Consider the following 72,089-nt stretch of genomic DNA (forward strand, 5'->3'; position numbering starts at 1 on the left):
ATTATTAGCTATCATGCTATCCCCATCTAAGCAATAAAACTGAAGGGACCACATTCATGGCACCCAGAGGATTGAGTCTTTTGATTTGTGAAGGCATTCATGATCCCCAGAGGATAAAATCATTGGATTCCGATCATGTTTTGATTTTTTACTCAATAGCCTCAAATACAAGTACCTGAGTTGATATGAAATAATGAACGATGCATGGCACCCAGAGGATGAACCTTATCACCTTTTAGCTATCATGCTATCCACGTGGCTCCATGTGTAACTATCACATTCATCTGGATCCACTCCCAAAACGAAATCCTTGACCTCTGCCAAAAGGTTTGATGAAAATCCAACAAGAGGCGAACAAAAACACTAAATCATTTAACAAAAGCTGACTTTATAAATTATTATCGGGCTGTGTAGCTGTGAGCTAAGAAGCTCAAATCAGCCGCTCTGCTCTAAAACGTTGCAGGAGAAGCGGTTTGAGCGGATTTCCTTTTTTTTAAAGATGTGTTTACAAACCAGACGAGACGACGTCTTTATTTTAAGACGCCCGTAAATCTGAATTTGACTCTCATTTAATTTGACTCTTATCTGTTTTGCTTTGATATTTGTCTGCGCCGTCCTCACGCCGCCTGACAGAAATACCATGGATACCATGAGATGCATACACACACACACACACACACACACACGGAGCAGTAGTGTGTGTTTGTGTGTCTGCATGGCCCCAGCTGTTGAGCGCTGTGCAGATGCAGCAACCAGAAATGAGGGATTACGGGTAAATGTGGCGGGAGGGAGGAAGAGGAGGAGGAAGAGGAGGAGGACGGGGTGTGATTAGCAAACAGTGTGAAGACTGTGGCGAGGAACCGGCGTCGAAAATAAAGACGGGTCAAGGCAGGAGACGGGAAATGTGACCTGATCAGACACGAAGGAGGAGAGGATGAATAAAAGATATAGAAATACAGACTTTTAACGTCTTGGACTTTCATTGACAGTTAATTACCAATGCATTGATCTGCTGAACTTCTTCTGGATGTTCATGAAGGCGAGACCGAGCGTCCGTCAATAAAACCCAGACATCTATCAAGGGTTCAAATTCCTTTCCTGCATTCAAAAGCAACCTTTGTATAGAAGACGTGTGTGTGAGAATCATACATGTACTGTAGGTGTCTTCAACATTCCTGTCTTCAAGCGTTGGGTCGCATTCAGCTGCCGCTCGCTTTAATATTCAAGACGTCTTCGCACACACACACTCTTTAGTTCTAGAGGCGGCTGCAGACAGCAAACGCTGTCTGTTTGATATTCCCGCGATAACTTTTCCTCCTCTTGTCAACACTTTAGCCGACTGATCTGGAGAGGATCGGCACGAAACCAAATTAATGTGTGCGAAAGCAGAAGCCCTCCAGGAGGCTTAACACCGGCCTAATTAAGATGCACATTCGCGTTTTCCTTCCTACCAAGAACGTCTGTTTCATAAAATATGAAGTTTTTTTTCATTTAATTCGGGCCCTCCGTGACCTGTCAGTAAATGCAAGGTGTTGCACGACTGTTGTTGCACCAGAGGGTAATTATCAGTGACTAAAGGGACGATCAGTCAGATTCTGTTGCAGGAATCAGTTCAGCAGCTGTGAAACACGATGATGTCGACTTTGACATATTGCATCTATTACCTGCCGTCACGTCCTCCATTCAAACATAATGCATCATGGGTAACAGACAGTTATGTTCTAACCAATAAAACTGCTCCAAGTCTGACATCATTTCCATTTAACACGTAAAACTAGCTCAGCCCAGCTAATAATTTAGTTTGTCTTGGAAAGCTAACAGAATATAAATTCTTGAATAAACTTTATTGAGTTCTATCAGAAGTCCGAAATCATCTTTAAAATTAATTCGGTAAATCTGTCCTCATGGTGCACACACTACCTCATCACCAGGATTCATTTAGATTTCCTTGTGAAACAGGAATAGTGTACTTTATAACGCCACCTGTTTAACATGGAGATTACCGTTAATCTGTGACGATTCACTTCTGAACTAACATAATCCAGATTATCTGACAATAAATATTTATACAGTAGGTCATCTCCAACTCAGTTACACAAGAGATCAATCATTCCTTTGCCTCTGATGAACTCTCACTAATCAAACACTGAACTTATTTATCTCATATTATATTATTATGGTCTTCAACAGCTGAACCTGCTTCTGCGAATGGAATATTCATCAAAGCAGCTTCAAGCTGTCATTATTTGCATATGGTCGGTAAATATATTCACATTTAAAAGTGTTGCCTAATGTTTTGCAGATGTCCCGTCTTCATGCGTCTCACAGGCAGTTTGCTCCGGGACTGAAAGGACGCTCTGGCGACGCCTATGGGTGGAACGGAGAACTGCAAGTCACACTGATCACATCAAAGATACACTTTCAAGGTAAAATATAAATGTATAAAAACGAAACTTACTTATAAAATACATAAATATGCATGCTGCATACATTAAAAAATAATATATGATAAAAATAAATATCTAATGAGTGTTTCCAGGTGTGTCAGAGATACTCCAAGGAGGTAAGAAATCCACTAGATGCAAGAATCAATTGAAGATAAATACATTAAAATAAAAAAGCATTAAAATATAGATAAATGTCACACTCAAGCTGAGCTCTATTGATTGCAGTGAAAAGCAAAATCATGCTGCCATACATAGAGGTAATAATTATACTTACATTATGTATTTCCTCAGGTGGGGGCTCTCGCTGAGTGGATGTCAAACATATATTTTGTTTATTGCGTTATTTCGTGGTAGAGTGGTGTTTTTTACGACTCCTAACCTTTAAGCACGAGGCGCACTCGAAGGCAGCGCCAGTGTCAGAGATGCTCTCCTTCATGTCTGCTGCTATAAACACATTATCTGAGGAGGAGGCATCTGTTTCGTTGTGGGGGGCCAGACGGTGCAGCTCGTCAAGGGAATTCTTCTCGACGGCCGCTGCTGCAGATGGCTTATCTCACGCTAAATGATTCAGGAAACGATAATATATTTCCAAACGGAGAGCAGGTCATCTCCTCTGTCTAAAAGAATGTCTCCCTTGGTTAGAGTCGGAACAGAACTCCAGACGTGGGGCTAGGTAGACCGTTTTTTTTTTCTCAGAACTTAAGCAGGTAAATTAGTTTAATGCAGGCGTGAAGAAAACATGAGTTCCTGAGGTGTTGGTACGATGACGTTAATCCCCTCGGAGACGGAGCTGCTGTCAGCAGCGAAGCGTCTTCTTCCTGCAAAATGAAGGCTCAAGTTGTCAAGTCGGGCCCCGCAGCGGAAACCTTCAGCCGTTTGTTCCCACAGAGTCAAAACACCGACACGTTTACGAGCGAGTCCAGACCGAGAGTCAGCGAAGGACTGGAAGATCCAGCAGGAATCAGCCCGGCAGCGACACTCACCGCCCCGCTGCATGCTGGGAAATGATTCATGAAAGGGACGAGATGGCCTGCTTGACACGGGATCAGTTTGTGAGGCAAGGGATCGGTTCATCGCGAATCACAGGATCGGTTCATGAGTCACAGGATCGGTTCATGAGTCACAGGATCGGTTCATGAGTCACAGGATCGGTTCATGAGTCACAGGATCGGTTCATGAGTCACAGAATCGGTTCGTGAGTCACGAGATCGGTTCGTGAGTCACAGGATCGGTTCATGAGTCACAGGATCGGTTCGTGAGTCACGAGATCGGTTCATCGCGAGTCACAGGATGTTTGTGAGTCACAGGATCAGTTCATGAGTCACAGAATCGATTCATGAGTCACAGGATCGGTTCGTGAGTCACAGAATCGGTTCGTGAGTCAAGGGATCGGTTCGTGAGTCACGAGATCGGTTCATCGCGAGTCACAGGATGTTTGTGAGTCACGGGATCGGTTCGTGAGTCACAGAATCGGTTCGTGAGTCACAGAATCGATTCATGAGTCAAGGATTCGGTTCATGAGTCACAGAATCGGTTTATGAGTCACAGAATCGGTTCGTGAGTCACAGAATCGGTTCGTGAGATACAGAATCGGTTCATGAGTCACGGGATCGGTTCGTGAGTCACGGGATCGGTTCGTGAGTCACGGGATCGGTTCATGAGTCACGGGATCGGTTCGTGAGTCACGGGATCGGTTCGTGAGTCACGGGATCGGTTCATGAGTCACAGAATCGGTTTGTGAGTCACAAGATTAGTTCATCGCGAGTCACAGTGCATGGGTGCTGTCGACTTCCATGTCTGCACGTCTAAAAGTGGAGTCAAGGAGGAAGAGGAGGAAGTGGGGGTGGATGAGGGGGGGGGGGGCAGTACAGAAGAAACGGCACCAGAGCAAATTTGCAAAAAGTTTTTAATTGCCGTTATTTTAATCATTCTCGGATCAATTTACAGTTTTTTTTTAATCCTTTCTTTTCATAGGTAAACACATTTCTTGTGGCTGTCGTCAACACCAGTAAATGCTTTTCGGCCCCCAACCCCCCCAGCAAGAACCTCACTAACCCCCCCCCCCACCTGAACCCGGTAACGTTAGCTAACATGACAGAAGCCTCTCAGACGCACGGTTGCATAATCAGATCCTACAGACGAGTCGTCCACGAGTACGAAAACCTCTAATGCCACGAGAGAAGCGCCGACACACACACACACACACACACACACACACACACACACACACACACACACACACACACACACACACACACACACACATTCCATCACCGGCGTGTCTTATAAATATACATTACAATGCAGACTCGCTCCGGTTGGGCGTGCCCCAACCTACGCCCCGCCCCCTGCCCCGCCCCTTTCCGTCAGGCTAAAGTACATCTGACTATTTATCTACACAAGCAAAACGCTGCGGTAAAAATATGTTGTTGGTTTTTTTTTTTTAAAAAAAGAATTTTTTAAAAAATGGCACAATAGCTTATCGAGCAAAAAGGCCTACGACGCTTAAATAAATGTCTTTAATGTTAAAATAAATACATTTGAAAAAAAAAAGGAAATGAATTGAAAAAAAAGCACATTGTAATCTGATTACTGCCAGCCTATGTTGTCCTGTATTACAATATAAAAAAAGTGAACTCTTTATTCGCACATTCACACGTGTTGGTTGTTTTTTTGTTTGTTTTTTTGTTTGTTTTTTTGTTTGTCGTTTCTTTGTCGTTTTCTTGTTTTTGTTTTTTAAAGAAAATGTCGGCAGCGTTACTTTGAGTCACCTGTCGCTCTCTCCGGGTTCGTTTCCGTGGTGACCGTGACTTCTGCGATGGCCGTCTGCGCCGATTGGCCGGAGGACGACCTAGAAGGGGTTGTGTTTTTTTTTTCCTTCTTTTTTTCGGTGATTAAAATGGAACTCGCTGCTGGGAACGTTTTTTTTTTTCGGAGCATCGTTTCTGAATGACGCCGCTGATTGCTGGGAGGAAGAAAATAAAAAAAAAAAAAAAGGTTTTTGACATCCTGGAAATCGAAGCCAAGTGCTGAAGGTAACTGCATGAGAACAAAACGCACGTCTACCGGGTCTAAGAGCCGCCAAATGACCGGTCCGGGGCAGGAAATGCAGACAAAGGACCGGTTTGAGAGGGCGCTCGCTAGTTTCTAAGAAATGTTTTTTTTATGTCTGAGCCCAGGAGCGGAAAAAAATGGACTTCTGAAAGGCCGTTGATATCCACCGTTTTTTTTTTTTTTCAAGAACCACCTGAAAACATTCCAGCACCCGCCATCGTTCCCAGATCCGAGGCCTACAATCCACCGTAACATCCACGCGCGAAGCTGCGTCCGTCGCTGTCGGCGACGTGATGTCAAAACGCTCCGAAACGAGTCCGAAAGTTCACTTTCTGTCGTCAGCTCGGATTCCGGTTGTGGATAACGGGATGCGATCGCGGCGTGGTGTCGCATCCCTGCAATGAAATGCTGCGATTCGTCGATATGACAGCAAAAAAAAAAAAAAAAAAGGCCTCTTTTTTTTGTTCGTTTTTTTGGGTTTTTTTTAAGTCCACTCAAAGAATTCTGTTTACATCCAGTTCGATCGCGGTCCGGTTCCTCTTCTCTTCAAAATCGGTGGATCCAAAAGCCCTTTTTTGGACAAGGCGGTGCAGCTATGCATGAAAATGTCACCGGACGGGGTCGCTAGGACAACAGGACGGCGGATACGAGCAGCGTTGCCACGGTGATAAGAAGGCGGTCGCGTGACGGGCTGCTGCCGCTGACGCTTTTCTCCAATTTGGGAACTTCGGGGTTAAACTCGTCTGTGGAGAAAAAGAGAGGGAACCGTTAAGGCGTCGTTCAGATTGTGCTTGAACATACGTGTGATGCAATTATCAACAAGCATCCAATTATCATCAGCGCCGCCGCGCTCGCCGTTCGTCCTGGGGGAGGAACACTTCTGTTCCTGGGCTGCGTGTCCTTTTTTTTTTTTTCAAACATATTCCTCTTATCATACTAATGATGTTTTTATCCTAGAGGGATTTCAATCAAACCAAATTAGCGCGGCCCGGCCATTGATTAGACAGAACAGAACGTTAGTCGGAGGGGGAAGACGGAAACAGCCGCAGAACAAGGTTTTCCAATAATCGCTAAAAAGTGGATTATATACGATTTTTTTTTTCCATTTCCAAATCTGGATGGAAAAAGTAAAGCTGGAGGAAGCAATCCGAGGTTTTCTGCTCGTACGTCCATCGTGTGTTTTCAGGTTGGACTAGAATATAAAAGAAATGGGGCAATTTTTTGTGAATTCAATAAAACGCAGGAGATGTGTGTTGAATTTCCGTTTTTGTTAAGAGAGAGTAGACTTCAGGATCGATCAACATCGATCAATGATCAACGTTCTGTATAATCTTCCAGAAATGAATCCACGCATGCTCCCTTTTTTTCTTTTGCAACTGATTCATCGGACGTCTTCGTAGGCGCTGGGAGCTTCGGCGATCACCTCCTCGTTATTTAGGGAGGCTGCCCTTGGAAGATCAACGTGGGGGGGGTGGGGGTGGGGGGGGGGGGGCGTCCGGCGCCTGCAGCCATAACAACTTATCAAAGTTCCGCGACAGCTCACATCACAGCACGAACGTGGGATCCGCCGATCAATTTCTGAGAACAGAATCTTGTGTAGTCTTGTCCGTATGGGGTACGACAACAAAAGGAACGGAAGGGGGGTGGGGGTGGGGTGGGGGGGCTCTCCTGTCCTGAAGCGCTCGAGGCGTTTAGAGATTAGAAACATCAGATCCAGACAGTCGATGGGTGGAAAGAGGATGTCTGCTCAGATACATCATCTGGTAACCGCGTCACCATGAGGTTGGGGCGGCGGCGATACGAGGTGGTGGACCCAGCGTGAGCGGAGTGGATCCACGCCTCAACGGCAAAGCCAAGATAAACACCATGGCAACTCGGTGGAACTGATAACATCTCAGATATCCAAGAAAAGGAGAACATGTGTAGACACGAGGAATAAACAGCAGCTTTACTTTGACTACCAGGGTCCATCAGGGTGGCTTCCCTGGTGAATTTGTGTATTTATCTGCGAGATGTTTGTTAGCCTCTCTCTGTTATATACGTGCCGAATCATTCTGTCGTGATTTTTCCCGGCAGCTCTTTTTGTGTCGCTTTTAAAATTAACTCTATAAATAAAACGTGACCCGACTTCCTGTCTGTCAGACGACACTTTTAATCTGCAGATCTTTGAAAAGAAACCTCATCTTCACTTCCTCTTTCCGGTTTGCGATCAAAACGTGTTCGCGATTCGGAGGGTTACTAACGACACCGATTAAATGACACCAACGCAATTAAACTAGCAGACGAAAGCTAGCGGCGAAACGACGAGGAAGTCGGGACATTTTTTTTTTTTTTTTTTGGGGGGTCTGTTTTCATCCTGAAGGAACCAAACAGAATCGTCCCTAAAACGGTTTTAAACGGTGAACACGTGACGTAGAACCGGAGCTAATAATAACGTCAGGAGGACGGCAGCCGGTCCAATCGGATGCGGGAGGCGGGGGTAGGCTGGGGGGGATGGGATGATTCGTTGATGCTGGAGTCGGTCCGTGGGCCGGTCTGGTCCTGAGGGTGAGTCAGAGCGTGGGCGAGAGGCGGTCAGCGGGGCCGACGGGGGTGGGGGGACGGACTTGTGTTTAAGTGTGTGTGTGTGTGTGTGTGTGTGTGTGTGTGTGTGTTTGATTTTGTTATCCTGCCAAATGTATTCAGCAAAAAGCATCTCATCGCCAGAGGCGATCATTGTCTTGATTCTCTGCCAGCCGCTGGTTTTTCCTTTTTCGTTCTTTTTTTAAACATTAAATTCTACGTCAACTCTTTACCCTCTTCCTCCCCCTGCCCCCCCCCACATCTCTCCATATCTCTCTCTCTTTTTCGCTGACGTTCCTTCTCTCCAGCCTCTCTTCTATTTCCGTCCCACCCCCTCCCTCTACCTCTATGAAGGTACTCGTCGCTCTTTTCACTCCGTCTCTGCTTCGTCTATCCGAGGCGGGTCACACTCATCTGCCCCCCACCCCCACCCCACCCCCCCAACAGAAACAAACGCTCTAAATGATTCCAGGCAAGAGGCTTTTGTTTGAGCCGGGGATGGAGGAAGAGAGAAACAGACGGTTCCTCCTCAGGTAAACGCCGACCTTTCATTCCTCACACGACCTTTGGTGACCTTGGCCTCAGGTGCCAAAGAAAAGAGAAGTGTCTGACGCACGATCGCTTCTGTCATTTTATTATATCAAGAAATGCTTTTACTTTACAATTTGAACCCGGAACAAGTCCGTCGACTTTGGATTCAAACAGGAAGTCACATGACGACGCACACACCAGAATTAACCCATTCACTCACCGATGTTGTGTATTTTGATGTTCGGCCTGACCGTGTAGTCGGGAGGAGTCTGACTGGAGTCATCATCCGCCTGGGAAACTGAGACACACACACACACACACACACACACACACACACACACACACAAAGACATTAGAAAGAAAAAACCTCCATTAACGTGACAAAACTGAGCAAAATGTGCATTTTAAGGCAGCATGAAATCGCATCAAGATAGATGTGAGCCAAGGAAACGCCGGACGGCGTTCTGTGATGGGAAACGTTCACACACGTGTGCGTTAACCCCGGCGAGGAGTTCACGGTGACTTCGTTCTGCGAATGTAAAGCACATGATGCGGACCTTCGCGTCTCCACGGCGACGTTAAGCGACGCCCCCCCCCCCCCCCCGATGAAAGTGCTGCAGGAGAGAGACAGTCGGCTAGCGGGAATAAAAATAACACACGACGCGAGCGGCAGGCATCGCAGCGCCGGAAAGAGAGGAAGAGGAGATGGATGATGAAGAAGAGCGGGGCAGGAGGGGGGAGGATGACGATGATGAGGGGGGGGGGGTTAGGAGAGAGAGGTGCTTTTTTCCCCTCCCTCTGACATCTTTTTGCACGGAACGTTTCCGCATTCGAGCCGCTTCTTCTCAAAGAAGTGTGTGTGTGTGTGTGTGTGTGTGTGTGTGTGTGTGTGTGTGTGTGTGTGTGTGTGTGGGGTCTCACCGGTGGAGCAGCAGACGTAGACCCTCAGTCTCAGGCAGCTGTGGCCGTGGTGATGGGTGGGCGTGGCTACAACAGAGAGCACACACACACACACACACACACACACACACACACACACACAACAATAACAGGTCAGCTCACCGTCCTCCACAGAGACGCAGCATCCTGTCCTCAGCCGAACCCCCAGAATGCATTAGCGCCACCCACGCACCATCACTCCATGTGGGTGACAGCAGTGTGTGTGTGTGTGTGTGTGTGTGTGTGTGACTCACAGATGTAGTAGTACTCCTGGCCCACGTTGAACTCGTAGCCCAGGGAGAAGGCGCTGTAGCGCTGGAACTTCTCAGAGAACTTGATGGGCGCGTGCGGCGCGTGGGGCCGGTTGCACTCCCAGCGCTTGAAGCCCATCTGGGGGTCGCAGGTGCGGTAACCGCGGTAACTGACCATGTAGAGGATGTACTGCTCGGCGACGGTGCGCTCCAGCGTCCCCCGCTGGCTGGTGTTGTAGTGCGGGCAGTAGATGTCCAGGTAGTCGTTGACGCTGACCTGCACCGTGTAGCCCTCCCTCCGCAACCTGAGGCGCAAACACAGGTCAAAGGTCAGAGACGGAGGAAGTGTTTTCAGTTGTGTTGGGATAACACAAATCTGGGAGTGACATCAGTGTGACATTTACAGACTCCAGAAAGTACAGTATTTTCTGCACCGTAAGGCTCACTGGGCTATAAGGCTCACTGGACTATAAGGCTCACTGGACTATAAGGCTCACTGCACTATAAGGCTCACTGGACTATAAGGCTCACTGGACTATAAGGCTCATTGGATTATAAGGCTCACTGGACTATAAGGCTCACTGGACTATAAGGTACACTGGATTATAAGGTACACTGGACTATAAAACTCACTGGACTATAAGGCTCACTGGACTATAAGGCTCACTGGACTATAAGGCTCATTGGACTATAAGGCTCACTGGACTATAAGGCTCATTGGATTATAAGGCTCACTGGACTATAAGGCTCACTGGACTATAAGGTACACTGGATTATAAGGTACACTGGACTATAAAACTCACTGGACTATAAGGCTCACTGGACTATAAGGCTCACTGGACTATAAGGCTCATTGGACTATAAGGCTCACTGGACTATAAGGCTCACTGGACTATAAGGCTCACTGGACTATAAGGTACACTGGACTATAAGGCTCATTGGATTATAAGGTACACTGGACTATAAGGCTCACTGGACTATAAGGCTCACTGGACTATAAGGCTCACTGGACTATAAGGCTCACTGGACTATAAGGCTCACTGGACTATAAGGCTCACTGGACTATAAGGCTCACTGGATTATAAGGTACACTGGACTACAAGACACACTGGACTATAAGGCGCACCTTCAACGAATGGCCTATTTTAAAGCTTTTTTCATATATAAGGCTCACTGTCGGCTTTTGAGAAAATTAAATGCTTTTAGGTGCACCTTCTAGTGTGGAAAGTACTGTAAATCACACGAGCCAGAACATGCTAATAGGATGCTAACAGCATACAAATCGGCGACCTTTAAGAGCGCTTTTGGAGCCGATTTCTGCGCATCTGGACAGAGCGAAGCTAGCAGCATGTAGCATGGCAACCACTCACTTAGTGAATGTGTGTTTGTGTGTGTGTGTAGTTCCTGTCTCCAGTAAGCCGTCCGTTGAAGTCTCCTTGCAGAACGACTGAGGCGAGGAGGCGCGGTGATTTCTCATTCGGCCTCCACGCTGCGATCTTTGCTGTTTATAATACTAAATACTCTTATTATGTAAATGATCGACTCCGTAATTAAACCGAGTAGAAGTCATTAAAAGAGCTCCTACAGGTGAGCTCATGAGGAGGGAATTGGCTGGAATGATCCTTCAAACCCGCCTGCAGTGACTCCCTTGCACCGCTAGGTGGTGACATTGCGCCACAGGCGTCCCCTCTTTTCCTCCTCTGCATTCATTTTTTTTCCTCTTTCCTCCTGGTTGTCTCGTCTTCCTGACACATTTATTGTCACACACACTCTCTCTCTCTCTCTCTCACACACACACACACACACACACACACACACACACATACACACACACACACACACACCGGCACAAACGTGCGCACATGTTCTTCCGTTACTAGGTCAGGCCTCCAGGGAGATAATTATTCAATTACAAAATGTGGATCAGAAATGTCGTAGCACCTCTCTGCCTTCGCTTCCTCCCTCTCCTTCCGTCTCGCCTCCTTTTTCTCACGGTGGCTTTACAACCGCTCCTTTTTCCCCCCTGTATCCTCTCCTCTTTTCCCATCATCCTTTTCATCTCCATCCCCCTTCGCCAAGACGGATGAATATCTCCTCTTTTAAACCAGTGTTTCTTTTTGGGGGCCATCAATCTTATCTGTGCTTTCTAGCCCCGCCGCTCAGATGTGTGATGACAGACTTTTGTCTTGCAGTGTTGCGGCATGAGACAATACAGCTATGCTTCAAAGGGACTATATTTAGAGAGGTGGTGGGGGGTGGGGTGGGGGGGTAGCTAAAGAGGTATGCTGGGTGCGGGATGGAGAGAATGGTAAGTAGATGGAGCCGAGATGAAAGTGGAAGGAGTGTGTGTTGAATGTGAAAAGATGCAGAGAGGAGAATCCTGGATGTGAGTGGCGGGTAAGTCATTGAGAAACAGGTGAGAGGAGGAGGAGGAGGAGGACCTGAGGAAGGACGAGTGTGTGTCTGTGTTTACGGATAAAAGGCTTCTGTCACAGGCCGGCGAACGCGGCGCATTTACATGAAGATAGAGATGCTGCGATCCCTCGGTTTTAACCCACAACCCTCCAAATCCTCGTCTAGGAAATGGAACGTCACCCGTCGGTGGGTCGGTTCCATTCTGGTTCAGGGGCTTAAACAATACTCTGCAATATTCTTTCCTGATGGGGATTAGATCAGATTCCCGCTTCGCTCAAGCATCTATCTACCATTAACAACTAGTTATTATCAACTAGTTATTAATAACAAGTTATTATCAACTAGATATCAATTAGTTATCATCAACTAATTATCATCAATTAGTTACTATCAACTAGTTTTTATCAACTACTTATTCTCAACTAGTTATTATCAATTAATTATCATCAACTACAAATGAAGATGAGAAAAAAATACCACAAACTGCATGAAAAAATATATTTTAAGTCCCAAACTGGAGGAGAATGAAGGATAAAAATATATAAAATAGGAAAAGTACATTTAATATCTAACCCCTCCCATTTCCAAAAAAAGGGGACACGCCTCCAAATGTGGGAGGGCACAAATTGGAGAGGCGGGGCCAAGAAGAGATCATGAAATGGATCGTTTGTGTTGATTTAATGCTGGTATTCTGTGAGGAGGTGAAACCCAGCAGGAGAAGATGAAGAATCAGCAGCGGGGGGAGGAAGAGGAGGAGAAAGGGGGGTGAAGGGTGAGGGCGGAAAAATATCCATAAAAGTAGGGAAGATGATGGGGTGAGGCGGTGCGAAAGGGAAAACAGCAGGAGGGGAGGCTAAAAGGGAGGCCGGGTGAGAGGGGGAGACACTTAGTGACACGAGATGGGGGGGGGGGGGGGGGGTGAGAGGATTTAATAACTTACAAGAGAAGGGGGAGGGGGTGAGGAAGGAAAACGCATCGAGTGATGAGGAGGCAGAGATAGAGACGCACCCCCCCGCCCCCAGCCCCCCCAGGGAAGGAACATCCACGTGGTGAAAGTGTATAAAAAAAGACTGATGGTTCTTATTCTCCCCCCTCTCCGCTTTGCTTCGTCTCCGTGGCGATTCTGCTGTCTCATCATCATTTCTGCGGCGAGTAGGAGGAGCTTAAGATGCTCAACCGCTAGAAAAAGTGAAAATTTCTCTCCAGGAAGCGTTCCCCTCGGCGCCGTCAGTCTCGTTCGGCTCCTCTGTGTTTATTTCTGGGTAATAATTTTAACACATCAGATCAGAGAGAAGCAGAAGCGTCGGCAGCAGCTTTCAAAGAAAACAATTCCGCCGCAATTGTTTGCCTTGTTTGCCTTGTTTGCCTTTCTTTCTTTCTTTCTTTCTTTCTTTCTTTCCCAGTGACACAAATGTTTGGAAAAAAAAAAATAAAGATTCCGACTCCACCGCGGTGTTCTTCACCAAAGCTTCAGCGATTTCCACCAATCCATTCAAAACACGTCAGGTATGAGTCGCCGCTCTCGACACAGGTGTTTCTACCCACACCTGTCCAAATGGTGCTTCCTTTTCTGGACCTGATTGGTCCACGCATTATTAACAATCCCATGTCGTCACGTCATTGGAAGACGTTATTTATCCCACCTGGACGTCTTTCGTCTCCAATTTTTAACTTTTACATTTAGGCGTTGCCATGGAGATTTTATAGGATTTTTTTGGTGTGTTAGTCCAGGTAAATCTCTTACATAAGTCGCTAATCGGGTCCAGGAGAGGCGACATAAGTCGGATTAGTTAGTCTCGAGGCTAAACCGTAGATAACCATTCCCAATTCTGAACTATAATTTATTTATAAAATACATTCAACTTAATTTTTTAACATAGTACAGAAAAAACCTCCGTGTTCCGCATTGCGGGTCACGGGGGTTGCTATGAGCTAGTATAAAAAAATTTACTTTACAGTAACATGATATTATGTGCTTTTAACAATTTACTAGTGATTTTTACGTCTCCCCGTAGTTCCTTCAAGTATTTCTAGGATCTCTGGTCCTCGCTGTGAACCTGTGCCTCGGTAAAAAGATGAGGTCAGCGCGACATCATCATTCATGCCCCTCAAAGCGGCCTCTGGGGTAATTAACAGGATAAACCCCACCATGCACAAAACGACCCAGACATAAACCCCGTTTCGTCCAAATCGCCATCGAGTCACCACTGGGGGGGGTGAGCTCTGTGGTTTTTCTCTCCACCCCGGCGGTTTAACGTGTTACGTACACACAACATCCGCCCTGAGTCATCACCGATTGAGTTAACGCCGCAACTAACGACCCGCTTTACAATGATTCGACCCAAAATGGAGGATTGGGGGGGGGGACAAGTGCTGAGCCAGGCGGTGGGAAGCGGCAGACGCTGCAACTCTCCTCTGCTGCCCCTCAGACCTCTGGGAGATATCCACCAGCTTTCCTCGTAACCTCTGTCCACCCGTTTCATTTCTACCCAACGGACTCGTTCGCGTCTTCCCTCCGTCGGAGGGTTTTGCAGCTTTGCGATAAAATTTCGAGGCATCTATCATCACACCAGACCCATCAATTTCAACCAATCACATTCCGGCTTTAGCTCAGGAGTTTTCCCGCCGTTTTTGCACCGTGGCTAGTCGACGCACGGAAACCAAAAAATTCTGGCGCTTTCAATCCCTCAGTGATTGCATTTCACGACTTGAAACGACTCTGTAAGTGCTCGGTTTCTACAGAGCGTTATAGATTTTAGCTCTAGCGATACTTTATTGATCACCTCTCCGTTAAAAAAAAACAAAAAACAAAAAAAGCCTCTCAGCGGGACGCAGCGGTGCTAACTCAGCTGAAGAGCTACTCGTCTACTCTGGCGCTGAGGTAGGGCTTTAGCTAAAGGGCAACCTTTCTGCTTGCTACTCCACCTTGTACTTCAGTTATCTACCCCCCGTTCCCAGGCCTCTAGAGGGGCTTTTAGGAAGGGTGGGCGCTACCCTTTCAGAAAATGCGATATATTAGCTTCAACCAAGGCAAGAGCACGGACGAGAGAGGCAGGAAGTGGCGATAGGAAACAGGCAGATGATGATGATGATGCTGAGATGAGTCAGGTTTGAAGCCTCAGCGGGAAACACGGACTAAAAATACCCCCAGCTCAGGAGTTTAAGATCCACAAAAAAGGATTTGATCTGATCCGCCGCGGTGACTTCAATCGGTCCACTATGATAAACAGAGGAGAAAAACATCCCCGCGCTCGCAGAAATAACAAGTGTTTAGCACTTGTGCTTGATGAATGCATTTAACAAATAATTAGCTTTCCCTTCTGTGTCCACTTATCGACTAATCCAAAGTAGATTTGAATTAGTCGATTGAATTTGACTTATTTAACATCCCAAATTTACCTATTTGGAATGGTGCCGTTTGGAGTTTTCTTGTTCTGTTGTTCGTAAAACGTTGGCATCATAGGGTTCTAGGTTTCTATCTGGTGGGATAGGTTCTAGCAACCCCCGTGACCCCAAAGGAAGAAGAATAACCCAATCAGAAAACAGATGAATGAACGTTGGCGACGTTATTTCCGGAATCCAAGAGAATCGCTTGACAGGCGAGGTACAAACGTATACAACTATCCAGTTTCCTCGTTGAGACACGTTTCCCGCAGTTCCGGGAAAACGTGTTTCGTTTCAGAGCAAATATCAACATGCATAACCTCCATTGATTAATCCATGTGGCTTAAGCTGCTCTGTAGTTCGTAGACGCCACCGAGGAGGTTTTAAATATCAAAGAGAAGCGCGGACGACACGCACCGACATTAAAACCGTGGCTCGCGTCCAACCAAAGGCTTTGCAAACGCAGCCGGAGTCGAGTTTCCTTTTGGGGAAACGTTTCCTGGGAGTCGAATGGAACTTTTTTTTTTTTTTTTTCCCTGCCTGTAATTGGACGCTACACTTTTGAGTGAAAACTGAACCAACAAGTCTCCTTTTTTTTTTTTTAACCAACCGAGGTTCGGATTTGGAGCGGAAAGAAAATATCTAGTCATTAGTGTTTCAATTACACCAACAGGATGGATAACACACACACACACACACACACACACACACACACACACACACACACACACAGCAGAACATGGACCGTCTCCTCGGCTAATGACTGAGAACCTTCGGCGGCGTCACGAGGTGATGTCAGGTCTTTAAAGCTCGTCCGTCCCGCTGACTTCACGGCGTGATTACATCCGGTGACAAGCTGCGATAACAAGCGTCCGGCGCTCTCAACGCGGCGCTCTAATTGTACCTAACCATTAACGGCTCCATCGCCCACATCTGCTCGCCATCCGTCTCCTCCGCGTGCTCACCAATCGGTACCCGGGATTGAAAAAAACGCGGTATTTGAAACATTTTCAGGTGAGGCGAGGACGCCTTCTTTTCCGAACAGGAGGGAAGAATAATTGAAATGTAATTGCTTTATAATTGTGTGCGTTCTATTCCCTCACCTGCGTCTGCAGGATGTCGCGACCATATGGCGCCGGTTTTGAGAAAAAAAAAGAAACAACTGATGGGAAAACTGATCAATCGTGCGAATGAAATGAACACTGTAAAAAAATTGACAAAAGAAAAAAAAGTGACGATGTGAAGCCGGCGTGCATCAAAACAACCTCCCCATCAAGGACGCAGCCTGTTCGGCTTAGCGCGCTTTAGTCGTCAACCTGTTTTAATACAACTGAGGAGGCTGTAATGAGACTGAAGATGTTCAATCAGCATCAGCCATCGACATCTCCTCGCGGGGAATCGATTCATCTCGGCGCCAAAAAAAACCCCCAACAACAACTAGTCCAGCCGCCCAAAAGTGAAAATGAGAGTTGGGAATTTTGGAGTTCTCACCACAGGTACGGGAGCATCGTGTCACCGTGGCAACAAACTTGTAAAAACAGATTTTTTTTTGTTTTGTTTTGGGAATGTACAGCCAGATCGAAAGGAAAGAGGAACACACACACACACACACACACACACACACACACACACACACTCAGCAAGGGTGCCAGGCGCCTCCCGCTAGCCTTCGGCGACCACATCCGAAAATACAATGCTTATCTCGCCCCGTGTCGAACTGTCTCGCCGCTGACGGAGCAGAGAACACACATATCACCGAGAGGGTTCGCGGCTTCGCCAGTCAAGCTTCAGCTTCCTGCATTTAAAGCATAAACTGAGAGATTAATAATCCCAGCAGGTGGGGAAATCATTCTGGATGCAAAATGAGTAAAAGCTACGCCTTCCAAGTTATCTTTATGAAGTGTGGAACCCGGGATCTGAAGGTTGGTCTCACAGGAAGTGGAATGTTCGCTTTCAAAAACGCTGTGCCTGCAAGTCAACGCTCAGGGCTGGAGAACTCGTCCTCCTCTCTGAGGAGAGGATTGAGGGATGAAGGCAAGCAGTTCTGGGTCATATTTAAACAGGACAAAAAAACCCAGACCCAGTGGAGGCCAAATGGAACGGTCCGGTCTTTCATCCCAGCGCCATGGCAACGGCAGGTTTCACCAAGGTATGCAGCCCTCTTCCCCCAAAAGACCCCCGGACACACGGGCAAACGCGTTCAGAACCACCAGTCAGTTTGACGTACAGAAAAAAACATCCATAAATAATTCACGCACGTTCTTAAAATAACCCCCCGCCCCTTTAAGACGAACCCGAACACGCCTCCAGCTGGGGCGGCGAGAATTATTTACATTATTTATCTCTTTCTTTCCCACGTGTTGGTGGATGGATACAACATCAGTGTGACCGCATCTCGTTCTTTACGTGTTGGTGGATGGATACGGCATCAGTGAGACCGTATCTCGTTCTTTACGTGTTGGTGGATGGATACAGCATCAGTGAGACCGCATCTCGTTCTTTACGTATTGGTGGATGGATACGACATCAGTGAGACCGCATCTCGTTCTTTACGTATTGGTGGGTGGATACGACATCAGTGAGACCGCATCTCGTTCTTTACGTATTGGCGGATGGATACAGCATCAGTGAGACCGCATCTCGTTCTCGTTGGTGCAGTAAAGACGTAGCTCATGTGTTCTCATGACTTTTGCTTTTCTTTTCATTCTTTATCATTGTTAACTTATATATAAATAATTGGTTGATAAAAAATTTTTTTTAATAATTTAAGGAATTTGGGGCTCGGATTAAAATGATTTTAGTTATTTTAAATGAGGGAATATTTGATTTACAGAACGGATTAAACTCGTGTCTCCAGTTCTATACTGTAGCTCTCGTTTCCATCCCTTTCTCTACCTGCTCACTTCTCTGCTCTTCCACTTCCGTCTCTTATGCCTTTCCTTTCATAACCCCCCCTCCCCACCTCTCTCCTCCTGATTTATATTCCCTCTCCCTTCCCATCAGTCTCCTTCACCCAAGGCTATGAATTGTAAAGGCTGTCGGTACATACAGGCGCTTATGTAAGCGAGGAGAGCGTTCTGAAAGCGTGGAGCGCGAGGCGTGTTTACTTCCTCAGGACGGTTTCTAACACCCCAGCTGCTGTTGGGTGATGCATGCAGGAAGTGATGGGAGAGCAGTTCTTCTGTTGTCTGACTAAATAGGTCTGATGATCGAGATGAAGTTTTGGGACGAACGTCTGAGAGCCGTGCCGGCGTCCGACCACCTGCTCCCCGGGGATTCACCATAAATTATCCCCAGGAATCAAATCAAATCCAAAAGCTGGCCGTCCGTCTCCACCTGGTCGGGGGGCCGCTAATGAATGCCGTCTCATGCCACACCATAATGAAATCACCTCGTCTGGGAGTCCGCCGCTCACTGCGACACCGGTTCGGCGACGGCGGCGGAAAAAGATTAGCGGGAAGATTAAAAAGACGGAATAATACCGGAGACAGGCAGCCAGGAAACGAGATCGCACATTGGATAATTGGTGCAAAAAACATGCTTATATATATATATATATATATACACACACACACACACACACACACACACACACACACACACATATATACATATATGTGTATATATATATGTATATACACACACACACATATATACATGTATATACATTTACATACATATATATACATATATAATTATATATAAATATATGCACATATACACACACACACACATATATATATACATTACATATATATTACATATATATATGTATCTTTTTTTTTCCCCCCTCATCTCTGTCTCTCCTCTTTTTTCTGCTGAGCTCTGGAAATGGTGGGCAGCGAGCACATCCCCACCCGGCGTGCTGTCACACCTCCGCAGTGAAAGCTGCTTGAAGAGGCTGGAACAAAGCCCGCCTGGCGTACGAAACGTCGGCGAGGACGTTTGCCTCCGATAAGCAGAAATCCGATGTTGTAATTACGCAGCTGGTTAGCTTTAAGAACGATGTAACGTCAACACGCGGATTGCCGCTAACACCCCATCCGCTAGGCTACATACGCGCGTTTCATCTCCATCCGGTCTTTCTTTTTTCATCCATCGCCGCGGCGACGCCGCTATCTCTCTCTCAGCGATGGGGCCTCTTCATAATTCATGGAGTTGTTCTTCAGGCTCGGGCGGCCGTGTCCGAAGTCAATCTGTGCACCTGAAAAAGGCTGTTCAGGTAGCGTACGCCCGGATCAACACGCCTCGTCGCCCCCCCCTGTTGGTCATTCAGTACATGCATATTATATTCCTCTGGTTCCACAGCGGAGCTTTTAAACATGAATATTTCAGGTGTGTTTGCCGGCGCCTCGAAGCGAGGACCGGGGGACCGCTCTGCGCGGAGTTTGGCTTAGAAGTTGTAACGTTAGCATATAGAGCTAATACAGATTAGCGCCACCAATCATTATTCAATGAAAAATCCAACATCTCTCTCTCTATTTGGTGAACGTTCCGCTGTGTCAACCTGGCGAACGGCAGCACAAAACGATGATCGAACGAAACATTTAAGCTGCGCCGGAAAACCGAAGCAACCCTGAAAGAGGCTAAAATGCTCAACCGTAACAGATGCGAAGATGATGGTTTGTTTCATTCATTTAAACCGTGTTGTTTTCACCCCGTTGAACGATTTATTTAAAATTACGTTAAACTCAAACGCCACACGTACATATAAGGCAGAGACTTTACACATTAAATAATGAGGCGAACCGATCGATCTGATTGGACGCTCGATCGGAGGCTGAAACAGAGCCCCACGTGTCGGTAAAACGATCCATGTGGCAGGAAAACAAAGGGACGGCCGAATTACTGTGTGTACAGAACACACACACACACACACACACACACACACACACACACACACACACACACACACACACACACACACACACCTGCGTCCAACAATCCTATTAAACACACGGACTGTTAAACACTCACAGCTGGGGGTTCTTTTTTTTTTTTTATCACACTCAACCCGTCCCAGATGAGTGACAGCTTTATGGACGTTCCAAACGCAAACACACACACACACGCACACACACACACACACACACACACACACACACGCACACACACACACACACACACAGAATGAGAATGAGACTCGTTAGCCACTTTAATCAATGTTAATCACTGCAGACTCGCCTCGCTGTCATGACAATGTCTGTCTGAGAAGGAAAGGAAGGAGACGGGGGGGGGGGCACACACACACGAAAAGAATGGGTGAAGCTGGATGGGAGGGGGGGGGCGCAAACGCCAACCGGCGTCCTGAAACACACACCACGCCGAAGCCAACGCCGTTCTGATGGATTCTCTCTGGTTCTTCAAGGTGTTTTTTTGGGTCTGGGTGGTGGGAGACGTGGTCGGTCCAGCTGGGGGAGTCATTTCAGTGGGGTGGGGGCCGGAGGATGCAGAGAAAGAGGAAGCATGAGGGAGCAAAGAGATAGAGGAGAAGGATAGGAGAGGAAGATAAGAATGGAGTCGGATGGGGAGGTGAGGTGGGGGGGTGAGAGTGTGGGGTGGGGGGGTCCAGGCATTGAGATAGTGGAGAGGTGAAACGCTTTAAGCCAGGCAGAAGAAAGGGACGCGAGGCGGAGGGCGGCGAAGAAGGGAAAATTGAAAGATGAGAGGAGAGATTATTAAGAAACGATGTGTAATGCATGAATAACAAAATGGGATGGGGGGGCGGCGGGGGGCGGGGGGCGACCAGCACGCCGGTTTGAAGGTAAGGCGGGGGCCGGTGGAGGTGAAGGTGCTGATAGACGCCAGGAAACCCCCCCCCCCCAACCCGGACGTGTTTATCAATATGAAACGAAGGAATTGGGCGAAGCGAAATGGGACGCGGCCCAAAAGATAACGTTGTTTTTTTCTTCTGCATTTCCCGAACGCCGAATGTGACCTCACACACGTGAATCCAGGAGTGTGTGTGTGTGTGTGTGTGTGTGTGTGTGTGTGTGTGTGTGTGTGTGTGTGTGTGTGTCCGACGTCGCATCCATTTGCAGGAGGACGACGATGCCGACGGGTTCAGCGTCGCCCCCTCTCCCCCTCCCTATGGGCGGGGTCACGCTAACGGGCGTCGCTAGCAGACAGACGTGCTAAGTTAGCCGCTAACTTAGCATGCTGTTCCTGTGAAGTGTGTCAGTTTGGAGGAAGAAGAGGAAGAGAGGGAAGAAATGACAAGAAGCAGATGGAGGGGGTCAAAGGTCATCAGGGGAGGATAGAGAGAGAGGGATGGAGGATGACGGAGGGGGGAGAGGAGTGAGAGATAAAAGGATAAGCACTCCCCCCTCCACCCGTCAGTCTTTATGATCGTCTCCTCCTCCTCGTCTCTATCGTCGCCGCGGTAACCTTCAGCACAAACCCCCCCCAGCAGACGTGATGAATGGAGACGGAGAGCAGAGAGAGGACGGAGATTAGCAAACACGCACAGATGATGAAAAATGACAAACACCCGGCGAGCGAGGGAGGGAGAGGAGGAGGAAGAGGAAAGGTGACTTTGGAGGGGGGGGGGGGCGTCGGCTTTTAGCTGGAAGACGGCCACGGGACGACGGTACAGGAGCAAACTCCTGCTGGGAGGCGCTGGACACACACACACACACACACACACACACACACACACACACACACACACACACACACACACACACACACACACACACACAACGGGTGCTTCATACTTATGCGTCCTAACCTGTGGGGAGCCCCGCCCACCCACCACCACCCCCCCCCCCCATCCACCTCAGGTCTAGTTTGTGCGCCGGCCTGATAACCTTCATGGCAACCGGGTAAAACACACACTGACGGCGACGGCCTGCCAACCTGCAAAAACGATAACTTTGTCTGGGGGTTGGGGGTGGGGGGGGGTGGGGGCTGGCAGCCAGTTAGCACAATGATAGCATTATTAGCACCAAAAATGAAACGTCTGACAGCCGCAATTTGAACGTTATCGCCCCGAAACAGATTTCAGTGTTAATTTGTATAACGGCGAGGATATGAGTTACATCCTGGGTTCAGATAAATCAGCGCCGATATATTTGATTGATGGCGGCGTTTAATTAAATATCAGAAGTCAGATATTTAAAAAACAGACGGTAAAAACCTGCAATAAATTGAATCTTTTTTAATTTTTTTTTTTTTAGTCATTCATGAAGCCTCCTGTGTTTTTGTGAATCCGTTCTTTGTTCGGAAGCGGCGATGGATCCCAGATGTTTCCGTTCTTTCCTGCCAGCTCTAAATTAATTACAGCCGTGATGGAAGTCGCCATCATTTACTGTGCACAGCTGTATTTCTAAAAAGACAATTATTTTACCCAGGGGGGTTAAATCAAGTCTCTGAAACTGTTTCAGCAATAATTCACTGGATGAAGCGTGGTTATCGGACCTTCCTGTAATTTAATTAATGTGCATTTAATATATTCTGTGAATTCTTGCATTTTTATGAATTGAAAATTTGTGATTTTTGACCCTTTTTTTGCATCATTTCATTTTTATGAATTGAATATTTGTGATTTTTGACCCTTTTTTTTGCTTTAAACTCAGGGTTACAGTTGAGTTTATGTCTATTTATCAAGCAAATCAAATAAAACCAAACGGCCGGCAGGAAATGAAAGCGTCGTGGATCAGAAGTGAACAACCTGCAGCTGCGAAGGGGGATGAAGAAGAAGAAAAACAAGCTAACGACATGCAGGCAACTCATCTCACACACACACACACACACACACACACACACACACACACACACACACACACACACACACAAACACACACACACACACACACTCAGCAACGACTCAGCGCCCTTTACCTCTCCCTCAAAGTGAAGCATAAACGGGCGGAGTGACAGACACGGAGAGACGATGGCTCCCTCCCCAGGGACGGGGGGGGGGCGCACTCATCCGTACTGATCTTAAAACAACAACCCTCCTCTTCCTCCCCCTCCTCTTCCTCCCCTCCATCTCCAGTCTCACCCTTCCTCCTCTCGTCATTGTCGGTTTTTCTCTCCTCCTTCCTGGCCGTCTTTTATTTGTTTGCCTGTTGTTTGCCTGTTGTTGCCTGTTGTTTACCTGTTGTTTGCCTGTTGTTTGCCTGTTGTTTGCTTGTTCTTTGCCTGTTGTTTACCTGTTGTTTGTCTGTTGTTTGCCTGTTCTTTGCCTGTTGTTTGTCTGTTGTTTGCCTGTTGTTTGCCTGTTTTTTCGCCCTGATACTGCAGCCCCACATCAGCATCAGGCCCACCACGCTAATTGTTTCTAAACATCCATCCCTCAGCCGTCTCCTTCGCTTGAAGGCATCGTCGCACCGCACTTCACATGTCTCATAAATATCCAAAGACGACCCCTGACCCCGCTCTAGTTCCACCATCACTTCCCTTTCATTTCCTCGCCATCGTTCTGCAGGAACGTCTAATTTCGATGCAAAGAGGAGACGTTTGGTTCATTTTCCGACACGCCGGGCCGGTGGTTGTGATTCATGGAGAATAAACACGACGCGTCGGCGTGTTCCATGTAGCAGGGATTTATCTGATGGCTGCTGATGTCCTCATCCATCATCCCTCCCTTCCTTTAATGACACTTTAAAACTTCCATCATTTATAGTCACAACTTCAACCCTAATTTGTCGCCATGATTCAGAAGTGAGTGATGAGACGTTCTAGATTAAAACAACAACTGTCACTTCTCAGGTTGGAATTCTGGAAGTCCATCTGTGGATCTGAACTTCTGGCTCGAGACAAAGCCCCAAATCATAGAATAAATAAATTATCTATTACAGACAAACCTCGTTTTACGGCGTTCATCATTTTCAGGAGACGTGATACGAAGATAACCGGTTCTGTACTGGTTTTTATTAATGAATGCAATTCAATAATATTTAGTTAATATAAATCCATTTTTAGCTAACAAACAATTCAATTTTGTTTTTTTTAATACAGTCTAGAAAAAACATCTGACCTTCAGCTCCTTCTTCCTCGTTGTGGGTCAGGGGGTTGTTACGGGCTAACAATATGATATTATATGTTTTCATTCTTATTTATTGTACAGTAACATGATATTATGTGCTTTTAATTGTTTACTAGTGATTTTATGATTCTGATATTTGTGCCAGACAGTCAAAACAAGACATAAACTTGATTTTTATTTTTCAGTGTATTTTGTATTTTTTCGAAAACTGACACATAAACTAGAACATTGTGACTCTAAACTGGAGATTTACCTGTATTGGACTGCAAGCATAAATAAAATATCTCTGAATTGAACTGCACAGATTAACAATAATGGTTCACCTGTGCAGCCAGGAATGAACTGGACAGTGAACGCACCACGGCTCTAAAAACAGGTGGAGGTTCCCCCCATTTATGGAAGGTTTTAACATGCAGAAACACTCGGACTGGGTTTCCAGGCCCGTATGAAATCCATTACCAGTATCTCGTGATCTTTCTCTCCTCTCTACCTCCCACCTCTCCGCTCGCCGATCGGCCCGTTTCCACTTAAGAATCAATTTGGAGCAGAGGTGCGCCGCCGCTGCCCTCCGTTTTTATTGTTTTCCAGTGCAGGTTTAAAACGAGACCGTGCCGGGGTAATCTCCAGCAGCCCGATCCCATCTCCACGCCGGGCGGGCGGATGAGCGTTTCCTCGCTCCGCCACGCCGGGCGGCGTCAGCGGCGTCCGGGCGGCGTTTGACAAATGAGCCGACAAATTGACTTCTCCTGGCGTTCAAAGGAGAAAAGCAAAACAAAACAAATCTCTCTTAACTAAACGGGGGGGGGGGGGTGAAGCGGCGCAGCGCGGCGCCCCGCCCCCTCAAACCATTCCACTCACATGCTCCATCTCATCCACCCCCCCAATCCATCCTCTTTTACTCCTAATCTCCTCTCTTCTCTTTCCGTTTCTTTTACCCCCACCCCCCCTTCGCATTGACCCTCGCTCTCCAGAGCCAGCGGGGGGGCCTTGTTCCTCGGCGTCGCTCCGGTGCACATGGATGGCGTTCTCCTGGGGAGGGAATGAGGCGTGCAGTAGGGGAGGGAGGAAAGATCAATGGCACTCCTTCAATTACATTCAAATTACACCCCCCCCCAGAACCCCCAAACTGCCTCAGAGGGCCCATCGACCGCCTCTGCACCGGGGGCCTTACCCCCAACGCAACCGGCTCACACACTCAATACCCATCCACTAACATTTACTTGTGGTCATGAGTGGGTGTGGCTGCATGAATGGGTGTGGCACGAGTGGGTGTGGCTGCATGAATGGGTGTGGCACGAGTGGGTGTGGCTTGGGTGGGTGTGGCTAGAACGAGTCCCGAGAATAAATGTGAGTTTATTACAGTTACATTAAGGTCCGCTCAAAGGGTTAATGCCCTCCATCACATCGATGCTGGTTTAACACTCAAGTCAATAAAGAGCAGCGGAGATGGGGGGGGGGATCAGTGGACCGGAACCACTGGGGAGGGAAAGAGAGCGAAGGAGAGGCAGGAAGGAGGGTGGGAAAAAACAGAAGAAGCCGTGTTAACAGGGAAGGAAGCAGGGCGAACACGGCTCGCAGCGCCAACGCCAATTACACCTGAAGCGATCAATTAGATTGTTACATCGGTCGGATTAGCGCCGGCAGAATGCAAATCACAATCGGAACGGTGTGTTTGGATCGTAACAGGGATTGGATTTGACACGCGGTGGAACCGGGGGGGGGGGTCGAAGATCCACGGCGAGTTTACACGGAAAAACAGGAAGTGGAATGAGTTCGCAGCACGGACGATAAAAAACCAACAAGAAGTGATGAAAACATAAAAACCGGTCAACTGATTGTGCTTTAAAGGAATTTAAATTGAAGCACGCTCTACAAATTAAAAGCATCTTGACAAAATAAAAGTCCTATCTCGAGGTTTTTTGTCATTTCCCCAATTTTCTTTGGTGTTTTTTGGTGAAATTTGGATTAAATTAAACAAAGTCTTTAAAATCAAACCCTTTTTTTTTGTCTAAAAGCTGCAAAAGGACATTTTCTTTTCATTCGTTGTTCTTCTGTCAATCAAATTATAAATTAATCAGCTATCAATGCTGAGATGATTGCATTCAGAAAATCAATACCCATCCTATGTAGAGGAAGTGCACACATAATCCAGATGGATTAAAGGTTCCTGTTGCTATAATAAAGGAAATAAAACAGAAACCACACCCAAAGTAAAACAATGACCTCCAACACTTAAAGACGGCCCCGCCCGTCCTGACTCCAACATCCTGTCAGAAGGTTCGTGCGGTCGGAGCGAGGATTCATCAGCAGAGTTAATTTCCCCGTCTTACACACTATAATGCATTATTAATGTGTGAGAAACACATGAGTCAGTGTTCTCCGGCCCACAGGAACATTTGGCTTGATTCACGCCGCTCAGTCATTACTGATGAGGAAGGTGGATAATTCCTGAGCCGGGGAGGAAACTGCACCCGGTTTCATCCGGTCGGCTACAATTTAAGGCGCGTATTGATTTTCGAGGAAGTTAGGAGACCTCTGACAACCTCGGTGTAAGACCGGTTCGATCAGTCTGCTCGCCCTCCGTCCCTCGGCGGCGCTACGTGCCCGGTGAAAGGCCTTGGACGCGGCCGACTACACGGCTGAGACACGTTCCGGTCTGCAGAGCGTCACGCCTGGCCGAGCAGGTACCGATCTCCAACACACCAGCGAAAAGGCGGGAGGCAAACCCTCAACGTCTCTCCTAGATCGCCCAGAGATAGACTCTGGGCGATCTAGGAGAGATAGACTCTGGGCAATCTCTGTTTCTAGCGGCGCTAATGGCGAGTTTGCTTATCAGCTGCAACCGGATCCTTTTATCGCAACACGCGCCAGCGTTAGACGGTATATATTCTATTTTCCTCTGAGATATGACGGGTAATTTAACGTTTCTGGCTGACAAAAGAAGTAGATCGTCTCTTTAGAAGTGGAAAACACTGAAACACAACCTGCTGCTGGTGAATAGGAGATCCTATCAAGGATTACCGGAAGCTTTAATCTCAGATCTCTGCAGTTTAAAGAAACAAATTAATAAACACAACATGGTAATGGTAGGTTCCTATAAGCACGATCCATCATTTCCTCTATATTCCAGTTGATATATTGGAAGAACAACTTTTAAAAAGATTGAACTTTGCGTCTCTTCTCCACCTCTGCTTCATTTCCCGTCCCGTTTCTCCTGCTCGCCGCACTTCCTTCCATTTTCCCCCTTAATTAAAATTGAATTAAATTCAATTGCCTCGCGCTCAAATCACTCGGTTGGCATGACAATAGGACATTTTGCCTCGCCAAAGTGTGACCACAAGCAAACAAATTGAGCGCGGAAAACAATAAGCGTGCGGAAACGCGCGGCGATTACGGGAGGCGGTTGGTTTTTTTTTTTTACAAAAAGCGGCGCTAACTCCGACGGCACGGAACAATTAGAGGGAGGAAAGTGTTTTGACAGGCAGGTGTTTTTTTTTTCCGTGTCATACCTGCTGTTTTCAGGGTGATGACAGGTGGCGACACCTCGGCGTCGCTCTCGAGAGGGGGGTTCGGCATTATTGCTGAACTCGTGTTCCCATTTACCGACAACTCTGCACAGCCGGCGAATCATCGTCCCCTGACGGAGACAAACAAATACACCCACGTCCTCTGAGCTACCTGTGAATACCTCGCCGCTGTGCGAACAATGGATACACGCAAAAAAACAAACAAAAAAAGATCAGCCTCTCTGTCCCACAATGCAATTTGCACCCCACGCACTCGCCATTCTTTGCAGACGATTACCTGTTGTACAGAGGAGGTGAAGAACCTCCCCCTCTTCATCAAATAATAAAGGAGAACTCCCGGATAGCATAAAGCTGAAGGCAGCAAAGCATGATGGGGGTTGGGGGGCGACACATAATGGGGGGGCAGATGGGCATTTTGAGTCAGAGGCAATAATGCAATCTGTTCGACTTGCTAGCGGGCGGCGCTGCACTCGAAGCTGCTAAGAGAGACTTCCTCTGAACGATCGGAGGACAAACGTTCATGATGCCTCTTTTAAATCACTAGGAGCCAATCACAGCTGATTTCGGGTTAAGGGGGCGGAGTCCCGGACAAGTCGCCCGTTCATCAGGAGGCGGGAAACTTTCTGATTAACGGCGTTAAAACCTTTCGATTACGAGAAAGTCTGACGTAGACCCGTCTTTCTGATGTCGCCAAGGTGAAGACGGGTTGCATGATGGGAAATGTAGGATTTTGTCACTGTGTTAACTCCAGTTAGCAACGTTACGCTCTTAAACACCGCAGTTACAGGTGAACCAGGTGTTAGCGGCGCTGGAATGCTAACAGAAACTGAAGGAGCGAGGTCTCTGAAACATCTTCTCAAGGTCAGAACTACGTCCACCCTTCCCATCGTTACATCCATCCCTCATCCGTCCAGAATGTTGGCTCGTCCCACGAAAACAAACATTCCTCCTGATGATGGGATGTTTATCCATTTATTAAATGGCGTGCCAAGCCCGACACTGCAAGTCCCACCCTCCATGAAACGCCAACCGCCTGCCCGGAGCATTTATCATCATTTACGGCGGCGGACGGCCGCAGTGGATACAGATGTTGTGAACATGTTAATTTTCTGGGATGTAGTTCGGCGGCGGCGACCGGTCAATTAAGTCGTCGCGGCGGACAAGAGCTCGCGTTCACGTGCGTCGCAGATCGGCCAATGAGCTGTCAGAATGGTGGCAGGGCGCCGCGTGAACCCCCCCCCCCCCAAAGCCACCTTCGACTTCCTGAGGCAAAGAACATTTTTGAAGGCAGGGCTGAAAGAGGGCAGAGAAATGCAATTACTGGTAAATAGAGACTCCCTGCTACTGCAAATTCATCCAGGGTCCAGAAATCATTCCTTACAAGCCGTGTGTGTGTGTGTGTGTGTGTGTGTGTGTGTGAGCCTCACATGGTGTGAATCATTGTGGCGGCACCATTAGAGCTTATCAGACTCCAATGGAGCTGCCAAGCTGTGGTCGTCTCTCCGCCTCCGCCGGGGCGTCGCTGAGTGGCGGCGACGGCGGAGTCGTTGGCCCACTCACGTCGTTCCCCAGCTGACCCCCCACCCCCACCCCCTCCCCCCTCGCCGTCTCTCAGGCGTGGTGGACGGCGTTGGCAGCTGGATTGCGGGAGCCTTTCAAGACAAATCAGGCGTGTTCAACGCCTCCTAATTCGGCGGATAACGGCGGACGAGGCTGCGCCTGACGCCGCCTACTTCCTCCGACCTCTCGTTCTCCTTTCTTTCTCGCATCTTTCTAAAAAAACTCACAAAAGAGCTCGAAACGTCTCGCGGCATCGGCGTTATAACCTTCTCTCCGTCTCGGGAAATGTACACCGGGGCCGCCACCGCCGCCGCCGCGGTTCATTCAAGGACAGAACAATGGCGGCGCGTCGATACGGCGGAGAGGCAGTCAACGCTGTCAATAGTTACAGATGGGCTTCTGAGGCGCCGTTGAGGCTTTTTCTTCTGTCGAATATTAATCACCCGTCTCGCCATTGATTGATTAAACCTGCGTCTGACTTTCGCGAAATAAAAATACGGAAACAGCCGCCCTTTATTCTACGTTTCCTGAAAAGAAAAAACGTGTCTAACGCGATGGTTTCGAGGCATGTCTTGATAAATCAGGAGCTCCTAGCAAGTTTTCTCTACTTTCCTCCTCTCAGATTATCCCTCCCCCCCCTTTTTTACCCCGCCATGTACAATAAACAGCCTCTAATTTGTCTCGGCGGCGGCGGCGGCGCAGAAACATATCAACAACTCTCATTACCAAGTCCTAAATTTGCGTGACGCACGCCGTCGGCCTCCGAAAGACTAAGAAACGGCGCAGCGAGACAATTATAGGTGATTCACTCCTTTAAGACCTGCAGTTAGTGGAATGAACATCCAGTGGAATACTGTTTATAACTGCAACACGCATGTTAATAACTGTTCATAGTCAAACTTTACATGTCGCATCTTTCACCAGGTGTTTTTTTTTTTCTTCCCCCCAACATGACAAAAAAAAACAGCGATGAGACGTCTCGCATCCTTTGTGCGATATGTGTGTGTGATGCTGAGCCAAGGGAGGTGTGTGTGTGTGTGTGTGTGTGGGGGGGGGGCGGCTGGTTTGCCAGTTCTGCTAATGAAAACAGAAATCTGCCCGGTGTTTTTCTTTCCAGTGTTGAAAATGGGTTTGTTTGGGGGGTTTTTTTTTTTTTTTTTTGCTCAGGTGCAAAACAATCCTGATTCCATCTGTTCCTGATAAATTTTCAAATTGATTTTTCCAGTGAGAAATAACAAAACGACCCGCCTGAAAAAACAATTTCTTAGAATAGATGCTCTGAATATTGTTTTATCCCTGAGTGATAAAATTACTACATTTAATATCAGGATCCCTGAAGCATCACAGGAATCAATACGGAGGCCTTTTTTTTTACACACAGTTTGATGGTTTCATGTCGACTGTGCTTCAAAATATTTTATTTATTCATTTTAGTGTCTTTAACAGCAGCTTTTATTTTCTGAGAAACAGCAGGAAAGAAAGTTTCACACCTAAAACAACAGTTCCCTGATTGGTTAATCCTTTATCATGTGACTCATATATAGAAAAACCGTCCCTAGAATTTAGAATCAAATCTGTTTTAATGCTATTTTCATCCACTTTTCCACCAATTTGATGGAAATGGTTCCGAATACTTCACACTTCCTGGCTCCGCCCCTTTGTTTAATCCCCTCCAGCATCTAATTGGTTCTTCCGTCTCGTATACGCAAGGCTCTCCAACCATATTTCATGAAAATCAAACAGTTTTTCTTTTTTCTTTTTGCGAACCTGCCAACAGTCAGACAAACAGAAAGAAGAGACAACGCCAAGGAAAACATTTCCTCCTCGGCGGAGGTGAAAAATCAAGGAATGGATTTATGGAAATCACTCAGACGTGGATCGTTTTCTGCATTTTTTTTCCAGCCGAGCTTCGTTCAAAGTTTTGGGGGTTTTTTTCTCCGGCAACAGGAAGTCGCCTGTTTGAGCGTTTCTGACTTCTTCCCGCAAAGGATGCAATCGGCAAAGTTGCGTCTGTCGTTGGTTCATTCCAGGTTACAAACCCTGGTGGACTTTTTAAAGGATGCAAAGCCTAACACACACACACACACACACACATGCACACAAACACACACACACACACAATTAAGGGAAGCTGCTAACTGAGCATCCTGCCACAGTCATTCCGACTGCAGTCAAAAATGATGTGTCTCCATTGGCTCATCACACAGAGACATCAAATGCCTGCCAAAAGTCTGCATGTGTACAAGATGTGCTCCATGCATTATTAATTTGTGAACAGGGTGTGTGTGTTTGTGTGTGTAATTCTTTTTTTCTTTTCTTTTTTTTGCACGCAAATGCAGCATTTTGGTAAAAGCAGGTTACATTTCTACTGAATTTGATTTGTAATTAGTCAAATACAACAAGCTGATAAAACAGTCTAGATAATTTGTAGTAGTGAAAGTATAGAGTCTAAAAAGTGAACATCAGCATCCTGTAACATCCTTGTTCTTGTGCTTCCATATAGATCTGAGATTAAAAATGAAAATAGGGTAAAAAGGTGGAGCCAAGTTGGGTTTTTTCCACTCAGATTTGGCTGAGAAGCAAAAAGCCTGGATAGAAAATCATTCAGATGAGAGCATCCATCAATCCTGTTCACGTCCTCTGATTAATTAATCATTTCTTCACGACAGGTGCTGTCGTTCATTCGTTTCAGCACCGATGGCTGCGAGGGCCACAAATTACTACAAGAAGGGCACCAACCCCCCCGACAAGGGTGAAGAGAAAGTGTTTGATCAGCACCTCCATCCAGAACCGACTCGGCTCCAGAGACGCTTCCTGTGGAGCAGCCGGACCCTCTGAGAGGTTCACTGGCTTTCAACGCAAGAATCAAACACGAATGTGACAGGAAGCTTCAGCTCCTGGGCTGAAACGCACAGAAAGATGACCGGTACCGGTCTGTGGGTCAGTCGCTAAGAAAGAATCCAGAACTTCTATTATTTCTGTTTCCTTTCTGATCTGATTTTGATCTATGGTCAAAGGTAGTGCATAGGTAGATCACAGCTCTAGATTTGATCTATGGTCAAAGCTAGCGCATAGGTAGATCAAAGCTCTAGATTTGATCTATGGTATTACTCACACTGGCCTTCTCCCTCGTCTTTCTACAGTATGTTATCCGGTTCCTGTGTGTACAAAAGTAAAAATTTGACCTTGACCTAGTTTTCTGAAGGTCAAGGTCATCATCTCATGATTATCTCCTTTGCTGCCTGAGTCGTGTGCTTTTTGTTACGTTATGAGGACGCCGCTAATAAAGTTGATACAAACTGTATTCACCTTTATTATTATATCTAAAAATACAGGTTTTATGCTGGTTGTATCATTTTCTTTAGTTGTATTTACCCAACACACCCTAAAGGACGTTAAACCGATCCGTAGAGTTAAAAAGATGGAGAACCGCTGGTCTACACCTCTGAATGGGTATTGGCTGATTTATTTATGTAAAATCCACTCAGAAAAAGAGGAATTCTCTCTCTCCCTCCGTCAATATGACAATCAATACCTTCTCGGTTCAATTAAAGCCGCGTTATTGCCGATCAGCAGCTTTATGACAAAGACAGGAAGCTCCGAGCGTTTTCCCAGAGCCTGACGTTAATTTTTTCCGTTACCTTGAGTGTCAACCTCGCCTCACACACACACACCACACACACACACACACACACACACACACACACACACACACACACACACACACACACACACACACACACACACACACACACACACACACACGACTGATGGGGTCATGCATTTTTCATCACATTCTACATGTATTTTAATAAGCCGGCGCTGATGAGGTGTGCTGCATCGGCATTGGTGGACGGCCTTCAACCAACCCCTCTCCTTCATCCCGCCTGTCATCCAACAGCATCCTCCGACATCCATCACCAACAAATCTTCGCATATTTTGTCGCGAGACAATTAAAAAAAAAGGGAGATGGCGGCCGACCAATCTGCAAATCAGTGGACCGGATTAAACCCCAAATTCCGACTCTGCTTGGCAGATGGCGAACTAAACATCTTAAAACTGACAGAGATACGTGTGGATGGGAAGTCGGATACACCCCCCCCCCATGCCAGGCGGAGGAGCCCATGTCAGTGCCTGTGTGTAATTTGGAATTAATGGGACGGTAAAACTTTTAATTCAAAATCCCAGCCTTGGGGACAAACACATTTGCATACAAATGAACACAATTTCCTGTTTGTTCGGTATGCAAATACTAAAAAAAAGGAGGAAGTTACGGGAGCGGCTGCCAGAGTCGAACGAGCGCCGGCGCAGAAAAGCGGGGTTACCCAACCAGAGCACTTCAAACACGGCCATGTTTGAGATATCAGGCAGGGGCGAGCCGTGACCGACCGACAGGACTGCACGGTCCAGCGGGATGCTGGGTAACCTTTCCCTTCCTCATCTCATTTACACCTGGAAATAACAAGCGGGGCGAGTCTTCCTCGCGAACACGAGAGGCAATTAAAAACGGGCGATCTCAGGTGGCGGAACAGGCAGGGATCTCCGTCCCAGGGGCAGGAAGAGGCTGAAATGTCCTGGAATCATTTCGCAGTGTAATTAACAAATGATACCTCTTCAGACCTTCCATTCAGAAGCACACAATGCTAAATTATTACCGGAATAACCTTCAACGAAAAAAGCGTCTCTTCATGCAAAAGAATCCATCTATCCCAGAAGCTTTTTTTTTTTTTTTTCCCCCCCCCAGGAAACGGCTGCAGGAATGCTTTGAATGTTTCCGAAATGCATGATCTGATTACCCATAATTCATCAGGGTTGAAAATGCTAAAGAGGCAGGAACCGGAGGAACTTGTTTGCATCAACATAAATGACTGGCATGTTGTTTGAGAAACAAACCCCCGGCTTGTTAGCTCTGCCAGTCACAGTGATGCGCTTGCCAGGTTGGATTTGTTTCAGACGCTAAACTGCACTTAATGCCGCCGTGTGTTCTGTTTGAGTCGTGTGGGAGGCAGCTAACCGAGGTAGCCGCTACAGACTGGGTCGTAATATCCGCCATCCGTAATATACCCCACAGACCGGTCTAACGTCAGGAAATAGTCTCATGGACCGCCCGTTAAGGTGTGGTGGATAAGTACAACAAAACAAAACCACGCAACCAGCATTAAACTGTTTTATTCTAAATGTAATAATAAAGGTGAATCCAGTTTGTACCAACTTTATTAGCAGCGTTCTCCTAACGTCACACCGACGTTTGTTTCTTGCTGGTTCTCCTAGCTCGGGGAGTTTCAGTTTAGCGGTAACGTTTTGTGTGTTAGCGGCCGGAGCGGCCCCTTTAAGAAGGTAGTCATGTGACCGAGGCAAGCATCTTGGCTAGCGACAATAATGACGGATGTCAACAAAACATCATTCAGAATCAGATCCGCGGATTAATCACGAAAGATAAGTTCTAAAAACACCCGCGCTAGGCAAAATCCGCAAACTAGCCATCTTTATTTTTTACAATTATAATAAATGTTTTAAGGATGTAAAACACCTCACCTCACTTTATTTATTTTTATTGTTTTTTACAATTACTATAGATATTTTAAGGCTGCAAAACACCTCACTGTACATTTTTACTCTTTCCTCAGACAGACAGTAACATTTACACACTTTTCTCACACAGAACACAGAAAACAATGCAATGTAAAAAACAACAACATACAACCGTCACATCGACGGTGAAACGGGAAGATCCATCCACCACCGCCGTTACATAACGCAATATCACCGAGTCCAAGGGGTTATCGGGGATCCTCTGGAATCAGACCCCCCCCCCCTCCGCCGGCCTAGGCCTCCGGTCGCCGATCAGATTGTGTATTCACGGGGCGACCGCAGGGCTGATTAAATCTGTATTTAATTGGATCAGATCTAGTCGTGATGGAGCACTCCCCCCGGCGTTTAACCCGCGGTCCTCTGTCAAGTGAGAGGGGAAAAAAAAAACACTGTGGGGGGAATTAAGAGTGGGAAATGAATACCAATGATGGGCCGACCACACCTGCAGGGCTTTACCGTGTGTGTGTGTGTGTGTGTGTGCGTGTGCGTGTGCGTGTAAAGTTGTTCACGCCATTCAAAAAAAGATTTTTTGGTTGATTAGCCGCTTTACAAACGCTCATCAAACGTCTCCCTCAATCAAAACTGGAATGAATCAGTCAAGATTACACGCGTTTGGAGAAAAGAGGTCGCAACAAGAAAATTTGCATAATTTCAACACAATTTCAATTTGACTAATATGCCTCGATTAGGAATATTTATCCGCGCTTCAGCTTTATCCACGACGTTTCGGTGAAGTCGTGGATGAAAATCCGGCGTTTCGGTGACGCACTTTTTCAACAGCAGTGGACAAAAACCACCAGGGAGGACACACACACACACACACACACACACACACAGAGTAAAACTCATCCTGTACCCGCGGCCATTAAACAGTCTTAGCTGAGCCGTTAAAACTTTATTGCCTTGCTCAAGGACACCTTGACAGTAAGTGTTGGAATAGGGTGAAGAGTTTCTCTTTTAGAGGCTCACATTCAAATATTTCAATTCTAGAGTCAGATATGAAGTCGGTAAAGTCGGTGAATGGAGGTTGTGTTGTTGTTTTTTTTCTTATTCGCAATGTCAAAATCCCATATTAATACGAGCACATGGTGAAATCCAGGATATTTGAGGTCACGGAACAAAAATGACGACCGCAAATAAACTACGTTTAAGCAAACGGTTAGATTTTGGTCTAATAAATGAGGTAAAGGTGAGTTTTTATATCGGTATCAGATGAAAAACGGTCAAACATGGAGCAAATTCCCGACTTTTTTCAGAAAAATCCTTTAACCTTTACAGCAACCTTGTTAAAAATGATATAAAATCGCATTGCAGGAAATATATCCGTCTTTTTATCAGGTAAAAATAACTGATTCCTGAAGGTGTGAACGAATCGTCTGGAAGGTCAGGATGTGACTCACCAGAATCAAATCAACTTTATTTAAAAAGGAGGAATGAGAAACGATAAAAATAACTTTTCACACCCAAAGTTTTTGCCCATCTGGAGGAAGAAGTTTCCTGATGAATCGATCAATAACTTCAGCAAAGGCCTCATTTTATTATCTGGTGAAATTACCTGTTTAGTACGCATCAAACTCTGGCACCTAATCTTTTATTATTAATTACCCAGCATGCACTGGTGCCACCGGGACATAACATGATGCCATTAAACCCTCTGTGAGTACACACACACACTTTGACCGACCTCTGGCGTCTCTTCGAAGGCCGTGAAGCCGAGTGGAGGTTCGTGATTAAAGGTGTCATTCCACCGGGTGACCTCGGAGGTCAGATGCATTCTGGGTGAATTACCCCCGCAGAAGGCCGGGGCCCTATCGAACGCCTCCGAGTGAACCGCAAGGTTGATTGAAAAATGTCCATTTGCATGCAAGGCAGGGGTTGGTAGGACCTGGGGGTCTCCACCCGGGTGGAGGGAACAAGTCCTCTTAAAGAGACGCAAAAAATAGATCCTTAAGATACGAGTTTAATACGAGTTTTAGCCCCAAATTATGAAAAAAAACAAACATTTTTATCAGCTGATGTCGTATTCATCCGCCAACACGCGGTAAAGAACGAGATCCGGTCTCGCTGATGTCGTATCCATCCGCCAACACGCGGTAAAGAACGAGATCCGGTCTCACTGATGTCGTATCCATCCGCCAACACGTGGGGTCCTGAAGCATGACTCATATCCTGGATTTTTCTTGGATGTCGAAGAAAAGTTTGGACGACTCGTATCTCAAACGACTCGTATCTCGAGGTTCTACTGTTTAATTATCTGAAGCACGGCGTTCTCCCTCTGTTTACACGTACGTTGAAACACAACAGAATTGACACCAGTTTGGAAACGGAGCTGAAACCTAAATAATTAACAGAATCCGTGCCGTGGGACCGAACTGGATGCCGCTCATAAATAATCCCGGCTGCTGATGAACCGTCTAATGAAACGGAGGCAGCGGGTGAGGGGGGGGAAGCTTTTTTTATTTTTTTATTTTTTTTGCTGACGAACAGCAATTTATTTTTTTTATAGATTTTTAAAAAAGGAAGAGCTAGCACGCGCGGCGCGATGCAGGAATGCTAATGTCCCTCACATGTTTGGTTTTTTTTTTAAGTGCCTGGCTCTGCAGATTAGTGAGAGATACGGGTTTTTCTCGGCACTAATTTGCCCCCGCCATCCAAGCGGCCACCGGGGGGCAGTCGGTGGAACTGCTAATTTAACCAACAGTTAATTCATGTCAGAGAAATTTGTCTTCTAACAAGGGATTACAGCCTGTTTTATGAGGCAGAAGACGGAGAGAACTTCCTTCAGGTGGATGGATTCCCGTCGGCGGGAACTAGAATCTAGAAGGCGTGATGTTCCGCTTTAGATCAAATAAAAATAAAATAAAAAATAAATTAATAAATAAGTGGCAGAAATGTGAATTTGATTATCTCCCCTTTCTCATTTTTCAAGCCTGACCCGTAATGTTCTTAAGGGCAGCGGCGCCTCCCAGGGAATAAACCTCCACCAATTTCCACAGGAGGAATCCATCTCCCAGTCCCCACCCCCCCATCAGCGCCGACGACCTCGGGCCGTGTGTGTTATGCTCTTCACAACATCGTTTAGCCCTTAACAATGTGCTCATCAGTCGTTCCCCCTGCCGTCCCATCATGCCTGCACCCCCCCCCATCGCATCTCTCTGTCATTCCCTTTATGAGAAATGCCACATTCATTTCCCATGTTTCCCCGTCTCCGGCCTGACAGGCCCCCCCCCCGTTTCATTGACTGTCACCTGTGACACGGGCGTCCGATGCAGACGCCATGTCCCCCCCCCATGCTTTATGTGCTAAATTAGCACCCCCCCACCCCTTCCACCGCCACCTTCCTCTCCTCTTACCGACGGCGTCTTCCTCTTTTCCATTGTCCCAGAACAGCTGCAACTCACAAATGGACCGAAACGGTTCTCCACTACGTGTTTGGAAATCATAATGCAGGAAGTGTGTGTGTGTGTGTGTGTGTGTGTGTGTGTGTGTGTGTGTGTGTGTGGTGTAATGGATTAGCCTAGCACGATAGCATGTTGTCAATGCATCGCGGAGCAGATAGGATGGAACAAGGTGACCTTATCGACACACGTTAGCTTGAGCACAACGGGTTTTCATGAGAAAATGTAATGATCAAGAACTTAAGTGTGGAATTATGTGTCCAGATAAATGGAATATTAAATAAATTATATATATATATATATATATATATATATATATATATATATATATATATATATATATTATATATATAATTACAGGATAATGTAGCTTACATAGTTAATATATTTTAATTATAGTTTATCATTTTTTGGTGTTTCTTGTGCTTAAATGCTTTGTGTTTTGCTGAAGTGATTTTGTTATTTTTATCATACACTGATATTTGCATTGCTTATGGACCGGTTAGTGGTATAATATGACACTACAGAGGGTCAGGTTGATTTAAACAACAAACAAACAAACAAAAACGGTTGTCCACTTATTTACTTGTTTGTACATGTTTAAAGCAGAATAATCGATGACTGACAAACATGCTTTAACATGCCAAACACACTCCTAACGGCTGCACGGCTAAAAATCAATAGGATTCTGTGTCGGTTTGTCTTTTTCACTTAATTCTCCATTTATTTCCTGCACATATTCTAATATTAATCAACTCTTGTGCACCCCCACCCCCCCATGCTGCTACAACACGAGCACCAAAGGAAAGGTTTTTAAAGATACTCCACTTCCTGACACACCATTAATATTCTCCATACACTCTTCCTCCCCTCCACCCGTGGCACTCCCTGCCTTCACATCTTTGCACTACCTTCTATCTCCCTCCTCCATCGTTTTTTTTTTTTAAATATTTTTTTATTTTTTACAACTCTTCCCTCCCCCATTCTCACTTTCTTCCTCTTCCTTTCGGTTATTTTTTGTCGTAACTTTTTTTTTTTTTTTTCCTGCGCCAGTTCCTCTTGGGAAGTGACACAGAATCCCTTTAAGTGCTGCAAAAGCAAATCTATTTATCATAACCATCTATCTCTTACTGTACATAATACGTTACGCCGGAGGCTCCGCAGACCCAGATAGAGAGACAACTGCTTTTCTAAATAATGATTCAATATTCTCTCTCACTAGCAATAAAGCAATAAATTAAAGGGAGGTAAAAGCGCGGCGGTGCCCACTCTCCTCCCACGCACGGCCATGCAGTTGAGTGAATCAGCCTTTTGGGACTTCCCATTGACTCCACGCGAGGAGAGAACGGAGCAGGAACAGAAGGCTGAGCGAAAACACTTCGCCCGGGCGAAGAGAGGATGGAACAAAGAGAGAGAGAGAGAGAGGAAACACGGAGGAGATCCCAGATCATTACCTGCAACCGGCAAATCAATGAAACCAGAACACAGGATGCAAATAAACCCAGACGACGAGACGTGAAAACACCTTTAATATCACCTAATAGTAAGAACACACACTCACAGATAGACTCACACACACACATGGGAGTGAGAAGACTCAGCAGGACATTGATATTCCACACACCCACACACAGCATGGTGAGGATCTGGGCTGGTCCCAGTTCCACCAGCGATGCCGCTTCTAGGAACAGTCCCACGCAAGCAAAGCAAAGGTTACAGCATAAAAAACACACAGCCAGTCGTGCTCCGGCGTGTTCTAAACACACCGAGTACACCTCACATCAGGAGCTAAAGAGGGGCTTCATGGTGACAGAGAAAGCCCCCCCCCCCTAAGATTGACAGGAAATAGACGACACATGGGAACAAGAAGGATCCTCAGTGGAGCACAGATCTCCACCAGCAGTTTTTAATCTGATTAAATCAGCACCTTTTAATCTGATTACATAGAGGTGAACCTCGTCTTGCGTCGTTTGTCGGTTCCAGGAGACACGATGTAAGTCGAAAAACTGCCATAAGTTGAATCAACTCATCTCCAGGCTAAACCGAAGACAACCAGTTCTGTACGGAACTTAATTAAAGAATGTATTTTTAATAATATTTGGTTAATATTAATTAATTTAAGATGAAAAGCAATTAAATTTTATTTTTTAATTTACTTCCCGTCTCGTCTTCAGCTGCTTCTTCATTGTGGGTCACGGGGATTAATAATATACGGGATAATAATATACGGGCTAATAACATGATCTTATATGTTCTTATTCTTTATTTATTGTATAGTAACATGTTATTATGTGTTTTTAACAGTTTACTAGTGATTTTACGATTCCAATATTTGTGGCAGACAGATGTAAAATGGAATAACATGACTTAAACTAGATTTTTTTTGTGTATTTGTATTGACGTAACTCGAAACAACGCAAGCCGAGATTTACCTCTAGCAGCGATTTGCGCCCACTTCCTGATTTTCCCGCTCACAGAGATTTATAGCGACGCATCCTAAGTCCAGCGATCGCATCCCACTCCTCATCCACTTGGGTTTCTCTGCGAAACAAGCCGAGCCAGAAAGAAACGGCGGCGAGGGGAACACCACCCCCACCCCCACCCCCACATCGATGGAGGACGTCAGAGCGAGATGAGTCACACGTTGTCCACAGAAAATCAACGGTTGAGAACATTGCACATGTGTGAGCAGAGAGATGTGATTATGCATGTGCCGTAGCTCATGTATTAACCATTCCCCAATTTACACATCAAGGCAGCAAATGAATCCCAAATAGGTTTTTGATGCAGACCAACACGAGACCTGATTAAATGATGAGCTTGAAGATATGGAAACATGGAGGGAAAGAAAGGAGCGTGAGCAGTCGTACTCTCATCCGCTGACTCAGTATTAATTATTCAGTGCTTAAGATAGAAATTGCGACTATTTCTTTGCCCAATTGTCCCCCATTAAAATCAAGGGCAGAATTAAAGTTGTTAACAGATGTTTGGAGATGTATCAACATTTATTTGAGTTACTGAAGCTGCTAAATGAACACTTTTCCCTTTTATTCCGGCACGCATGCATCACAAGCCAGTGTGTGTTGTGTGTAATTTGAATATTTGACAACTGTTTTGACATTTAAAGAGTTGGATTGCAGGATTGGTTTGTTTTTAGCTGCCTGATTCACAGCCACACGACAGCAGAGCGACAAAGAGCCAGCGAGCAAAACACAACAGGAAGTGGAGACAAAACCAGTCTGAAACCCTGATCTTGAACGTCCTGACTTAGAAGTAAGAATGTCACCGAGAAGCTCGCAGGTCGTCAATACACTACGCCAAACACGGATGACGACCCAACATTTTAGTTGAGATTACAAAGCCAAGTCTGAGTTTTCAAATCCTGGAGTCTGGAATTAACCCAACAAGCTGCTGGATAAACGCTCATTAGTGGTAAATACTGGCGGCTATCTGGAGTTAGCAAAAAAAAAAAAAGGAACACATTTGTTGCTGCTTGTGCGAAGCTCACATTGCACACCTGAAGTGTGAATCTTCAAAGCAAATCTCAATGGTGGCTGGTCTAGGATGGTCTAGACCAGCCACCACCAGAACTGAAGGAGCCTCTTGGATGAGAGGCGAAAAGTCTTCATGATACTGTCTTAAAGTCGGTGAACACAGCCTGACTTTCTTGTCCCCAATTCAGTGCCTGCATCACATGGTCTAACTATAACCATAAAGACACTGACTTTATCTGGTCTATCTGCCACTGTCTCTCTGACCCTGTCCTTATCTTCCTTTTATTTCTTGTCCACCCAACCGGTCAAGGCAGATGGCCGCCCAAAAGAGTCTGGGTCCTGCCCAGAGTGTCTTCCTCAACGAGGGAGATTGTCGCTTATGCTTGCTCTGGAGGGTTCAGTTGGGTTTATCTGTCTGTTAAAGCGCTTTGAAATGTCTGTTGCCATGATTAAGTGCTATATAAATAAAACTTGATAGATGATTGATTGATTAAAGTCCAGTGGATTGACTTTGACAGCTTTGGATAACCATGACCTGGATAACTGAGAACCTACACAGACAAGAGAAAATGACTAAATGAAGAAATATCTCAGCTAAATGGCTAACTAGCCGTTGAGCTGAGATATTTCTGGATGTCAAACTGGATAATTTGAGTTCTATACGTCGTTTCCGACTCAATTAGTCGACACAAAGCTGCTTTTTTCGGTCGACCGTGACAAAACGATGAATGTACCTCTACCCCTGTGTTCTGGTAACACAAACATAAATGTATGGCGATGCCTTCAGGGCACGGCAGCGTCAGGGGAAAGGTTAGCACTCGCTTTCTTCATCCGCTGTAGGCGTGTGGAAGCCAAACACTCATTTTGTCGACAAATTAAAGACATCAGTCTTCATTGTGAAGGAATTTCTGTTGAAACGGGCCTTTTTAATGCGTTTATTTTAATAACAGGAAAGTGTTCGACTTTAATATCGACTGTCACTGTTGTTCCAGGATTTTACGACTATTAAAATTTGCGTTTCTTCTCGCCTCTCTGGTGTCTTTTATCTCTATATTCGGCCAAGGAGACCTTCTGCTAAATTGGGCGGTGTGCGCTACCGTTGATGGGCGTCGCGCGATCCTTCAGGCTGGAGCTTGGCCTCTTGGGAGACTAGAGAAGTCTTCTTTTTTTTGCTGGTACAGTAGTACAGCGTGACTGCTGTCTTATTTCACACACAGTTTCTGTTTGTAAGCGTGATTTGTGCTCGGAACAATCGTCGCCCTGTGGGTTTATTATTCCAATGTGTGTGTTGGGTCCTGAAATGAAATCTAAGCCTCTAATTATTTGTTTTCTGGGTACCTTTGTTGTTGAAAACAAGTCACTGAGTCCGACCTCTACTTATTGTACATGTAAATTACTACTGTGCAGCTTTATATTTGCTTATTTACCCCATGCTTTTAAAGCCTCTTTACCTCTGTGGCTGCATTGGAATAAATTGTCCGCTCATGAGCCGCCGGACTCTGGTTCCATTTATTCTGACGTAAACCTTTATCGATAATTATACATGCAGAAAAATATTCTTAATTACCAACAAACAGTTATTGGTGAAGTTGGGGACAGTTTTAATTGCAGCTATTAAATACATGTCATTACCTCCGCGGTATAAAGGCGGGGGCTATCGTCATCACTCTGGTCCATCTGTCCAGTTCGGTGGAGCGTGACTCATAAACAGCTCAATATTGTCGCATATTTCTGTTTTTTTGCTAAATAGAAAATGTCCTTTAAGAGTCGACCAACATTCAGACACGGTTTGAACACTGTTGGAGCAGAATTTACCATCATCACAAAGTAACAGATGTTTGAAGTCGATTCCAGTTCTCATATCATATTTGAGACATTACAAACCAAAGCATTTCTTTTTGTGCCGTCTGTTTAGTTTAAACAAATCAGGATATTTAAACCGCTCTATTGAGATAAAGTGAGAAAGCTGCTGTAGAACCAATAAATTGTCTCCTGGAAAGCGTTGTTGGGTTTCTTCTAGTGTCTGGTAGTTTAAATAGAAAGAGAAATTCGTATAAAAAGACTTTAACGTGTTACAAGATGCAATTAAAGTCATGCTGAATGTAAACCAGTGATCAGTTTGGCCTAAGCTAAGGAAAAAGGATCAGTTCAGATAAACAGTTTTATCAAGGTCTAAATATTAATGTTATAGAGAATAAATGTTTCTCTTTCCATTCATCACATCTACGACCCTTGAATTCAGCGATGTGAGCACCTTGATCTTCATTAAACGAATGATGCATTCAGTATTATTTATTTTATACCTCTATATTCCTATTGACGTACCAAAAATCTAAAATATGACACTTAAATAAACAATGACAACAATAACTCATCCCCCTGAGCTCCGACGAAGATATCGCGGATGCCGAGCGGGACGCGTTGAAAGGGCTAGACTAACGGCTAGAGCCGCTAACCGGAGGAGAGTCAAGCCCTCCGTCATCATGGGGAACGTGAACTCTCTAACCGAACAAGTTGGACGAACTGACGGCGCTGTGCAGGACTGATCATCGCTACCGGGAGACCAGCTTGTTGGTGTTCTCAGAGACGTGGCTAACTGGCGACGTGCCAGACGCTAACGTCGGACTAACCGGCTTCTCCTCCGTACGAGCGGACCGGGACACGAACACCGCTGGTAAGAAGAAAGGAGGTGGATTAATCATCTGCACCAACGATAGATGGTGCCATCCGGGACATGTGACGGTGAAATCAACACTGTGTAACCGTGATCTGGAGCTAACAGCTGTTAGCATCAGACCCTACTACCTGGCGCGTGAATTTTCACACGTCATTGTCCTCGCCGTCTACATCCCTCCACGGGCGGACCCTGAGACGGGACGAGAGACCATCTGTGGGACCACCTCTGCTCTTCGGACCCGGCACCCGGAGGCGCTCGTCATCATCACCGGTGACTTTAACCACGTCACCTTGGACTCATCTCTCCCCACAATGGTCCAGTGTGTAGACTGTCCCACACGGAGGAACAGAACCATCGATCTGTTCTACGCTAATGCTAAGGAGGCATACACCGCCACCCCCCTCCCTCCACTAGGTAAATCAGACCACAACCTAGTGCACCTACAGCCCACCTACATCCCGCTGGTGAAACGGCTGCCAGCAACAACACGACAGGTCAGGAGGTGGTCCCCGGAAGCAGAGGAGATGCTGAGGGACTGCTTCCAGACCACCAACTGGGATGTTATTGTGGGCTCACACAGGGAAGACATTGAGGGGGCAGCTCAGTGTTTTACAGATTACATGAACTTCTGTGTGGACAACGTGGCCCCTGTCAGGACAATCAGGTGTTACCCCAACAACAAACCCTGGGTAACCAAGGAAGTCAAGGATGTCCTGAACAGGAAGAAGCGGCCGTTCAGGAGCAAGAATGAGGAGGAGATGAGGAAGGCCCAGCAGGAAGTGAGACTCTGCCTGGGGGAAGCCAAGGAGGCGTACAGGAGGAAGCTGGAGAAGCAGCTGGGACACAACCAGGTGCGGGAGGTCTGGAATGGGATGAGAACCATCACCGGACACGGGAAAGGGCGCAGCACTGTGGAGGGGAACAGTGAATGAGCGAATGAACTAAACAGCTTTTTCAATCGGTTCAGGCCCCCACCACTCCCAGCTCCTCGTCCCAGGCTCTCCCGGCCCTGCAAACCGCTCCACTTATGCTCCCTCCTCCTGTACTTCCTCTCCTTCCACCCCTGCCATTTCTCCCGAGCCCACTCCAAGAACTGCGAAGCTCAACGGCCCCACCTCAACCACTGGACTTCCAACCTCACCACAACCTCCTGCTCCCAGCACGACGTAGACCATCATCACTGCAGACCTGGTGACGACAACGCTGAGGAGGCTCCGTCCCAAGGCGGCTGGATCAGATAAGGTCTCCCCAAGACTCCTCCGAGCCTGTGCTTCGGAACTAGGGGACCCCCTGCAACAATTGTTCAACCTCAGTCTGCGGCTGGGGAGGGTCCCGTCACTGTGGAAGACCTCCTGCATTGTCCCTGTACCCAAGAAAGGACTCCCTACTGAGCTCAACGACCACCGAACGGTCGCTCTTACCTCCCACGTAATGAAGACCCTAGAGCGACTGGTCCTGGAGCTCATGCGTCCACAGGTGCAGGGTGCAATGGACCCTCTCCAGTTCGCCTATCAGGCCAAGGTTGGGGTTGACGACGCTGTCTTGTACCTCCTCCACCGCATACTCTCCTACCTGGACACCCGGGGCTGTGCCTTCAGAGTGCTCTTCTTTGACTTTTCAAGTGCCTTCAACACCATCCAGCCCCGGTTCCTACAGGATAAACTGACCTCCATGGCTGTGGACCCATACCTCGTGAGCTGGACTACCTAACGGACAGACCCCAGTACGTCCCTATGAGGGACTGTTTATCTTCTCTGGTGACCAGCGGCACGGGGGCGCCACAGGGGACCATTCTCTCCCCCATTCTCTTCACCCTCTACACATCAGACTTCAAGCACAACTCGCATACATGCCACATACAGAAGTACTCCGATGACACCACGATAGTGGCACGTGTCCGGGAGGGTGATGAGGGGGGGTACAGGGCATTGGTGGCTGACTTCGTGGAGTGGTGCCAACAGAACCAGCTCCAGCTCAACGTCTCCAAGACAAAGGAGATGGTTCTGGATTTCCGGCGGGCACCTCCCTCTCCACAGCCAGTGATCATCAAGGGCAGTGAGGTGGAGGTGGTAGGAAACTATAAGTACCTGGGACTGCAGCTAGACAGCAGACTGGACTGGTCACTCAACTCCAACTGTGTGTACAAGAAGGGGCAGAGCAGGATGTACTTCCTGAGGAGGCTGGCCTCCTTCAACATCTGTCCTAAGCTCCTTTTCATGTTCTATCAGTCCGTAGTCTCCAGTGTGCTGTCATACGCCATTGTGTGTTGGGGTGGGGGGGCCAGGAAAAGAGATATGGACCGTCTGAACAGACTCATCCGCAGAGCGGGCTCAGTGGTCGGGCTGAGCCTGGACTCTGTGGAGACGCTTCTGGAGAGCAGGACCATGTCTAAAATTAAGGCCATCATGAACAACACCAGCCACCCCCTACACACCACCTTCTCCCAGCAGAGAAGCACCTTCAGCGGCAGACTGCTGTCACACAGCGCCTCCACAGAGAGGCTGAGGTCCTCCTTCGTGCCCCGTGCCATCAGGGGGTACAATGACTCTCTCAGGAGGAGCGGGGGGGAGGTGGCGAGGTCAGCACGGGGTTGAATGGATTTTATTTAATTTAATTTTATACTGTTTATATTTTAATTTTATACTGTTTATATTTTAGTTACAGTTTAGTACCGGTATATAAGTCCTGTTAGTGCTGCATGTGTCTGTTAGTGTAGTGTATGTCTTGCAGTATGTCCTGAGATGTCAGTGTTTCTTTTTCTCCTGGTGTTTATCCACCAGTGAGCAGTGGATATATACAATTTCCTCCGGGATTAATAAAGTAAATATCTATCTATCTATCTATCTATCTATCTAAAATAAATAAATCTAGCTCTTGTTCAGTCTGTCTTGTTTCCCTTATCCGACCGAGATTTGATAAAAACCGAAGTTCTGAGTGTAAAAATGTTGAAATAAATAAAGTTTAGAGAGTGGGTCCGTTTTAGGTGTTTGACACACTCGTACTTTGAGGTGTTGTGAGGTGTGGATCGGCTTCACAGGTGTTAAACCCCCCCGAGTCGCACATCGCTTGCCTGTAATACTCTAATTACCCTGGCATGAGGCGACGTAGGCGACTGAGGTGGCTATCCATCACGAATTAATTAATGAACCCAGGGTGCAATAAGTCGTGTGCACATTTTGTGTGAACAAGTGTGTGTGTGTGTGTGTGTGTGTGTGTGTGTGTGTGTGTGTGTGTGTGTGTGTGTGTGTGTGTGTGATTGAGACTCTAGCCCAGCTGTCACAGTCTTCCTCTAGTAAAGTCTTATCTTATATGCGAACAGATGAAGAAAGTGTTTTATTCCAGCGGACTTCACCGGGGGAGAATATTAAAATATCTGAAAATGAAAATGTGAGCAGCACAGGCCGTCGGTTTCATCCCAGCAGTAGAACTTGACTTCTTTTTTTTTTCCGGGGGGTAACTTCCTGTCCAATCCACTCACATCACACTTTCAAGCTCCAAAGCCTTCGCTCTCATATTTTTAAGTTAACAGGGCAGTTTAGCTTGAAGACGTAACGATCTGAATGCCCCCCCCCCACTCTAACAATATAAGAGGGATGCATTAAGTTGGTGGCGACGACGGCTGCTGAAGGGTCAAATTACTTTTACTTGTTCTGGAAGCGCAAGAAGCACAAGAGATTTCAATTTCCTTCAAATATTCTCATTACAGAGATGACGGCTGCCAAAGGGGTCTCAGACCCTCATTTAATTATATCCTCAAAAGGAAAAAAAATCTCAATTATAACAGAATACCTAATTATTACCCTGCCCGTATTGGAAATCGTCCTCGGATGTAAGGAAAATGAGAGGCCTATCATCCACTAAGCTGCAAGGACAGATTCCACTTGTCGTGGCGCCGCTGTTGTTAAGCACCCGAGAGCATTAGAGGGAGGACCTGTCACGGCTCCAGACCTGAAGGAAATGAACAGAGAACAAGATATGACAGAGCACAAACCTGTGTCCTCGCTCGCTGCCTTTTTATGAAGGGACGCTGATAACTCCGAGGGCGCCGCTTGGCGCGAAAAAAAAAACAAACCTCACCAGCTCAATCGTCGTACATCAGAAGAAGCCTTCTGCCTCAATAACAACACAAATTATTTTGACCAACTGCTGCGGCTGCCATATCGTTTTTCCAGGCAACGTAGCGTATCAAGACCCGTTTTCCCCTAGAATAATCAAACTCCAGCCAGTGACCGTCCACCTATCACCAGACTTGATCTTTTTCCTTACACGGCAGCCGTTTCCATCATTGCTGAGATGTAATTTCCCAGTGGGTGATGGGCGACGTGGAGCGAAATCCCGACGCAGTGTAGCGTCGTGGAGCCACCGTTCGGAAGTTGGAAGGCCCCTCTTTGTTGGAGGAATTTGCATTCAAATCATTGAGTCTGAAATTGGTTCAACCTGTCTGGGATGGGGGACGATCTCCTGTGGGTTCCCGCCGACGGTTAAGTGCAGTTTTTATAACCACGGAATGCTAATGGCTTCTGATGAAAGGTCTAACTATATTTTTCAGAGAGCTCCGCCTCAGGAAATTGGAACCCACCCCACACCCTCACCTGGAGAACCCTAGATGAGTCCCATGGCACTTTCCTATCATCAAGATACATCGCCCTGCTAAACCTGCCAATTCCTCCCCAAACTGAAGCAAAGTGAGTTGAAAGAGTCTCAAAAACACCAAGAAAAACAACTGAAGAGGGAGTCGACAAACTTTCAACCGATTCCATTTGTTTTCTATTGATTAAAATCCAGGTTGATTAAAAGTCTCCCCTGAGGTTGTATCTGTATCTCCACCCACCTTCTAATTCAGCTGATGTTCATTACACTGTGCAGTCAAATTAAGGCTTTTTTTCCCCCCAACAATGGCGTTATATTAGCGAGTCAGAGCTCTGTTGTCGTTGCGAACTTGCGTGGAGAAAATAAAACACAACAGTCTTCATGTCCCAACATGTAGACAGGAAACCCGTCTTCGGCTGGCTTTAAAATGTGAAGCAAAGAGGGAAACACTTCTCTGAATACTGTATCCAGATGTTCTCACATATCCTTTCAGTCTCTGAAGCTTTCAGAATCTAAAAAGAGGTGAGAAACTATTTATCTTCTCTAACTTCTGCAGGAATAACTTCGAATATGCAAGGTCTCGTCTTTTCAAAGAAACCTTTGTCTTCTACTGTCGTCTTGCATTTGAACAACTTTCATTTTTTGGGTGGGGGATTATTATTCTAACTCCACTTTTCTCGTCCATTTGTGCTCAGTATAGTATAGTCTTGGTTTCTTCTGCGACAATCAATCCTCAAACATTCTGTTCCAAGGCAACTCTTGACCTGAGCCTCCACAGCTCCAAATACATCTCGACAATTTACCGACACCATGAAATCCGATTAAAAATGCATTTGGACATTGATCACCTGATGCACACGGATTGATCGCTACTCACAGAGCAGCCTTGTTTCGTTTTTGTCCAGCCTGTTCTTTCACCTTCAGCCCATCGGCAACCATATAAATGTATTGATCAATACACCCACTCATAGTCACGCAAACCATTAAACATCCTTTCAGCGTTTCTCCACCTAGTTGCATGACTCACGGTAGGATTCCCTGGGGCTGAAAGTGGCCATCGTACCCATCAGCAGGCCGATACGGTTGGAGAGGTCACTGCAGACCTACGGCTTATGAAGCCAGTTGAAAATGCCAAGAAACTATTGATGCCCTACAACGTGTTCATAACGCATATAAAACACACAAATGTTCCAAAGCACCTGAAACGGCCGCAAATTAAAGCTGGAGAGAGAGAACAGATAAAAGGTAAATTTGCACCCTTAAATAAGTGTTATTCACACGTTCCTATTGAACGCAACAATAACCGGTGCAAAGCTACGAGCTAACTAAAGCAGTTTGAAGCACCTGTGTGATACAATGAACGCAAGAGAAAGACGCATTTGTATGCAAAGGGGCAGAGATAGCCCAGAGACGGCGCTGCAGGCGGACGGACGTGCAAGTAATCAGGTATCAAACCGTCTTCCTGCACGCAGGCGGGCGGGCGAATGCCAGGAACTCCTGTCTGAACGCCAGTCCCGCATGGATGACCTAGAACGCCGCTCACATTAGCGCAGATCAACTCCCGTGGGCGTCATCGCCCTACGCAACAGCAGCAGCAACACATCTGAATAAATGACCCAACTTCCTGACTTGTGGCTGGGTCGATCAATCTCGCCCTGGCGTTTCGTCTGCAGACAGATCGCTCCACCGTCCACGCTTCCTGCGTGTTATCCTTCCATTCCACCAGTCTCTCAATTACGCCCACAGTAACATTCTTCACACTTTGCAGTCTTCTCTTTCCCTTCATCTATTTACAGATTTTGTCTCCTCCATCACTCACTCTTCAACACTTTCCCTAGCAATTAGCATAACCGCATCCAAGGCCAGATCCTCATTTCTCCCCAACCCGTCGCCTCCCAGAGTCGTTTTCTGACTCCCCCCCCTCTAAAAAGAGGTTGAAATCTTTCTCTAGGAAAATGGGACGCCCTTCGTCTCGTCAGTGGATCGGTTCCCTCCTGGTTCGGATAATTATCCAAGATATTCTACAATAGTCAGGTCTCTCTGTCCCACAGCAGATTTCCTTCCTGCTGGAAATGGGATCAGATCCCTGGTTTTGGCGTCCTTTGAAAACATGAAAGTCTTCCAGTTCGACAAAACGCCTGTTCCTGCCGCCGTTATCAGACGTGACAAATCCGACCTCTTTTACAGCACGAAACAAAGGAAGAAGTCAAAATATCACAAACTGCATGCATGTTCCAATAATCCAATGACATTTTCATTTACATCAACATTTATTTTACCAATTTTTTTTATATTTTTTATGCTTACTTGCAAATATATGTGATATTTGTGCATTTCTTTAACCAGAGAAGTATCCACCTAAAAGGCCTAGATTACCACTACCCCTCCATCCCCTGAAGAACCGGAAAGAATCAAGAAGTAGAGCCAATAGAGGACTGGGATTAAGCTGGAATATCCTCAATGTTCTCGGTAGGATTTCAGGTCTCCCTGCCCCACCAGGACTCCCCCTCTGACTCTTGCTGGTCCTGAACCGACCCAACCAGCCTGACCCGGTGGTTAATGAGCCCATCGAGCAGGACAGCGCCTCCATTCAACATTGATCACCGGGCCTCTGTACCTCGGAACTCCCGGGGAAGCTATTTGTCACGGCAATAATTTATTTCCTAGCACAGATGATGATGTCCTGGGGACAAGGTTTGTTTTTCATCACACGGTCTTGGGGCCTGACAGACACCCTTCCAGGGCCGAATCAGGGTCGAACTACGGCGGCACGCAAGGTAAAAGAATATTTCATCCCGATGAGCAGGTCAAAGGCATGGCAATTTAGCAAGGATGCGGTTTCATCGAGGCGTCCTGCTACATCGGAGGCAATCGTCACGACGTTGTGATTTAACGAAGGAGTGGGAGAGCGAACGAACGCTCTGCCGCCGTTTTGATCATGCCGATACGGGGTGCCCAATTATGGAGATGCGGCCTGCCTCCCCAGCGAGGCCAAACACCTGAAGGTAGGAGGTGGCAGGAGCACGGGACGCTACACGTGGGCGGACGAGGCAACCGCTGAGCTCCGTTACTCCCGCGTGCTCGCAAGATGTTCCACATCTCCCCCCTCTAATTGGCAGATGGCCTCAGATGTGAGCTGATTTAATGGCCTGTGCGTTTGTGTATGTGTGTGTGTGTGTGTGTGTGTGTGTGTTTTCCTGCCTCAGCCAGCCATTAGCAGGGACATCTGTAACGAGTTGGCCTGGCGCTCTGCTGAGAGCGAGCCGAGAGCAACGCTTTCTAATGGGGGGTAGTGTGATCGTGATGGACTTGGGCGCTTATCAAAGCACTCCGAGCGATTGCTTTTGAGTTATGATAATGGAGACATCTTGTTTCAAATTGTCCGCGGAGGAGGGAAGAGCTCAAATAAATCATTTGTGTTGTTTACCGTAGAAAAAGAATCCAACCGTCTGCGACTGCGACACCAGAGCAAGACATTTCTGGTGTTTTATCTACAAAAAAACCAACACATTCAGCACAAATGGACTCTAAAGTCTTTCAAACTGATCTCATTCCTCAACCATCTGCACCAAATGCTGCATTCTAGTGTAAAAACACGACGATGCCCAACCGGAGTTTGACACCAAAGCCTCCATTTCCTGCTGCTGCCTCCTGGACTACCGGGGGCACGAGAAGGAAGGCGCCGCATCGCTGAGCAGCCGAGGCCTTTGGAGGGTTTTATGTGCATGTAGACCGAGCGGTGGGGAAGTGTCACGAAGCCCGAGGCCTTTTACAGCTTGATGACCATCAGTATTCTTGCCCTAGCCTCTGAGGATTTGCCTGCTACCTGCAAACTGGGTCAGTTTTTGCATTATTTAAGAGATTTGTATCTCGCCGTGGAGGAAGAGGAGGATTCGCACACGCAGGCATGTGGACCCACACCTGCACTTTGTGCCTCTCTCTCCTCACACCCACAAATTTGAATCCATTAATATCAGCACATATTTGTCTTTTTAAAACACATAAATGACAATTTAAAGCCAGAAAATGTGCGATGAATGATTGCAGCCAGCAACCTTACCCGTGGCGTGAAAACCATTCCAGACGCCGAAGGACTAATTAAAAGTGATAGATAGGACTAATGCCGATTATGACACTCAGAAACCTAGGCGCTTCCACACAGGCTAATACATTCTGTCTCACACTGACGGGATTAACGGCAGGCATAAATCTAGAATAGTTTTAAATGTGACACTGAGAAAGTGGCGGCGCCGCCTCCGCCCGCCTCCATCGCGGCTTCCAGCCGTCGTCTCGACGTTTGACTCCAGGAAGCCTCTGAATAGATGACTTTTAACCCACACCCGCATTTACAGTCACACCATATCCAATCATCTACTATCTGATGAGGGACCAGGGGCAGATAGAGGAGGAGGAGGAGGGCGTCTGTAATGAGATGCAGGGGGAGAAGGAAAAAAGGGGAAATTGAGGGGGACAAGGCGCCTGCGGAAATATGCGAGAGGAAAATATAACCAAGTGTGAGATAGAGACGAGATAGGGGAGACCCACCTCTGAGGTGAATACAAATGGACACAGATAGAGGAGGAAGAGGAGGAGGAAGAGGAGGTAAAAGAGTGAGAAAGATGGATTCACTGGTGGCTAATGGGAAGACAGAGACAGCGGAATCCTCATCGATCTCTGCCCCACAGATAGTCTTCTTCTCGTTCAGGTGGGGGTTGGGGGGGGGCAGGAGGCTCACCTGAGGGAGGAGGAGGAGGAGGAGGGGCGAGCAGGATTATGCAAGTTTGAGCTGTGGAAGTGCTGCCAGGACAGGTGGGGGAGGTGGGGGTGTTGGTTGATGGACAGGTGGGAAGGAGGGTAAATGAAAAGCGCGTCGCTGATGGGATGCGAGGGATGGATGGAATATGGAATGGTGGTGGGGGGGGGGATCAAATATTTATGGAGTCACCACTCTGTATGCAGAGCAGCGTGGGAGGGAAGGTTTCCCTGTTGGGATGCATTACTCTACCCCCCCTGATTAAAAGACAGAGACTTCAGAGATGCAAACAGCTGTTGATTGTCTGCGCAAAACGCCTCGAACACCGACTTGTAAACGCGGGTAATCTGCGCAGATTCGACAGTTTGAGAGGAGAGTTGATAATCCGCAGTGAGGGCGGACAGGTGGGGGGGCACTTACTGCAGGTTCGAGCTGTTCCAGTACACCGCATGCCGGTCGTTGGCTCTCGATAGGTGCAAGTTGGAAAGCGCCAGCGTGAGGAGGCTGAGGGAGAACGTGGAGAAAGCCATAATCCCGACGCGGCTCCAGCCCCTGGTGCCCCGGCTTCCTTCTGCGTCTCCACTGGTGGACGCGGCGCTCACAACATCCCAGAGGTCAATAACGTGTTGTTAAGTTCCCGGTTGCCTCAGCAGGAGGGGTGGGGGGGGTGGGGGTTGCGGGTGGGGGTGACGTCTCGGATCAGACTTCTCTCTGCTTTACGTGTTCAACTCCAATCCCATCGCGTCCTGACGCGTTTGGACACCTTCAGTCGTCCCCCCCCCCCCTCCTCCTCCCGACGCGTACGGTACAGCGCTAGTTTTGGAACTCAGCTCACACCGGAGAGCAGCGATGCGGGCGGAGATAAGGCAAACGAGAGGCTCCCACGTTCACGCGTGGGCAGCTGAGGTCGGTGCGTCTCGCCGCTCCTCCGCCGGACGCGTTTTTGCGCACCTGCCGCTCCGCGCGTCAGCAGCAGCAGCAGCGGCAGCCACGCGCTGCGCGCACAACGCTACGAGCCCGCCCCTCTGACGGGGTGGGGGGGGGATGGGGGGATGGGGGGGGGGGTGCTCACGTGGCCATATATCCTGCAGCCCCGCCCCTTTCAAAACATTGCACCGCGTGCGACTCCGAGCGCCACTTTCTGGAGCAAAATGGATGAAAAGATGAAGAAATGATGGAGCGAGATGGAGAAGTGAAGGGATGAGGCACAAACTAATGAAGTCATGAATCAATTCATTAAATAATGAAGTCGATGTGTCGACGTTATCACGCAATCTATTAGCCGTTAGCATGCTAATGGAAATCAGAAGAAAATCCGCTTGAAATGTCGAGAAATTGGAGAGACGGAGCATTCAGATGTTCACCATTAAGAGACCGACCAGATGGGTTTTTTTTTTTAATTAATATTTATTGATAAAGCTGAAATCACCTGAGAATGAAAGGAATTTGGAAATGCAATAAAAACTTCAATTCAAACTTTTTTAATACTTTTTTTTAATATTCCAAACGTCTTTAGCTTTTTCTGTAGTTTCGTGGGGGCTGATCTCCACTGAGGATGAGGAGATGACAGACCTCCTGATGTCTCCCCAGGTGAGGAGACATCGTTAGAAAGCTTCATTCTCCCTTCTTGGTCATTGTCCCGTGTGACTGTCAGATTATTAACACGTTTATGAAATCAAACATTTTGGTATTTTCGTGGCTCGTATCTCAAATAACTCGTCGGTGGAGCGGCTGGTGTCTGGTCGCACTTGGCCGTCGTTAAATGTTAGATTTGACATTCAAATGGGGGTCGCAGTTAGATTTGTGAATTATATTAAAATCACGAAATTAGCACCGCCATAGAAACCCTTACAGTCATAGTAATAGAACCTGTGTATGGGTAGTTATGAGTGTGTGTGTGTGTGTGTGTGTGTGTGAATGCACAGGCGTGTGTTTAACACTGAAATATAGACGGAGGGGGGAGTGAATGAAAATTCGAGACTTTAATTAACCTTTTTAATTTGGCCACTGGTGGTTTAACCACTCTATCTGTGCTAACGGCAGCCCGCGGTATTAGCAGCTCAGTTAATTCCAAATATTAAGCATTAGCCTCGGTTTGATTAACTCTGCCAATTTCATATCTCGTAATGGCGTCCCTTTTGGGGGGCGCGCGTGGGAGGGGGGCTATTGGTGATATTCACACCCTTAAACCCCTTCCCAGCCGCTGCTGGTGCGACTTTAGCCGGGGCGACCCGTGACCTCCAGTGATGAACTCACGTTCATTAAACCTGTGAGATGAAAGGTCAGATTCACACTGGGGGGGGGGGGGGTTCGCCGTCGACTCCCCATCAACTCATCGGCGCCGCTTTACTCCTTTCCTGTTGTTTTTGTAACCGATGACGCCTCTCTCTCTCTCTCTCTCTCTCTCTCTCTCTCATGCCCTCCGGGCCTGTTGCCGTGGCGACTGGAGTAAAGGGGCGGATGGAAGAGCAAGCATCATCTCTTCACCCCCTCCCCCCCCATCCCTCCAACTCTCCTTCTCTCTTTCTGTCCCGGCACCTTTCTCCACCGGATCACATCCCTCCATCCCCTCCAACGTTTGTCATCCGTTTTTGTCGCTTCGTCCAACCGACCATCCCTCACTTCCTGTTGTGTGCACCAATGAAAGAGAGGCGGAAATGTACAGAGTGACATCTCACATGAATGCACATTTATGATGCTTGGTGTGTGTGTGTGTGTGTGTGTGTGTGTGTGTGTGTGTGTGTGTGTGTGTGTGTTCCTTTGCACCATGTGACAATCCGTTACGGACACTTCCTGCTTCCTGCAGCGGCAGTAACACTAACCGCTAACTCGTTACCGCGACGACGACTCCGTTTTGCGATTAATTCATGAACAGCAGTTATGGGCGTATTGATTATTCCGATCATTTGTTGTCATCAATCAGCTTCAACGCTTTCATATATCCTTGTTTACATCAAATCGATTTCCCACCAACTTCATGCGTCAGCGATATTTCTATTTCTTCTTCTTCTTCGTTGGTGCTTCTTGATTCTTCCTCCTGGCTCCAATCAGTGATTTCTCTCATTTCCTTCCCCCATCTGTTCCTCATTTCACTACGTCTCATTTCGGAGCCCTCTCAGCTCTAAAGTTTAATGGATTTAAATAAGTTTTTTTTTTCCTCTTATTGACTGGAACGTCCGGTGCGTTTGATTTATCGCTTTCATCAGCTGAAATGTCAGACTCTGAATATAAATCAAATGTGACAAAAGTAGCGACAGCAGACGTTTTTTTTATTTTATTTTTGCAAAAACACTTTAATCACATTCAAACATTTTACAATTTTACATTAGATGAAAATACTAAAGTGTTTCAGAAGAAAAAGAAGATTTTTTTTTTGCAAAAAACTTCAATCACATTCAGAACATTTTACAATTTTTCATTAGATTAAAAGAACTAAAGTGCTTCAAAAACACTAAAAACCAATAAATGAAAGGAAATACAATTTAAAAATTAGTGCATTATAACAGGAAGTTTGCAAAAGTGAGGTGGTCATCAACTAAAGTGCATAGGACATTTTTGTGACACCAGATGTTCCTAAAATTATTCAGGTCTTTTGTCATTTTATAGAAACCAAATTCCAGTTTTAAGCGACATCTGATGTTACAGCAAAAAACAGTAGCTGCTTCTTGAACGGTATTGTTTTCAGTTCTCCTCTTCCTGGTCACATAAATTCCGAGTTTTGCCTCTCCAGAAATAACATTTAAAAGCTGCCACTTTTTCCTGATTACTAAAATTTTCACTGAACAAATTAAAAACATTCGTTAGAAGAGTGAAGAGCACTGCAAGTCTCCCACACCCACTGAAAGCATGAAAGACTGTCTCCTGAAGGGGACAGAAGGGACACTGGCTGGACACCGCAGGGTTAAAAACAGAGAGACATCCAGCACTAGTGGTTCCTTCAGGAACCAGAACAGAGTCAGAGCTTTTTCCTGGGCTGCTTTATAATAGGGCCCATGAATTAAAGACACCACGATAAAACGGAGGCAAAGCGTTTAACTTTAGAGACTTAGAGTCCATTAAAACCAGAGCAGCATCCAGGTCCAAGTCACTCACACGTCTGGATATGCAGCTGGACACCTCTCTCCACGTCAGATCCGCTGGTCCGACAGCAGAAGAAGAAGAAGAAGCCAAACCTCCTCATCCTCATTTGTGCAAATCTGCATTTATAGAGCCCCCTTTAACCCTTCATTCCCCAAATAACTCAGAAATGGATGAAGAGTTGAGAAGAAAAGCTAGAAAAATCCTGAAGATTTGATTACATGTCGGAAAAAATGATAGTTCTGGAATAAAAAGAAGGTTAAAGATGATTTAAATTAAACATTGATGGGGAAGATGCAGACATGGAGCGATTAGCTAAATGGAAGAAAGGCCTTACTTTTTTTTCTTGTTTTGTAATGTCGTGGTGCTGAGGAGAGGCCTGGCCTGAGCTTCAGGTGGGCATCCATCGTTTTGTCCCCTGGAGTGCGGTGCTTAACCTGCCTCGCTTCAGTAAGTACCCAGCTGTGCAAATGGCTAATGTGATTGTGAAGATATAAGCCCAGGATAATGGCATCTGCCAAGCAATCAAGGACAATGTTCCTCTGCGTCGGGCCGTGATGAAAGAGCACGCCGGGATGCCGGGATAAGGGCTGGGTCTTTAGGGAAGGCCGGGATGTGCTGGTAAATGGTCAAACAGGACAAAAGGGGCGGAAGAGCGAGGAAATTAACTGTGAGGACAATCTGTTTAGTCCAACAAATAGAAATGAAATGGCTAAGTGATATTCAGAGTGAGCCGGACTGAATTAAGGGCATCGTACTTCTTAATAAATCTAAATGTGGTCGTTAGATGAGGGATTAGAAAGCAAGCAGGAATAAAAAAATAACAGCAGGATTTCTTTTCTTTGAGGCCTTGAGCTGTTTCCTTTATTATAAATGTTATATCAGACTGTTTCTTACTGGATCCACTGACAGACGTATTAATGCTTGAATGATCTAAAATTGTAACCGTTAAAGTGTGTAGACGTGTACAAAAAGCTAAGATTACCGACTAAATTTTGCTTAACTGTCACAGAACAAACCGCTGTTTTCATTATAGTGATCTGAGAATTATAAATTATATTATTCATTTTATTTTATAATAAAATATAATTATAATTTTATACTTTTATTTCTTTATTTTAGGTTGGATAAATCTATATATCAGAGTCTAGCCTGTGCGCTACATGGAGACAGCAAGGGGTAAAACCTGTTTTTACCAGGCTGAAACCTCCATCAGACCCACAATTCGAGGTGGGCGGAGCCTCTGCTTAGGGGCGTGGCAAAAGAAACACCTTTACAGACACTTTTGTAATGTTTCTATAGTAAATTCAGGCTGGTTTAACCACCACTACTGGACTCCTTCAGAACAATAATTCTCAAGTTAGTCGGAGACTTTTGAGAATTATTCTGTTCGGGAAAAAAATGGAATATATAAGTTTGAGAAAGTTAAATTCCGTTATGGTTTTCTAAGAGAAGTTAAGCTAACTCTTTATAGAGCATGTGCACTTTTAGTCTTCGAATGATAGAAAATGATGTTGTGACAATCAGACAGCGTTACATGGGAGGGGGGGGCGCCGAGAATAGATGCACTCTCAACGGAATGAAATATTGAGGAGAGGAGCGGGAAAACAATAGCGGAGCAGCGTGTGTCTGATGAGCAAAAAATAAATAAAAAAAATAAGAGAATATTTTTACAGCTGGAGTTAAAAGAGAAACGCGCTGTTGGATTTAATAAAATGCAAACAGAGGTGGGAGGAGAGGCTGCAATGAAAGACACACGGCAGCAGAAGAGGATTTACATCCCTGCAGATGAAACTGAGGGCTTAGAAAACATGAATGTTGGGTTTTTAATGCTCCCATGTATTAAATAGTGTTTCAGTCGTCTAATAAATTCTTTGCATGAAAGGCAACTGTGGTCGTCTCTCAGAAAATGAGGCGCTGCATGTTTTATAGAGCGCCGATTAAAAATTCATACATGAGCTTTATGCAATGACATCAAGCCAAGGCGGGGACTATATCCTGGGATGGAGGACAATTAAAGAGGCTGAAGGAACCAGAAGGAAGACGTGATCTTCCAGGAGATCTTTGCTAACCTGCATCTGTTCTTGTGAAGCTCAGAGGGGGGAAAAACAAACAGCAGGCGAGTCGATAAAACAGGCAGAAACCAGCCGGCCGGACCGACCGCGGGACCGGCATCGATCCAGGAAGCAATTAAGTACGCGTCTCAATGTATTCATAAAGGATGGCTTCCCTTCCTCATCCTCGCTTTCTTCCTCCCTGAGTGAAGGCGGTGTGTCGCCGAGATGCTTTAACGATCGGTGGATTGGCTGGAAGGTGGGCGTCCGCTCGCCTCTTTTTCTTCCCTTCCTAGATTAACGAAGTTCTCTAGATGTAAAGATTTCGCTTTTGCGACGCTAACGAGAAGCCGCACTAAAGGAAGAACCGAAGGAACGAAGGTGACCGGGTGGGAGAGTGAATCAGAGGAAGGGTCAGTCAGTCTTCGTGTCCGGACAGATCCCGTCGCGGCGTCACGACGCGCTAGAACGGTTATTATTAGCATGTAAACAACTTTAAAAGATGCCGTTGAGGCGGATCGATAGTTGACCACTCAGCCCTCGCGTCCCCGCCATCACATGTCTCTATATACAGACGCAGCTCGTCGATAATCCGCCCTTCATCCACCCAACACACTGCTCTGTGCGCCGGCGGCCATTTTTTTTCCCCGGGCCTTCCCTGCAAATGTTAGGTCAAAAGTTCACTTTGAAATAATGGAGCGGTCGACCTTTGTGTCGGCGACCAGACGGCATTTGCTACCGAGGAATTGGAGCATTTTGGATGAGACGATGGAGGAGGAAGTGGAGGAGGAGGAGAGGAAGGGCGAAGCAAAGCCCCAAGGAGAAACAGAAATGTCAACATCAACCTTTAAGTCGTCGAAAAAGAAACACAGCTGAGATCCTATGGCGTTATATTAGCCAATGGGATCGCAGGAAGACAAGCCGGTTGTGGACAGTGACTCAGCAGGGCGTAAGTTTCCTGAGTCATGACTTTACTGGGTCTCAATGCGGCAATTGGGGAGAACTTGCCTCCGGAGGAATCTAGCGTTTGTGATGAATCAAAGGTAACGAGGGGAACACCTTCGGTCGGCGCCGGACAGGAAGTCAGAAAAACCTCCAAACCACACTGAATATTTGAGGAGGAACAGTCTTCATCGCCACAGACTCTCTAGTTCCTGGGTTCTCTGACCGTTTCTCACAGTCTCCGTCAGCAGATGGAGTTGGCCCATCTGGTGCCGAGCCGTAAAACATCCAAGCCATCCATTATTCCGGGGGAACAATCTCGCCATATCTCTCTCATTGTCATTACGCACCATGTTGCAAACTCCATCTGGTAGTTACATGTTCGAGAAAGAGCTGGGCATTATTTCCTAACACCGTCCTTGCAAATTCCTGCACTGATGTACTCCAATGATCCCAGCTTATCTCCCAAAATCCGATCGATTTCTCAGTCTAGAATGAAACTTCAGGTCTGGTAGTCTCGTATCGTAGGGGTTCCACAGAGACTCGTGGCAGACTGCCCTGTTCTTTATGCTCCAGCCTTCCATCACAGGTCCAACTGACACTCCGGTCCCTCATCCCTCTGGCGCTGGACCAATCCCAGCCATCCATGCCAAGGCTAGCCCTCATTAGGTCACTATGTCAGGCCTCACCATCTTGCACAAACCTCCGCCTGCAGGGCCGAAGTAGCTGCCTGACCTAATTAGCCGTTTGATTAATTGCCATACTGTCTGGTGCACGTGTGTGTGTGTGTGTGTGTGTGTGTGTGTGTGTTTCTATGTGTGTGTGTGCGTCTACATAACAGTGGAATTGACAGTAAGAACAGATGGTCGCTGGCTGGGCTGGAATGAAACATTTTCGTTGGGTTTCAAAGATGTGGGTTGCATTGGAGACGCGGACGAGACGCCATCGCCACGTGGAGATCTCCTGCCAGAAGGTCCGTCCAAGAGATTCAGAAACATGTCAGAATTACTGTCATCAAACGCCATTAAATACAGTTTTTAATTGTCTGGGGGCTTTTTGTGGTTGTCTTTTTTTCAGTACCATTATTAATCAGTCAGATTTGGAAACAGAATAAGGAACAAAACACTTATAGAAATGTTAAAATCTTTTCTCTTTTCTTCCGGGACTATTTGAGACCAAGAAATCTGCTTATACAAACCCAACAATGAACCAAAACCTTATGTTTTCCCACAAAAATTATTTTATTCCGCACTTTGTTTCCTATTTAAATGACCACAAGTCAATCTGAGTTTGATTATTGGATTACTTTACTGTTTTATGGTCAAATAGATTTTTGATGTTGCCTCTGGTATTTGATTACATTTCAAAATATTCCCAGTAATCCTGTGGTCGACAGTGTCAAAGCTATATCCTTAAATCCTCTTTTTTATGGCTTCACGCCATGGCTTTTATTTTTGTGAGCGTCAGATGGAGCTGCAGCCCGATCAGCTGATGCGGCGCTATTTTCCGTCAGTCTCTGCTGTAAACACTCGTCCAAAGGCCGGCGGCGGCGTCCCTCCGAGGTGGAATGTTAGTCAGCAGTCCGGCCAGGAGGAGTAATGATCCGGGCAATCAGCGCCGCTTGTTCGTCGCTCTGTGACACGCGGCCGACGCCGTCACACAAGGTGTGGAACACGCCTCAGGGGAGACTCTGTAAAGAGAAATCTGCTTTAAGGCTGAATGTGCCCAGATGCGAGGCAGACATCTTGGGAGGCCTGTGTCGTGGTTGTTATCTTCATCTGGTCTCTGATGATCGACGAAGGCAACAATCGGGTGTAGACGTTGGATTTTCTTCCTCTAATTCCTTATTTATCGCGCTGCCTGATTGAATTTGATGAGATGAGAGACAAAAAAAAAAAAAATGGTCAAATTGGATTGAAAACCCCAGGAGGAGTTGGGTTTTTTAGTTTCCTTAATATTGAATTTCACCATGCGAGAGAAGGGGGGGGGGAGTTCTTTTTCGATTGAAGATGCCTCATTATTTGTGGAGATGTGAACGGCATCAAAGCAGCTTATTATGATCATCAGAGCATTATGATGGTTGGAGATGGAGGTGATCCACTCCAGGGCCGAGGGCACCGCCGTGGCGCGCTATTGATTTGGCTGTTAAGAGGTGCTTGTGTTACAAAGGGCATGCATCAGAGTCTTCCATTAAGGTAATTATGCTTTCCATTGCCTTTTACACACCTCTGTGGCCCACTGAATGAATAAAATTGCAAATAATTAAGCTGCTCTTTATGTTTTTGGGTTGTTGGGTTTTTTTTGCAGAGCTCAAGAAATAAGCCGCTACGTAGGCAGATATTACTAGAAGAAAAATAAAATCTCAGCAAGGAAATGAGACCGGATATATCATAACCTGCTAAATATAAGCAAAATCAGATTCAGATGTTGAAAATCTAAAGGTGCAACTCCATTTCGTTTCACGTGTGAACTCAATTGAGTAATTAAATCGACTTATTTGCAGCAAAGAAGACGTTTGCGACTATAATGAAGGCAGCTGGTTTGCATTTTACTCGCAGCTTCCCCTTAAACGTGACACGGCGCCCTCTGAACACACACCGCTTGTCGTCCTCTTCCACCCTTTTATTAGACGCACCGAGGGCCTCCTCCGAGGACCCGTTCCGCACAGAACCGTTTGGTATTAGCATTTTCAAAAGGGCAATCGAGTCGGCGCGTCAGAAAACAGGGAAAGGTCAGCGGGTTTCCTGCCGCATAAAAACCTCCACACTCGATCAAGTTCTTACCTCCCCTGCCACAGACTGCCTCACGCCAAATTGAAAGATTGCCCATTTTTCTCCCACGGTGACATTAACGGGGTCGTTTAGCACTCCGGCGCTAAAACCCTCCAGGTTGGTCTGAACAAGGCCTCTTTCACCCAGAATGCATCTGCGGAGATATCAGGTGGGATGTAGCGGCGAGACCTCCAGACGATTTATGGGCACGGCTGCGACGAGACTGGCAAAGAAGCTCCGGAGTGAAAGGCATTCTGGGTCGGGAAAGGGGAGGGGTTTCTCCACAAGCGTCGGTTTGGCTTCCAGGGGGGTGGGGGGGTCCTGTGTGGCGAAGTCGGCGAGGGATCCCATGGACGCTGGTTCCAGCGGTTGGGGAGATGTGCTTACACGGTTGAGTTAGCTAAGCTTGCAGATCCAGAGGGGATGGGGGCTGGGGGTGTGGGGGTTTTTTGGGGGGGGCAACACTCGGGGGAGCTGCACGAGTTTTGCCTATGGATAAAAGCGCCGCCTCAAAGGAGCCGATATCTCCAGCACCCCGGGGTTGACCTTGGCGAGCACGGCCTACCCGTCTGGCGGCTCCAGAGACGTAGCGGTTAGCTACCAGTGCGAAAAATGCACGCTTGAACCCAACGAGAGCAAATTCACAAAAAACACTCGATAAAAAGCACCATCACTCGCTCTGACGCTGACATTGTGACGTTAGCATCGACCCTTAGCGTCGTTTTTAGACCCTCTAATTCACTTTCATGTCTCAGGTTGAGCTCTAATGCGAAGGGATGCCGTTTAGCACCTGTTCACGCAGGTAGACGATAGCAAAGCACGTAAAGATTTATTCGCTTTGCGCTCATTCAGATGCTTCAGTCATTTCACATGCAATAGAAACATTAAAGGGTTCATTTACAGGACGACGTGGAGGTTTTTATGTGTTTTTATGCACAGAATGAGTAATTAGACAATATAGTCACACACCAATAGACATGTATGTATCAGCAGCCTGGCTCTAACTGTGATATATGACACCATTAGTTGGACTTACATGTGATATTCACAGTGTGTAAACATGTTATTTGCAGTTGAGGCATAAACTACTGAAGCACTGAATCCTTTATTATTAATCGGAAGAATTAATTTTTACGTTTCTACTGGTGTGAAGCAAAGGGTGATGTCACCTGATCTCATGAACCAATCAGAATTCAGCATCACCGAAAGAAGAAAACGTGCCACTTTCCATCGGTTTTTTGTTTTATTGATCAGATCCGATCGATGACTTTCCAGAATCTCGCTCGGGGTTGTTTTTGTTTCTCCCTCTTCCTCCTCCTCCTCTTCCTCCTACCCTCTCATTGGCTCTCATTCCACAAACGACAACCGAGTGTGTCTCCCCACCTGCTCCCCTCATCATCAGAGTGTTATCATCGCCTGAACACTCCGTCTTGCTCACCGCCTCCCCCGTCTCCCTTCACCTGTCCTCAACTAGTCCCTCACCCTCCTTCCCTCCCTTCCTTTCCCTTCCGTTCCCTACCTTACCGTACCCTACTCTTCCCTTCCCTTCCCTTCCCTTCCCTTCCCTTCCCTTCCCTTCCCTTCCCTTCCCTTCCCTTCCCTTCCCTACCCTACCCTTCCCTTCCCTTCCCTTCCCTTCCCTACCCTACCCTTCCCTTCCCTTCCCTTCCCTTCCCTTCCCTTCCCTTCCCTACCCTACCCTACCCTACCCTTCCCTTCCCTTCCCTTCCCTTCCCTTCCTCCCCCCTCTGTCTGTTTCTCATCATTTCCTCTCCCTTTATTCCCCTCGTCCTTTTTGCCTGAGCGGCATGTGGTGAGCAGGTAAATAAATCACTAAGCAGCTCTGGAGGAGATAACGAGGCAACGGGGGATACGACTCCTCCTGCAGATGCTTCGCCTGGAGGCTGACGGAGGAGGACACCAGATACCCTCTAGAAGAACACATGGACTCCCCTCAGATGCTCTAGAATCAACTCCAGACTCATAGTTTTTGCATTAGATGGAGAAGATTCAGAAATGTATTCTCCCAATAGGAGTTGAGGGGAGGCCATCAGTGAGGTCAGAAAATGAGCCAAAGACGCTCAGGGTTAAATTTCCATCTTAGCGATTGGGATTCAGAGACAATCACCAACACGCCAAAGGTCCAATTACGCTGTGTGAGAAGAGGAAGAAAGGAAGAGACAAAATTGTGGCATTAGGGTAATGAAGGGAAAACTCCACTAATGAGAAAGAAAGACGATGACGGAGAGAGAGAGATAGTCTTCTCTCTTGTCTTCTCTCCCTACGCTAACGGTGACAGACGAAGGAGCAGAGTTCAAGAACAGCCAAAGACTCTTAACTCGCAATTAATTCCCCTCGCTTTGGTAAAACCATCGCTGTAGCCGGGAGATGGAGACGTCTGGCCTTCATTTGAAGGAGAAAAACAACACAACAAAGAAGCGAGAGATGGACGTAGTCTCACCCAACGACGCTAACGAACAGATCGACGCTTCGAAATCCTGTCGGCGTTTGCTGTGATTGCATTATACAGTAATCCCTCGCGCATTCACGCATCACCTCATCGCAGACTTTTAATAGGTAGTCACGTGATACCGTACGCGCATTCTATTGGTTGAAGTGCGCTACGTTCAGTCAGTCTCAGACTTCCGTGAGACACAAAAGTGCTTTAAACAGTCTATCAGAGTGTGGGAAAAGGTAATACAGATAGAAGGTGGTGTATTATTGGTATCGGGAGGGGTTCATAAACATTTAAATTACCTTAAATAATAAAAAATAGTTTGTTGCTATATCGCGGAATTTTGTTTTTGCGGGTGGTTCCTAGAACGCATTAACCGCGAGTAACAAGCGATCACTGTACCGTTATAATTAATGCTGGGATGGGCCTCCGATATGAAAAGGATGTAATTATAAGCAGAAGACGTCGCCATGGTTACGCCTGATGCTGCATACATAAGAGCGGTCCTCGCCACGGAGGTTTCCTTCCTGCTAATGGAGGGGGGGGGGGGCAGGTGAAGTGCATCGGCTAAATGCTTCACGGCGTCTAGACAATGGCTTATTTATTAAAACTTCCACCAAACCACCGAACGGAAGCTCAATTAAGGTGAATAAATTAGGATTAACGCAAGAAAATGCGGCGCATTTTCATTTTAATTAAATGTGTTTATTATTTATTTCCGGGAGGGAAAAAAACCGAAGGGGGGAGGGAGGAAATCGAGATGCATCGGCACTTCCTCGGAGGACGCACTCGGTGCACTTTTATGGTAAAATAGCGTAGCTGTGATTAGCACTGATGGGATGGGGGGGAGGGGGGGTTAGAGGAAGTCCGCACCATTTCTAAACCCCCCCCCCCCCCCCCACCAGCTTCTAAACACATTTATGATGCCTGCAATGCGACAGAGGGAACCGAATCAACACGCCGCTTCCATTCCATTCTTTTAAAGTTCCGCATGGCGAGGTTTTATGAGCTCCTACACAAATCATATTAGATGAGTTCCCACTCAGACATTTCTTATATATTACTGCACCTCCAGGAGGAGGGAAGCACAGCCAGGGCCCCACCCCCCACCCCCACACCAACACAACCATCACGTGGAGCGCAGCACACATCGTTAAATGGCAGAGCGGCGCGCGAACATGTCACGGATGTCATGGCGGCGCGTCCCGCTGTCGGTACCCAGGCGGGGTGGCAGACAGCGGCGGGTTGTTGTTCCACTGGAGCCGCCAGACAAATCAGAGTGGGGGGGGGGGGCACACACATCCACTCCACACGTCCATCCATCTCCAAGCAAATTATGAACCTCCAGTCAAGTCAGCTGTGATTTTTCCTTTTTTTTTTTCGTACGTTTTGCAGATAAATTGGAGAAACGCAATTGGCATAAAATCACAGAGAAATAATTTGCGGTAAAGTTTGATGCCAGAAATGTGTTATATTCCTCTTAAACTTGGCAAACATCATTATGTGTTTGACAAGCGCCCTCAATCAGCGCCGCAGAATCAGACGGCGAGGGGTTGTTGTTCTGTTTTTTACACATTCGGAATTTTGATTTTTATTATGTTGGCGACAGAAATTAAAAAAAAAAAATCAAACAAGACATGCGTTCATTCATCTTCAGAGCGATTTATTCCACTTTTTGAGTGTCACATGGGGTTGCTGGAGAATATCCCAGCTGACTTACGGTTCACAAACCAGACAATAGATCACATGTCTCAAACTCAAGGCCCGGGGGCCAAATGTGGCCCTCCACATCATTTTATGCGGCCCGTGAGAAAATAAATAGATCAAAAGTGCTTTAAAAAAAACTGTAGTAATTCAGTAACGCAGTAATTCAGCCCATTTTATCTTCGACAAAAACTTTTGAACACTTAATGTCCTAACTTGTGTTTGATGTTATTTTTCTTTATTCATTGATAGTTTGATCCTTGATTGATGGAGGGAGTTCTGTGGGTTTTAATAACCTGTCAAATTAAAAGAATTTATGTTAGAGCAGAGAAACAACCACGCCGGTTTAACCCGGGCCTCGACCGATCCAGTACGGAACTCATAGGTTTGATTCGCATGTTTGATTTAGCAAAAGTTTTACGCCGGATACCCTTCCTGACGCAACCCTCTGTATTTATCCGGGCTTGGGACCGACACAATAAGACACTGGCTTGTGTCCTCTTGTGGCGACATTAGAACAGAGAAACAAACATCTTTTTTTTTCTGTGTGCCTGTAACTTAAATAAATTGATTCAGAGTTATTTAACATTAAGGAGTAGTTACATTTAGTTACATTTATTAGTTACATTTAGTTACATTTACTAGTTCCATCTGGCCCTTTGAGGACAGCCGTTACGCTGATGTGGCCCTCGGTGAAAACACATGTGCAATAGAGGATGAATTTAAAGCGGAATGCATGTTGAAATAAAAGGGACGCGCCATACAAATAACGATCATTTCACACGTCAAACGTTCTTGTCTTTGTGTGACGTCATAGAAACGAACACGCCAGACGTTCCGACACGCTAACGGTGCGAAAGTAAAGCCGGATCAATGGAGGTGAACGTCCGGATCACACACTGTTTATCACAATCACTGATGAAAACGCGTCCATCATTAAAACTTATTAAATCCTCCGCTGCTAAATGTACAAAAAGCCTCTCGTCCCGCTTTAATTTATGCTAATTGTGTTTTTGCTGGAGCAGCTTTTTAAAGAAGAATCTGACTTTACCGACTGTTGAAACAGTCGGTGTAAAAAAAACAAACAAAAAAAACAAAAAAACAACACAAACTGTTGGGAGTGTTTCACTCGGTAAAAGTTGCACCGTTACGTAAAGAGCAACCCGGCGCCGCGCATTAGCCCCCACCCCGGCCCCCCCAGGCCTGAACCCGGTAGGAGTAAAACCGTAGCTTCAGCAGCACTTTGCTTTGAGTGGCTTCGTAACATCAACGTGTTCATTGTCTCCCCCCCCCGCCCAAGCCTCGACCCCCCCATTAGACTTTCATGAGGGAGCGGAAAGCCAACCCACGGCTTTCATTTCCTTTGCATTATCACCGATGCTTCACAACGACACGCCGACGCACGGGAATTATCATAAAGACCAACCCTACAGTGATCTATCATTGCAGAAAAGCAGCGCCAGGCGAGGATGGGGGGGGCCCTGGTGGTATTGTAAACACCTTGATTGGGGCGGGGGGGGGGCAGTTTGAATGGAACCCGCCTGAGCATTAAAGGAAATTAGGTTTTAATTCTAAGCTGCCAGGAGTCGACAGCGGCCGGAGGAGAAATTAACGAAATAATGAGATTTTTGGACAAAAGGGGAAGAAAATGGGGCCAAAAAAAATAAAATAAAATGGGGGGGGGGGGCAAGGAGAAACAGGAGGAAAAGGAAGATGTCATGTTAGAGGAGGTGGAGCCGGGCGTGGAGGACGATGAGGCGGGAGGAGGAGAGGGAGTCGTAAACAGCATTTATAAACACGTCTCTATAGTAACCGCCTGGTAATATCACCGGGAGGAGGTGGGGTGGGGGGGTGAGGACGTGGGGGGGTGGGGGAGGCAAACTGGGCCACCGTCTACCAGCATGACTAGAATCAGACTCAGAGAAACAGACAGGATTCAGATTTAAAGCTGGAAATGAAACAGAAATCTGCTTTTGTTTCCGACAGGCAGGAAACGGGTCGCCCTTCCTCCGGGCGCCGTGATCCCATGATCGGTGTGTGGTTTGACCCCCGCTGGGGGAGCCGTTCTGTCCCCTGCATCAGCAGCCCCCCCCCACCGCGAAGCTTTTCCTCGCCGACACTGAGGTGAGGAAGGTCATCCTCCTGAACGTAACGCAAAGCATCAGCCTTTAACGCAGCAGTGTGTGTGTGTGTGTGTGTGTGTGTGTGTGTGTGTGTGTGTGTGTGTGTGTGTGTGTGTGTGTGTGTGTGTGTGTGTGTGTGTGTGTGTGTGTGTGTGTGTGTGTGTGTGTGTGTTGTAGATCTGCTAACTAAGCTGTGATGGTTTCTAATGTAGTGAAACAAACAGACGTTCTTTATGATTCTCCTCCCTCCTTGTCTTTGTCTCCCTAGAACACACACACACACACACACCTACACACACACACACACATACACACAAACGCATGCACAGACACACACACGCATGCACAGACACACACACGCATGCATGGACAAACACGGGACACGGATGGTGTAATAAGCCATGGAGGCGTGTGGGTGGGAACGTAACAGAGATACAAACTGGAGAATTTGAATAAGTGTGTATGACGTGTGTGTGTGTGTGTGTGTGTGTGTGTGTGTGTGTGTGTGTGTGTGTGTGTGTGTGTGTGTGTGTGTGTGATGTTTGGTTTTATTGACTTGTCATCCACGACATTCAAACGAGCAGAGAGGTTTTTTAATTTCCCTTCAAATTCATGACGATTTCCATCGGGCGGGACGATCTGAGGCGGCGCTGCTTCACTCTCAACCTTTATTTACAAAGACGGAGTAAAACAACATCCCTACCCTTCATCCCCCCCCCACTCCCCACCCCCATCCCCTCCTCTTCCTCATCTTCCTCGGCCCCCCCTCTGTCTTTCCTGACAGGACTGCAGATAAGACGGGAGCGAACAACAATAAGACGGCGGTCTCATGCAGCCCCCGGTGTCAGTGGAGACCAAAGAAGGGGGGGGCCCTCAGAGGAGACTGACCGGGATGGGGGGGGGGGGGCAGATAAATAACCCGACCGGTCGGACGACACGCCGCCTGCAGGATTAATCTGGGGGGCTCCGTCGTCCGCTCCCCAGGCCCCTGCAGGCCGGCTGAGGCTCTACCTGGGCTCCCAATCCACACACACACACACACACACACACACACACACACACACACACACACACACACACACACACACACACACACACACACACATTCCTCCTCACTTCCTGCTCTGCTTCCTCTTCTGTTGTGATTTCTGTTGCAGAAACGCGACGTCTCCTCCGCGGGGAACCCCGGAGGCGACGCGCGGAGAAGTGAATGTCATCAGCGTATCGCCGACGCGTCCAGGAATTAGTCCCAGCCGTGTGCGACAACATGCAACCGTAGAGGGACGAATGGGGGATTAGAAGCAACAACAAACACACATCAGGCGCGGAGAAGTAAAAAAAGACGAGCAAGAAATTTAATGTCCTGCGAGGGAAGCGCGTTAAATCACACGGGGGCTGCGATGGAAGCGCGTCATTAATGCGTTCTCACAAGGACAATCAAACGGGCTTTACGGTTATGCTTCTTTATTTATTCATTTGTTGTTTTTCTTTGCGTGCTTTTCTAACGATTCGCCGGTATTTCTTCTCCGCGTCTCTGAAAAAGCAGATTAAGCGCCGCAAATTCATAACACTTTATCAGAGAGGGGGCTGTAAAAAAGCAACGATGCTGAAAATAAGGAATTCTCCAAGTAAACGGAGGTGAAAGACGCACTGATGGGGGGGGTCCAGATGACGAGCTAGCACTTTAACAGACACTTTAAGCACTTTAAGCACTTTAACAGACAGAAAAACCCAAAGAACCCTCCAGAGCAAGCATAAGCGACTACGACGGGGTAAAAAAAAAACTCCCTCATTGA

At 46.8% G+C, this 72,089-nt stretch overlaps 1 protein-coding gene across 1 annotated transcript; it reads right to left on the minus strand.

Annotated features, from left to right (window-relative positions):
- Window positions 1–5,063: 5,063 nt before the first annotated feature.
- Window positions 5,064–54,711, minus strand: efna3a (ephrin-A3a). Its single transcript, XM_068333435.1, has 5 exons — window positions 54,588–54,711; window positions 9,788–10,089; window positions 9,516–9,581; window positions 8,815–8,892; window positions 5,064–6,244 (listed from the first exon to the last, which is right to left on the minus strand). The coding sequence occupies exons 1-5, from the start codon at window positions 54,695–54,697 to the stop codon at window positions 6,126–6,128; spliced, it is 675 nt and encodes a 224-aa protein (XP_068189536.1). The 5' UTR covers window positions 54,698–54,711; the 3' UTR covers window positions 5,064–6,125.
- Between the last annotated feature and the right edge of the window lie 17,378 nt (window positions 54,712–72,089).

The sequence above is a fragment of the Antennarius striatus genome, chromosome 14 (genome assembly GCF_040054535.1).
Source record: "Antennarius striatus isolate MH-2024 chromosome 14, ASM4005453v1, whole genome shotgun sequence".
Lineage (NCBI taxonomy): Eukaryota > Metazoa > Chordata > Actinopteri > Lophiiformes > Antennariidae > Antennarius > Antennarius striatus.

What these genes read in the sequence shown, in the direction of transcription:
- efna3a (XM_068333435.1), bottom strand. Translation starts at nt 54,697, where the DNA reads ATGGCTTTCTCCACGTTCTCCCTCAGCCTCCTCACGCTGGCGCTTTCC. An exon ending in CCAGGAGTACTACTACATCT is followed by an intron (nt 9,582 to 9,787) that starts GTGAGTCACACA and finishes TCTCTGTTGTAG; the next exon opens with CCACGCCCACCCATCACCAC. An exon ending in CTACGTCTGCTGCTCCACCG is followed by an intron (nt 8,893 to 9,515) that starts GTGAGACCCCAC and finishes TGTGTGTCTCAG; the next exon opens with TTTCCCAGGCGGATGATGAC.